The sequence below is a fragment of the Chelon labrosus genome (genome assembly GCF_963514085.1).
Source record: "Chelon labrosus genome assembly, chromosome: 1".
Classification (NCBI taxonomy): Eukaryota; Metazoa; Chordata; class Actinopteri; order Mugiliformes; family Mugilidae; genus Chelon; species Chelon labrosus.
Genome location: NC_140337.1, coordinates 29,918,159 through 29,990,247, shown reverse-complemented (window position 1 = coordinate 29,990,247; position 72,089 = coordinate 29,918,159). Strand labels below are relative to the sequence as shown.

Below are 72,089 nucleotides of genomic sequence, written 5' to 3'. Positions count from 1 at the left end.
GAGAATATGATATACTGTTTTCCTTAATAAAAAGATAAAAATCCAGATGTTTAGTTTTAATCTTGTCAACTTAGTGCAAGACAAAATCTATTTCGCGATGGACATGAGAATTAGCCTTCCTCGTACACAACTGAGTCCAGTCTATATTAAATGTGTTCAGATCACTTCTAAGACCTGACAGCTCCAAAAAAGTGGATGGTTGAACGGCATGGCCTTGGTGCCCACTCAGGTTTTGGTCTTTCATCATGGATTCGAAACTCACATATCGTTATGGAAATTGTTATTTAATAAAGACTGCGACCAAAAGTTTTCTGTGTAGTTTTATTCTTGCAGAGAAGAGAGAAGTTCATCTGGTGTGCAATAGAGTGGATACGTATAAATCCTCAGATCATGAGACTGGCTGTTAGCACAAAATAAACAGGAGCAAACATTGTATGATATATAAATTCAGCTGTTAAAGTATGTGAGAGTTCAGAGTGTCCAGAAAACATACAATTCAATTACACATACACATATCCTTAACAAACTTCACAATAATGTGAGCATAAACTTGTATTTACATGTAAATATGACTGACACCCATACAGCACATCTTAGTGGAAACAAGAAGCCAGTTTGATGTAACAAATGTCATCCAGTACATCAGTGTCACATAATGTGTTCAATACAGATTACAAAAAAGATAAACAACAAATCATTAGGTCCAACTGAAGCGTAGCGTTGTCTTTTTCTTGTTTACTGAATATACTCTGACTTAAGATGCTCAAAAGGTCAGGAAAGTTCATGGAACTCAGTCTTCATGGGGAATATGAGGAATTTGTTGTGGTGGTTGGGACAATGAACATGAGACTGTTTCTGAGATTCTGTAAGTTCTGGTGAAAATGTTTTCATTTTACTGCATTTGCCATCGAGTTAAATGAAATAAATAAAATAAGGCCCCTGAGCTACATTTTACGTGAACTTCCGTACACACGTTTGTTATGCTAAGATACACTAAAACCACCAGGAAGTCGGCCATTTTGCTTTGATTGGCAAAAGTGCAGATTTGTATACTTTGTAAGATTTTGACTCACCACAGTTCAGTAACAGTACAACCAACATGGAGTTAGACATCTTTAAACACTTGCCTGTTTTAAGCCATTTTCTGACATTGTTCTTTAATGAACTCCTCCTAGAGTCACAAACTGATCACATTTTTGCAGCGCTCTTTGGAATTGTTATTGATAAAAACTTAATAAAAGCTTGAGTCTCTATCACACGGTTTAGACGTTACACCGCCTCTAACTTTAGTGTTCACCATAAAAACAGGAAGTTGATGTAAATCACATACACATTGTCTAATGCTGCTGAAACTTGACATGTTTGACAAGAGTCCAGGTCTGATCAGATTTATGTGACCATATTCAGGGAAAGGTAAAGGGAATTGCACATTTTTTATTTTATGGTACTCCTCTTAGTGAATTCAATTCAATTCAATTCAATTTTATTTATATAGCGTCAATAACAATACAAATCGTCTCAAGACGCTTTACAAAAACCCGGCCTGAAACCCCAAGAGTAAACCTGAAGGCAGCGGTGGCAAGGAAAAACTCCCTTTTAACAGGAAGAAACCTTGAGCAGAACCCAGCTCATATGGAGGGACCCATCTGCCTAAGGCCAGCCGGGTACAGACAGAAGAAAGAGAGAAGAGAACAGCAAGATAAACATACATCTGTCATAGATACACATATCTGACTAAAGCGTACATGTGGAATCTTATGATACAAACTGATGATGTTTCATGACAGTTTGAAAATGTAAGAGGAATCACAGGCAGGTTGGAGAATTGTTCATTCAGGTAGGAGTGGATAACTGCAGGATTCCATGGAGACTGGGCAGGCTGATGAGACCACGACAACAGATGTAGTATAGAGCTCCACAGGAAACACACCACTCCAGGCCAGAGATACTCACAAGAAGAGGGGGGAAGAGGGGGGAAGGGGGGAAGGGGGGGAAGGGGGGTGGGACACACACAGCAGTAAACATTCTACATAGTAATAGCACAGAATTGTATGACTAGTAGTAGATAGGAAATTAGAGGGCAAGAGCTCTGTGCCAGAGAAAAGAAAGTGGAGGATGCGAGAGAGGAGAGAGAAGAAAGAAGGAGGACATGTGTTTGGTGCATCGACCCCCAGCAGCCTAGGCCTATAGCAGCATAACTAAGGGATGGTTTAGTCCAGCCCTAACTATAAGCCTGATCAAAAAGGAAAGTCTTAAGCCTGACCTTAAAAATAGAGAGAGTGTCTGCCTCCTGAACCCAAACTGGGAGCTGGTTCCACAGGAGAGGAGCCTGATAGCTGAAAGCTCTACCTCCCATTCTACTTTTTGAAATTCTAGGAACCACAAGTAGGCCTGCACTTTCAGACCGAAGTGATCTGTTGGGATGATATGGTACAATGAGGTCTTTAAGATACGATGGAGCTAGGCCTTTAAGGGCCTTGTATGTAAGGAGGAGGATTTTAAATTCTATTCTAGACTTTAAAGGGAGCCAGTGAAGAGAAGCTAAAACTGGAGTAATATGATCTCTCTTGCTAATTCCTGTCAATGCTCTTGCTGCGGCATTTTGAATCCACTGGAGGCTTTTTAAAGAGCTATATGGACAGCCAGACCGTAATGAATTACAGTAATCCAGTCTGGACGACACAAATGCATGAACTAGTTTTTCGGCATCACTCTGAGACAGGATGTTCCTAATTTTGACGATATTACGCAGGTGAAAGAAGGCAGTCCTGGTCACTTGCTTTATGTGACATTTAAAGGACATATCCTCATCAAATATAACACCAAGGTTTTTTACAGTAGTACTGGAGGCCAAGGTAATGCCATCCAAAGACACCACGTGATTAGATAATGAATCTCTGAGATGCTTAGGACCGAATACAATAACTTCTGTTTTGTCTGAGTTTAAGAGTAGGAAATTACAGGTCATCCAAGCCTTTATGTCTTTAAGGCATGCTTGGAGTTTAATCAACTGATTAGTTTCATCTGATTTCATGGATGAATATAGCTGGGTGTCGTCTGCATAGCAATGAAAGTTTATGCCATGTTTTCTAATAATCTTGCCTAATGGCAACATGTATAACGTGAAGAGTATTGGTCCTAGCACAGAACCCTGAGGAACTCCGTAACTTACTTTTGTATAAGTAGAGGAATCATTATTGACATGAACAAACTGGAATCTGTCAGATAGATAGGATTCAAACTCTTCAAACAGACCATTCCTGTTTAAGTGGTCACACAACTGATTAGCAACAACTTTTTCTAGAATTTTGGAAATAAAAGGAAGGTTGGAGATTGGTCTATAGTTGGCTAAAACATCTGGATCTAGAGTGGCTTTCTTGAGTAAGGGCTTAATTACAGCAATCTTAAAAGACTGAGGCACATATCCTGTTAATAAAGATAAATTTATCTGGTTCAATATGGAGGTGTTAATTAATGGAAAAACTTCTTTGAGCAATTTAGTTGGGATTGGATCTAGAAGACAGGTTGATGGTTTAGATGCTGTAATTGTTGAAGAGAGCTCAAGAAGATCTACTGGGGAGAAGGATTCCAGATATTGATAAGGTCTTACAGAAGTTTCTAATGTCACTGTACTTACATCTTTAACAGCAGTTGGAAGGATGCCTTGAATGTTTTCTCTAATGCCAACAATTTTATTAGTAAAGAAGCTCATGAAGTCATTACTACTGAGGACTAAAGGAATAGATGGCTCAACAGAGCTGTGGCTCTGAACTGACCAGATCCACCACTAATGTGATCACACAAAGCCATGAGAACATATAATGTCCATTTTCCATCTGTGTCATACTGAATTCAATGAATTGTTGTTCAGTGTTCACAGATTCTTGAAAACTCATGAAGCTTTGCTCACAAATGTAAAACACTTTTTGTATGGGTCTTTTGCAGGGCTATGCAATAATATCTAAAAAGCACCTCAACATGCCTGGAAGTTCCATAAACTATCCGTTTGTAATCCTCCAAGAGGTAAACACTTCTCTTGGATCCATACTCTACACTCCACAGGAAGTCTGACATTTTGTCCATTTTCAGGTGTTGTAACAAACTTGTCCCACAGTCTTTGGAGAAGAAGAGTCACAACCGAACATGAACAAGGCTCCAACACAGCCAGGAGGGTCACATGGATAAAATATTATATTTAATATCTTTCTGTCAGTGAGAATAAATATCCACATACGAACTGAATTTCAATATTCACAGTTTAAAATTATACAACCATTGATTGTTTGGTCCTTTGAGCAGGAAGTCTGTGATTAAGAGTGTTTGTCCCCTTTACACATTTAAACACATAGACTCTGATTGGTAATCTTTTTAATTATGTAAAACATTGTCTTTGCTGTGAATGTCTTAAACTATCCCAGATAGATAGATAGATAGATAGATAGATAGATTATTGCACATTGCAAAGATACGAAAGTGAAAGTAGCTGGGTGTGGGTGTCCAGCTAATCAGCATCTGGCACTGAGCACTCACCCAACCTGTTTCAGGTATGTAAATCATCCGCCTCCATTTCCTCCTGTTTCTCTCTCTCAGTTGTTTTCCATTTATCTATTTGCGCCTTTGTCGATCGTCTTCTTGTGGGTCCTCTCCTCCAGACGTCCCTCAACCTCGCCCCTTTGCCGGAGTCAGAACCAGCTGCCTGATCGGTATGTAACAGAGACAGAGACATAGCAGAGAGCTTAGTAAAAGGAAAGATCTGTAGAGTGGCTGTGACTAAACCAGTTATCAAGAAGTCTAAGTTTTGTTGCGCCAACAAGGTGGCTGATACTAATAACTGACATATTCTTTGGTAAAGCCTTCATATTTAGGGGGTTGGGGCTGAAATGTTGCTGTCAGTGATCGTACTGTAATGTCAGTTAATCAGGAGTTTTGTTCCAACTTTTGTTCTACGTTGGTTAGGATATTCTTTTTGTTTATGTGTGGCCCCACTGATACTTTTTTATTCTGCTTTGTAGAAACCAAGAGAATAAAGTGTTGGTTGGACCTCTCTGCTTCCCTGTTCAACCCTAGTTTACCTGTTTTGACTTCTCCATGAGAGCACTCTTACATGAGGCATTTCTGTTAGTCCACCTCTCCAGTGGTAAACCTAAAATACATCTGGCATTGACTGGCTCTTTATTATTTGTTGTGTGTCAGGGTTAGGGTCTCATCTACTGATCCTTGGTGTAACCATCTGAATGCCTTTATGGTTTATTATATATAATATTCCTTGGGTGACACTGCCACGGTGGTACTGTCAGATTCTTTTAACTCCATCCCACAAACCACAGCTCACCAAACAGGTTTTATCATAGACGAGAGAAAGAAAGTGAAGAGCAGCCATGAGTGGATGGATTTTAACTGTCTGTTTATTCAGCACTGATTTGCTGTGTGTGTTTTATTTTGCAGTTTTTTTGTATTTTTTTTTTTGTAGATTTTGGTTTGCTGTTGTACTTATGGCGCTTGAGAATGAATCAATGTATTTATGGCCCAATTATCTTCTTGTCACTTATCTTTCAGAGCTCAGAGATTCTTTTCCAGATGGATGAACTGCACCGTACCTTTCACCTCTCATCTCTCACTGTGTTGGTTTTCCATCTTTTCCTAACACACGTCTGCAAAGGTAAACTGGACTAAAAATGTGGAGAAAACTTTCACAACTTGACGTCAGAGGTGCCTCAGATTCTGTCAGGCAGTTTTGTGATGATCAAGTCTGCAGAGACAACTCACTTCCCACTTTAAACAAACTCTCTCTGATTTCCAGGTCAGTCTGAACTGATTGGTTCATCTCAGCCAATAGTAGCAACTCTTGGAGAAGACGTGGTTTTACCATGTCACCTGCAGCCTGCCAAAGACGCCACTGACTTGACGGTGGAGTGGACGAGACCAGATCTAGACCCAAGATTTGTTCACGTGAGGCGTTCTCGTGAAGAACTGGTGGATAAAAAGCATGCATCGTTTCAGGGAAGAACATCTCTGTTCATTGATGAGCTGAAGAAAGGAAACATTTCACTGAAACTCTCCAAAGTGAAACTCTCTGATGAGGGACAGTACAGATGTTTTATTCCAGTACTGGGGAAGGAGAATTTTGTTCAGCTACGTGTTGGTGAGTGAAGACATGATGAGCATCCTTAGGCTTGTTTTATTGTTTATTTATGCCTCCAAAAAGGATTTCAGATTGATTATAATACCTAAAAACCACCTTTCTTCTTCCTTGTGCTCAGCTTCAGCTCCTGTTTCCTCACCCGTCATCAGTTTATCAGGGATGGACAGAGACAGAGGAGGAGTGGTGTTACAGTGTGAGTCTGCAGGCTGGTATCCAGAGCCTGAGGTGTTATGGCTGGACGCTGAGGGAAACCTGCTCTCTGCTGGACCTCCAGAGACAGTCAGAGGTCCTGATGACCTCTATACTGTCAGCAGCAGAGTGACTGTGGACAAGAGACACAGCAACAGCTTCACCTGTAGAGTCCAACAGAGCAACATCAACCAGACCAGAGAGACTCACATACATGTTACAGGTAGAACACGCTTAGAAAACGGACCATGAGATTATTTTAGTTTGACACAGTTTGTGTGTGATTGTGTAGAAATGTCATGTAACTCTGTGTGTTATCATTTTAGATGATTTCTTCTTGTCCTCGTCCAGTTCTGCTGTTCCCATCATCACTGGTTTGGCTGTTAGCTTGGCTGTTAGCATCATGGTTATTTTAGCAGGTGTCTTCTTTGTGTGGAGACAAAATACAACCAGTAAGTTCCAGATGAGTTACCACATTAATGATCTAAAACACCAGCAAACGTCTTTTATAGTTGAATTCAGCTGCTTTGATTTTACACAGAAACCAAGAAAAGATCCAGAGATGAACCTGAAAGAGGAGAAAAGCTCCTGACAGAGGAAACAGTGAAGATGAAGGTTTTAGAAGAAACTAAAGATGTAAGAGACAAGAAGTAAAACATTAAAGGTTTAGATTGATCAGTTTGAACAAAGTTTCATCAGTAAACCTGCTGACTGATCATCATCCATCTGTCTGTCTGATAGCTGACAGAGAAATATGAGAAGATTGAAGAAGAGCTGCAGAAAATCAAAGAAGAACTGAAGAACAAGACTGAAGAGATGGAGAAACATGTAGAGATAAAAACACACACCAACCACTCAACACACTTCTATTCTTTTTTTATATATTTTCTTAGATGACCTTATTTTAATTGTCTAACTGGAACGATAGACTGTTAAAAAAAGAATGGACGACACGTCTCCATTTCCTCCCATTGGTCAAACTGATGCTAGTATCCCGGGATACGGGTGACGCCATCTTGTTTAAGTTTTGATCTAGACTCTGATCAGTACTGTCTGAGACTGGAGCCACGTTATGAATGACCCGCCCACACTTCCTCTCGACTCACTGGTGATGCTCTGCTCTACCTCCACTAGTTACAGAGAAATGTTGGATTATTTGTATTTAACCCATTAAGACTGGATCACGCATCTGTGCGTGTTTACCTTTAAGACCGGATCACGCATCTATGCGTAGTTACCATTCAGGGTACGTTCACGCGTAGCGTCTTTTTTTGACAAAAGAAGTTGTGCAGACCGTTTTTTTCACTTAAAAAAAAAAAAATCTGCCAGCGTTTTTCCAAAAAGCAGCCGGAAGCGTCTTTTTTTGCCAGAAGCGTCTTTTGCGATTTAAAGCAACGTTACGTCGCGGATACAAAGTGGATACAAAGATAAACCCGCTAAATCAATGGACACAGGTTATCACAATAATCCATTTAAAATAATGTTACATTAGCGCTATAATGTTACGTTAGCTAGTTAACGTTAACGTTAGCTAGTTAACGTTAACGTTAGCTACGTTAAGCCTGATGCTACATAGTTTCGTTAAGAAGTAATAGATGATAAACTTACCTGAAATCCCGAGGAGTAGTCCAATCTGGCGCCACACTGCTTCTTTGTGTTGAATGTTATGGTATAATTTAGATGTCATGTCAAATAATTCGTTGCGTTCTGACACTAAAACGACGAGTCTCTCGACCGGCACCGTCTCCATTTTTTCTCGTTGTCATGGGTAACCACAGGTCTCATTAAAACGCTTGTGATTGGTCAGCTGTAAAAAAAGACAGCATGACGTATGGCGTTTTTCCGCTAAAAGTTGAACATTTCTCAACTTCGAGCTGCAGAAAAAAGACGGTTGCAGTCGCGTTTTAAAAGAAGCCGGCAACTTTTTTGAAAAAACGGTCTACTCCATAGGGTTATAATGTAAAACAGACGCTGGCAGCTGCAAAAAAGACGCTTAGTGTGAACGTACCCTAAGACCGGCAAACGCGTCTGTGTCATTTTGAGCGTTGTCGTCTTTTTCGAGGCACATGCACTGTGATTGGCTGAAATATTCTTGGGGTGAGTGACAGAGATGCTTAGGGATTTTATTTAAACTCATGTGACTAATAAAACGCTTTGTGATTGGTCGAAATAAGCCTACACATGGAGTATGTTTTGGTCGAAAATTTTAAACACCGTGCCAACGATCCGTCACGGCTGACTCAAGTGAAGGAAGTGATATTGACGAAGTAATTGAAAAAATAGATCTTTACTGATTTTCAAAATTTTAAAAATGTTTGGTGTTTATTGATTTTTAAAAAAAATGCATTTGAAGATTATGCCCTAGCAAGTCAGTCAAGTTGAAAGCCAAAGAAGTAAGCTGTCAAATGCTTTTTATCTCATGTTTTTATCTGCTACAGAGCCTGAGAAATTAAGGTTTTAGTAAGCGTTGACATATTTTGAAAAACCTCAGGTTTTGAGAGGGGGTTTACAGAAGAGTATTTAGGCCTGAATGGGTTAAAATAAACCAAAACCTCAAACATGGCTGCACTTATTTATTTGTCAGTGTGGGCTTGAGTGGGCGGGGCTCATGACCTGTACTGCAGCCAGTCACTTTGAAGGAGTCATCATGGCGTCTAGTTTTTTTTTTACAGTGTATGATTTGAAAACACTGATACCTTCAGACTCAACTGTGACTTTGCTCCATCTACTGGTGAAATGATACAACTGCAGGTTTTCTCCTCCTCTCAGGTCAATGAACTAAAGGAGAAGGAGAAGAAGCTGCAGGAGGAGCTGGAGACCAGAAACAAAGAGCTGAAGGAGATAAAAGATGAGGTGAAGAACAAGCTCATAGACATGGAGAGAGAAGTATTTTATTCACACACATCATTCTCATCAGAAACAACAACATCCAGACAAAAATCCAGAGTCCAGATATACAAGTGTAGTGATTCAAATAGCTCTTTACTGTAGATGTAGTTAGGGCTCATGATCTATGTCACTACCGACAGGTAAGTGTCCAAAATGACCAGGACAGGAGGCTGACAACTTATAAAATATAGAAGTTTATTGTGGAATAGAATTCAACTAAAAAAGAAAAAAGAAAAAAAAACATATGGGGGCCTATGGCTACACAGTAGCCATTTTGCAATAGAGCAATTTGTTAGCACATGGTTTCATCAAAATAGGAAAGAGGGCATATAAAATAAACCAATACATTTAGGACAATACACTCAAGGAAAATAAAATACCACTACAAGCGATAAAAAAAAACCTCACAATGTTGTTGTGCAAAAAAACCATGCTATAAACACCCAAAGGTCGCTTAATGTTAGGCCTACTGCTTCCCCCCAAACCTGTTACTTCTCTTAAATTGCAGAATGCCCACTCAGTATTTCACTAGCCCACGTTCAATACATATCAAAAAAAGAAAACTCACAAAACCAAACGTCAGAAATAAAAGGGGCCAGAATTAAAACTGACTGTTGGGAAGAGAAAAACAAAAACAAACAAAAAACAGTGACAGACACTGTACCCACAGACAATCCTATTAAAAAAACAGGCATGGAGGTTAAGTCGTGTGTAGCATGTGATAAAACAACATTCTCAATATAATAATTCACTCAACATGTTGTACTTTCGGATCTTTTTAACTCGCACCCAGACCAGCAGTGTGTTTCGATGTTCCGCATTTCCCAACACCCAGGCCGTGTCACCTATTAAGCCCCCCTCAAGGTTCACACTGCGTTACTACGCGGATGGCTGGAGGTTACACAGAAACAAAAGAACACATAAGTCAGGCTCTGAGAGAGAGAGAGAGAGAGAGAGAGTGAGAGGTTTGAGGTTTTAAAACACTACTTTATTCAGGAGGAATTAGTCAACAATCTCAAAAGAAAACAATTAAACCAATTAACACAAGTGGTTTAGAATAAATCAAAGCAACACTTCTGCAAACGTGTTTTTTTTCCAACTCATTCACAGTAAAAACATTTTCCTTCAAAATCCCACACCTTCAAAAAGCAATCCAAATCCTCCATTTTCACATAGTAGTTGAATTCTACCTGCACACATGCTTTAACTAAACTCTTAAAGAGCAATACGCAATCATAAATCTGCCCTCTGTTCATCTTGGCTTTTCTGCTTAAATAAATTGCCAACTTCGCTTGGCCAAAGAAAAAATTAAGCAGCCGACCTTTCTTCTTCTTTTTTTTCCATAAGGGAAACCAAAAATAAACGTCTGTTCAGCAAAAAACTCTCTGAACATCACTAATAAGGTGTTCTAAATAAGGACACTAATCTGGAACATTTTACAAAACAATGAAAAATAGTCTCTCTTACAAAACAAAAAGGACACTCATCAGAAACTGCAGGATTGATCACAGCAACAAAAGCATTCACTGCCACAATCCCATGTAAAATGCGCCATTGTAGGTCACCAGCGTTTTTGGTTAATGGTGGTTTGTAAAGCAAGCTCCATACAGGTTTAACATTAGACGAAACCTTTAAATGATCCCTCCAAGGCATGTCTGTTCTGCTTTTTAATTTGTCTTCGTTTAAAGACTTGACACACTCCTGGTAGATTTCTTTCCCACTCACAGAGTCCAGTGGCAACCATACCTTCCTACCAGCTTCCAGCAGAAACCCCATATTATCACAGTCTGTAAGTTGTGACGTAAAGCACAACCTGGGGAAAGAGTCAGTCTCATCAGGTGTTAAATGTCCATTAAGCCATCCTGTTAGCAACTCTCTGTCCTCCTCTGGTACTTCTTTCTTGAATGTGTCCAGGATTAGTCCCACCACTCGAACAGATCGAATGTCCAGTCTTCTTGCCGGGGCAACGGCATTATCCATGTTAGCTCCTGTTATTTCAAACAAACGCTGCACAGTAGTTATGCCTTTGCTGATTAAAGTCCTGGACATCGATGGTGTCTGTTCCAAAAAAGTACCTAAACGAGCACCTTTGAGAATCGGCTCCTTTAGCAGCCACTACAGTGAATCATTCAAACCCAATCTACCAAATTCTATCAAGCACCATATATTTACCACACTAACATAAAAGGGTGACAAACTATTCAAGTTGAAACCTGAACAATCAAGTGTGAACAATGTTTTTCCAAATCCCAAATTGCTAACCCTTCCAAAAATAAACTCTGCTACTTGTCTCCATGGTAACTTTTCTGGACCGTACAGGAAGCTTTGTGCAAACTGAAGCCTAAAAGCAGCCTTCCTGCTTTCCAGATGAACCAATCCCTGCCCCCCTCTCTCCTTAGACAAATATAACACACCCTGTGGTATCCAGTGTAACCTATCCCAAAAAAGTTCACAATAATACTTTGTAATTTCATTAACGAACTCGCTGGAGGTTCCAAAACAGCTAGGCGGTGCCACAAGGTAGAAGCCACAAGATTGTTAATGATGAGTGTTCGCCCTCTATAGGACATTCTGGGTAAAAGCCAATGCCAGTTCTTTAGCCTTCCGTCCATTTTTTCCACCACTCCCTCCCAATTTTTCATCATTTCTGACTGAACACCAAGATGAACACCCAAATACTTGATACCATTCCTCCTCCATTTCATTCCACTGGGTAACCTGGGCTCATCTCCTTGCCATTTCCCAACTAACAAAGCTGTGCTCTTATCCCAATTTACTTTTGAAGCAGAATTTTTTCCAAAACACCCAGTTATATTACTCAACTCTTTAACATCATTATCATCTTTTACAGCTACCATAACATCATCTGCATAAGCAGAGAGGTGGAAAGGTACAAAATTATCTCTCTGTTTTACTCCCTGTAACTCTCTTCTAGCTAAAGTGTAAAGCATGCCCGACAATGCACATCCTTGCCGAATACCCCTCTTACTACTAAAAGGAACACTCAAACCACCATTAACCTTTAGTACACTTTCAATGTCAGAGTAAAGAGTCTTAATCATGGCGATAAACCCTGGGGAGAAACCAAAAGCTTCAAAAGTAGTCCATAGATACTGGTGCTCCACCCGATCAAACACCTTTTCTTCATTGAGAGAAATCAGACCAAACTTTGAGTCCAATGAACTAGAGACTTCCAAATAATCTTGAATTAGGGAAATATTATCCTGAATTGATCTGCCGGGGATGCAATATGTCTGGTCAACCTCTATAATATGCCCCACCACATTTCTTAACCGGTTTGCCAACACCTTTGAAAAGATTTTATAATCAGCACACAACAGACTCACTGGCCTCCAGTTATTCATCTCACACAAGTCCCCTTTTCTGGGTAACAGAGTGAGGACTGCTCTCCGGCAGCTAAGAGGTAACTTTCCTGCAGACAAGCTGGCATTTATGACCTCTAGCAGATCCTCCTCTAATGTGGACCAAAAGGTCTTGTAAAAGTCCACCAGAAGGCCATCCATGCCTGGAGCTTTACCGTTCTGCATGCTCATTAGCGCCTCCTGCAGTTCTTGCAGTGTCAGAGGGCGCTCTAGGTCTGCATTGTCCTGTGCTGATACCTGTGGCAAACTATTGAAAAACTGTTCCGACCTCAGCAAGTTCTCTCTGAACTCACTTTTATAGAGCTCAGAAAAGAAATCCACCGCTCTTTTGCGAATCTGACAAGACTCTGTGAGATCTTTTCCATCAGCTGATCAAATACAGTGCATGAGTCGGTTCTGACCATTTTTCTTCCCCAGATTGAAGAAAAATTTAGATGGGGCATCCATCTCAGCAGAATTCTCAAAGCGCAAATGGACCAGGGCCACCTGTGCTCTAACCCCAAGCAGATCCGCTAAAGCAGCTTGTTTTGCTTTGAGAACCTGAATATGGCCTCGATCTCACTTAAATTTTGGAGCTCCACTATATCAATCTCTAGATCTTTGATTGATTTATTGATCTCTTTAGTGACATTGAATTTGTACTGAATACAAAACTGTTCAATCTGTACCTTTCCCACATCCCACCACTGCTGTAAAGACTGAAACTGTGATTTTCTAAATCTCCACTGTTTCCAGGAAAAAAAAAAAAAAACACCTCCTGAAATGTCCATCATTTAGTAACACAGTGTTAAAATGCCAGTATACACTTTTAGGTTTCACATTGTTGATAAAAACATTTCCTATTAACAAACAGTGATCAGAAAAACCTACTGGACACATGGAGCAGGATCTAAAAATTTGTAGGTGATGTTCATAACAATAAAATCTATCCAGTCTCGCTAACGAGATAAAATTATCTCTAGCATGAGCCCATGAGTATTGTGCATCATTTGCATGTTTAGAGCGCCACACATCTGCCAGTTCATATATCAATGATGCGTTTCAAAACCTTTCTTGACTGAAGATTGGGTTCTAAATGATTCCTGTCCAGATTATCAACAGTACAGTTAAAATCTCCTCCTACATCTAGAAAATCTGTAGAAGTACGTTGTGAAAGGGTGCTTGCAAGTTTTCTAAAAAAACTACACCTTTCACCAGGAAGCACTGGTGCATATACATTTAGCAAGGTTACTGTGGCTTTTTCATATCTAGCAGTTACTTTAAGTAACCTCCCTTTTACAACCTCCTCAACATCAAAAGATACTGGCAAAAAAGTTTTTTGAGAAAAGCCCTGACACTCCTGCACTCACTGTGCTCTTATGACTCAACACAATATATCCATCCCATTCCCTTTTCCACTCAACTTCATTGTCAGTATTATTGTGGGTTTCCTGAGCAAAGGCGATGTCAATACACTTTGTTTTTAAAAGTTCATAGTACATGGTTCTTTTTTTAACATCTCTTGCACCATTAAGATTGAGGGAAGAAATTCTGAAACTGCTCATGGCCAAGCATATGGAGATCAGAAGGGAGAAAAGGTGTGACATAGTTGTTCCTTATTTATTCTATTCATCGTTTATTAATTTGTGCCTTCACCTTCTGCACCCACTTCCTGAGGCGAAAAACCTCTGGGTCCTTCAGACCATCAGCACCTCTCTGTCTCATCAGCCACTTAGCTGAATCCCTTTTCCCTTTGGTTATTTCCAGAAAACTGCGTATCTGCTCAAGACTATAGCCATTAGTTTTCTGACCATCATGTAAGGATGAGTCAGAGAGCTCCCGTTCACTGTCAGAGTCAGAGGAAATACGTTCTTGCACCTTTTCCTTCAAAGACATTTTGCTTGGTCGTGCCTCTTTAAACTCCCTTCTCGATTTTCTTTTTACAACTGGCACTTTAAATACGGACTCATCGTCTCTCACACTATTTTCCCCATCAGTGATTAGCTCATCAATGTTCATTCCTTCTTGTTCTCCTTCCCCTTCAACACTGGTTTGACTCTGCTGACCAACCCCTGCAGCAGAGGTGGAGGCTCTCTCCCCATCCTGTTGAACATCAGTAGGCTCCTGGGCTGCTGCCTCCCCCTGCACCCCCACACTCTCTGCCTGAGGGCCCGTCCACACGTACGAAAACGATCTTTTTTCTCTCCGTTTTTGACGTCATCGTTTCAAGAAATATCCGCGTCCATACAGGTCCGTTTCAGCACGACCGAAAACGCTACTTCATATTCCAGGCCTATAGGTGGCGCTGTTTCGGTTTCAGAAATTCACCAAAAATGGAGAGGAAGATGCGGAGCATGCGCACAAAGCTTGAGCACTGTTTACAAATCGCCTTTTTTGCTCAGCGTGGTGGCACAGGAGCATGATATGTTGCCCTAGTAACCCTAATAGGCTCTATATCGTATTGATAGCATGAAAACTAGCATGTAGTTGATGTTGTTACGAGACGTCTCGCGGGATGTGAAAGGCTGCTCGGGAGTGTGGCGATGACGTCATCGTTTTCCCGTTTTCCCCGTCCACAAGAAAACGCAGGAGCTGCGTTTTCGAATTTCTCCACCCTGGGACCCGTTTTCAGAAAAGTGCGTTTTAGGGCTATGCGTTTACAGGATACGTGTGGACGCTCGGCCAAAACTGTTAAAAAAAACCTCCGTTTTGGCGTATTTGCGTTTACGTGTGGACAGGGCCTGAGTCTCACCCTCCTCACTCTGAGCAGCCTCAGCTTCTAGCTCCCGAGCCCTCTCTGGACAGCTGTGCACCAAGTGCCCCTCCTGCCCACACCCAAAACACTCTCATTGCAATATTAAGTTCTTCATCGTTTTTTAAGAATCATGTAGACCTGCCTCCTAAAAGAAACTACATGCTTCAACTTTGCTGATTTACAGCCTGATGGAAGCATCTTCATTGCAGACACAATCTGCCCGTGATGTGATGATAGCTCCTTAATCAGCACCTCATCAGTAATAAATGGTGGCAAATTTGACAATATCATTTTTTTTGCAGGATTAACAAGGGGGAAAACTGTAGCATGCGTGTTTCTTAGCACGATTCCCTGCTCTACCACTGTGGTAACCTTCTCAATTGTGTCTACGAACATGACGACACTGCTAGTCATCCAGGAGGCCGCTTTCAGGCTCTCACATCCAAGCATGCCCCCTACCACTGGACTACATTCCTCCACGGAATATTTCACGGGAGAGGTTTCTAAAACCTGCGTCCCGATTGCCGACCATGACGTCCAGCAAAAAAATTGTCTGTCTCGGTACAACGCACCGATCAGCACACCACCCCCTGTGAAATCCCGACAGTGCTTAAGAAAACTGTGTACAGAAAGAGAAACTGTGAGAAAACACCAGTGAATATACGAAAAAACAACCAAACCTTTCAGATAACTTTCAGACAAACGCCACGCATGCACAGAGAGAGAGAGAAAGAGCTACTTCCGCTCTACCTTTATAGGCTCCCCAGGTCCTAAAACCATCCCTGTTACAAATTTAAAATCTTTTCTATGACGTCCTTCAGATTAAATGTCAAATGTGTTGTTTAGTCTGACATGAAGAAATCAGTGATGATAAAATCTTTTTTATTTGGCTAATAAATTCTTCCAGTCGGAGAAAAACAAAGCTGCTGCTTCCAAGTCTTCCTGGTTACCTTGGGTAAGTGATCACATTATAAGAACTATGATACAATCTGCATGTCCATCATTTATAATCTTTCCTGATCTCTCTTCATTCTTCTCAGTCATCTAGTTCCAACGAACAGAAGGAGGAGGAGGTTAGTAGTTTCTATCAGATTCTTTTCCAGCCACATGTTTGTTCTCATTTCAGTGTGTTTCTATTTCATTTAATCTTCAGATCATTTTCATGTTCTAAGGAGGTTGATGTTGGTGGTCAACATCTTCTCTCTGACTGGTAGAAGGTCAGAAGGTCTGATTATGTTCTAGCAGGTGTCACGTTAACCAAATATTTTCCGTCATTGACCGTTTTTTTTTTTAATGTGACGGAAAAATCTGAAGGCCATCCGTCATTTTGACAGATTGCATTTCACACCCCTGACCACTTGATGGCGAGTGACCTTATTAATTGGCTCTTTTCTTTCATCACGGTTTGCGTTCCAAACATCAGGGAACTTTTGTCGGTGCACGATTTCCTGGCACACCGATTATACTGATGCACATCACAGCTCGGCTAACCATTGACCATAGATATGTACAATATGTACATATGTCTATGTCTATGCAGCTAAAGGCTACCAAAATGGAGTTTGTATACCACCGAAGCACTTCAACCCTACGGTACCGCCTAAGAGCTGTTTACGCTAGCAGTCCCGTTCCGAGTACAGACAAGATGTGTCGGCAGCCGAAACTTTTTTTTTTCTTTTTACCATCTGTTCTAAAAAAATACTTAAAGTTAATGAAACTTTAATGAACATTAAATGCTATTGAATATGTCTTTATTATCGTTTTATAAAAATTAAAGTGACGGGTAAAAATAGATTATGACGGGATTTTTATGACTTTATCAGTCAAAATGACAGACAAGTCTAGCGCAACCTCTATGTTCTAGCCAGAATACTCTGTCCTATCTCCTAACTAGAATAGACTGGTATGATGTAGACCACCTGCTGGATGAACAGACAAAGAAATGATTTAATCAGTGACAGAAAGCTTCACATATTTGACTCTAATCTCAGAGAGACTGAGTTCTCTGTTCTTAATGAACTACTGGTGGAGTTTGACAAACACAAACACAACTCTGCTCCATCTACAGGTCAAATGATAGAACTACAGGAAGAAACAACATTTAAAATACACACAGTAGATAATAGAGAATATGTTCTGAACAAGTTACTGTCTGACTGTTAACAATCTGGACTTCACCTCCTTTTTACTCAGATAAAGGAACTAAAGGAGGAGAAGAAGAAGCTGGAGACCAGAAACAAAGAGCTGGAGGAGATAAAAGATGAGGTGAAGAACAAGCTCATAGACATGGAGAGAGAAGTATTTTATTCACACACATCATTCTCATCAGAAACAACAACATCCAGAGAAAAATCCAGAGTCCAGATATACAAGTCTAAAATCTTTTCTATGAATACGTCCTTCAGATTAAATGTCAAATGTGTTGTTTAGTCTGACATGAAGAAATAGAATCAGTGATGATAAAATCTTTTTATTTGACTTTAATAAATTCTTCCAGTTGGAGAAAAACAAAGCTGCTGCTTCCAAGTCTTCCAGGTTTCTCAGTGATCACATTATAAGAACTATGATACAGTCTGCATGTCCATCATTTATAATCTTTCCTGATCTCTCTTCATTCTTCTCAGCCGTTTGATTCCAACAGCCAGAAGGAGGAGGAGGTTAGTAGTTTCTATCAGATTCTTTTCCAGCCACATGTTTGTTCTCATTTCAATGTGTTTCTATTTAATTGAATCTTCAGATCATTTTCATGTTCTAAGGAGGTTGATGTTGGTGGTCAACATCTTCTCTCTGCTTGGTAGATTTGTAAGGTAGTTCCTCATGTTTCCCTGTGTTCCTGAGTTCTTGTCCAGCTTTTGGTTTTTGGATTTCACCCATTTTTGGATTTGTGGTTTTGTATACCCTGCAACTCTTTACTTTACTTCAATGTTTATAACGAACAAAATATGAACCAAAAACTATTTAGTTCATATCAATGAGTGCAAAAAATTAAATCTCTCTTTATCTCTTCTTTCTCTCAGTTGACGGTGCAGAGCAACCAAAAAGAGGAACAACAAGAGAAATGTCAAAATGACGAAGACGAGCTGGAAACCAAGAACACAGAGGTTCATCGATTCTTATAATTACTGTCTTTTTATCCCGAAATCATAAATTATTAGAGATTCAATGAACAACTTTCAGTAAGAGAGTAGTTTACAACTTAAATCAGAATACCAATAAAAGTAAATGTTTCTCTTCATGTTTCTCTGGAGGAGAAACCCAACACAGAGGTTCTTCTTTTTTACCCATAATCATCAGCTCTAACTTTTTAGTCAACTTTAACAAACATCCTTCCTGAAAACACCCAAACCTCACACTAGAAACATGACTAAGAACACATGGACGTTAACTAAGACCAGAAAGACTTCTCATTGGCCGTCTGTCTTTTATTGGTTTATAAACCTCTTCATGTTCTAGGTCCTACCTCCTTATCAGATTGATGTTTGATGATGAAAAGTTATCTGAATGACTGACTGATAGAACATGAAGCTGACTGATGTGAAAGGACTTATCTGTGGATGTCGTCTCCTCCCAGTCAGAGGAAATCAAACCTGAACTAACACATCTTCATCATTCTCTGACAAAGCAGAACAGCAGCAGCTCAGACAGTCAGGAGACGTCAGGAGACATCACTGTGGAAGTTGATCCCAACTGCAACTTTATCTGTCTCAGAAACAAGTCTGACCAGGTGATGTTGCTTTAAGTGTCAAAATCTATTTTCTTTATTTTTTCATAGAAAATATTGATGCAACAGATTTAATAGACACCAACATTCATTTGTTCCTGTCTCTGTGTCTCATTCTTCTTCTTGTCTTTCATTTCCGTCCTGCAGGACAAACCACTGGGAGGACGTCAGTTAAAAGTACAGATCAACAATAGAGAACCCATCACATACACATTTGATCAATCAATGGAAGTCAAGGCTGAAGATATTGTTACTGTGAGTCTTTCTAGATGTTTCATTGATGTTGTTCTATTTTTCATTTTCTTACTTTTCCTTCAGTTTTTCTAATTATTATTTTCTGACTGTGACTCTGTGACCTTTGGGTTTACTACATTTACAGTTATACCATCCAGACTACAATCTTGAGCGTTATGGTGGACCTGATGGACTGGTGTGGACGGACCTGAAGTCCTGGAAGCGTGGAGACAGAGTCCACACCACTCTGCAGTGAAATAGTTCCCAGTTGAACTCCTTCAATAAAGTTCAGTAATCCATCAAACAGCAAACATTCTAGATGAGAAACAGCACGACTCAGATCTTCCTGCAGAAACCACACACTGCAGAGAAAGTCTCTGGAAACACTTGGCTCCATTTTATTGGATTAGTCAAGTTTGATGTGAACGTTGGTTTGTTTAAAATCTCCTCAAAGCTCTTCAGTGATTTACTGTCATTCTATTCACCATCTCTACCAAACACCATCATAGATACGTTATTGATTAGGTATCCAGTAGCATCAGAGACAGGAGGAATCACACGTCAGCACGGCTTGAATACAACATATCAAAAAGGTCATGAGGTAGAAATATGTGTAACGTATATAGACAAAAACAAGGATATGTATATACAAATGTGTAAATAGTTTACACAACAGACAGCAGCCTGTCACTGAATGATCTTCTCTGCCTGATCATGGTGGTGGACATTGTTCATGATGGACCTGAGTTTGTTCAAAGTCTTTTCCTCTTCCACCGACGTCAGGGACTCCAGCTCTCCTCCTACCACAGAGCCAGCCCTCCTTCTTACTGCTGCCTCCCAAGCACACCACAACATAGAAGAGGACGCTGGCAATGACAGTCTGATAAAACATCTACAGCAGCAGCTTCCAGCAGATGTTAAAGGACCTCAACCTCCTGAGGAAACAGCTGAGCGGTCCAGTTTATGATCCAGCTGTAGACCCAGGTACTCGTAGGTCTGAACAACGTCCCCACAGTCCCTGTTGATGGATACAGCTACAGGTTGGGCCTGGACCTCTGGAAGTCTAATGTACAGTTGTATAATGTTGACATAGTGTGATAATTAAAGGAATATTTACATTACACATGTGTTGATTTGTCTTTTATTGAGTTAAATATACATTCATGTAGTATTATGTTACAGTAAAGGTTCAATGGTGATTGAGGAAGCAGCTGATACGTTATACACATTTCTACCTCATGACCTTTTTTATATTAAGCTGATTTTGTGAGGAGGAGTGCGCTATGCCAGCACTAAAAGAGAACCAGAGCACTATGTGCTATAGCTAAAGTGCTGAAAGGGACAGCTCACATCACAAGGGGACAGGGCTTTACAGTACACACAAACCACGCAGTAACAAGCTACATTTCAAGCCAAAAGTTCACTTTAAACCAACAAAGAACCAGCAGGATGCAAGAAATGTTGCTCCAGACAAATGTGCATTATGTCAGTTCAGATAATAACATGGCTGCTCCTATAACCAGCGAAGTATCTCATGAGTGTGAAGCCCTAGTCAGACAGGAGATGGACACTTTTCCCATCATAGTTACTAAAGCCATAGATAACGCTGATAATCTGTTAATCACAGATGGCCACAGTCATGCGGTGCCAGGAGGAGGAATAATAGCCTCCTGCACTGTAGTCAGTAGACAGGCCTTGCCGATAAGAGAACACATGTGGGAGACCTTGGAGGCAGACATCATACCACCACCAGCCTCCACACAATTGGCAGAAATCATAGCTATAACCCGAGCCTGTGAACTGAGCAAAGAAAAGGAGGTGAACATCTACACTGACTCTGCTTATGCTGTAAAAGCCGTTCATGTAGATCTTAAACAATGGATGAGAACAGATTTCCTTACCAGTACAGGTAAACCTGTGAAACACATGACTCAGATGATAAAACTACAAGAAGCTCTCTCTAAACCCTGGAAAGCAGCCATCATAAAATGTTCAGGACACCAGACAGGGACAGGTATGATAGCAGCTAAAAAGGTGGCAGGCTATGAAGAAAAAAATTAGTAAAACCTTACAGATGGTGTTAAAAGGAGTGACTGATGATGAAGCAGCCCATCATGAAAAACAGGCGTGGGTTGAAAAAGGTGCCACTAAATGTAAAACAACGGGCATATGGAGGTCACATGATAGGAGGATTGTAGCCTCCTCTACCTTGTTGATGATGTTGTGTGAAGAAGGACATAAACGGGGACATCAATCAGGAAGAAGACTTACTGAGATGATAGGACAAAAATGGTGGCATCCCTATCTATCAGAAGTGTGTAAATATTTTGTAGATACATGTTCCAGTTGCTCTAAGTTTAATCCTCGAGCGACTCTTAAGATGGGGATGGGGACGTTCCCTGTCCCAAACAGACCATGGCAGGAAGTGGTGATTGACTTTACTGACATGGGGATGAATCAAAGAGTAAAAGGCTGTAGATATTTGCTTGTTTGTGTTGATACTTTTACTCGATGGGTGGAAGCAAAACCCACCAAAACTGAAACAGCTCAAGAAGTCATCAATTGGTTGATTTATAACTTGATACCCTGCTATGGTGTCCCTGAATATATTCGTTCTGATAACGGGACACATTTTACAGCGGAGTCCTTGAAAGAAGTCGAGAAATACTTTGGAATTCAGCACCGCTTTGGGTCTGCCTACCACCCTGCATCACAGGGGCTGGTAGAGAGAGCTAATCAGTCAATTAAACAACAACTGGCTAAAATATGTGATGAAACAAAAATGAAATGGACAGAGGCTCTGCCTTTGGTTCTGTTCTCACTGAGATCCAGCCCAAGCGATACCATAGGACTCTCACCACATGAGCTGTTGACAGGAAGAAAAATGCCCTGTCCATTCACAAACAACCTGCACAGTGGAGAAACTCCTGACCTGGCCAGTCAGGAGAAAGAAACAGACGATTATGTGAAACAGTTGCAGGAAGCTGTGAAGTTTTTGTCTCCCTATGTCGAGGAAATCCTGATCAAGGAGCCCAGTGGAGCTCCACCTGAGGAGATAAAAGAGGGAGAGTGGATCTACAGAGAAGTATTCCACAGAACGTGGAATGAGCCAAGGTGGATCGGCCTGTTTAAGGTAGTGGCTAGTGTTGACTAGTGGGCGTTCAGTCCACTAAGGTAGTGGATGAGGAGCAGAGTAAGGTGAATAGATACTGGCATAAAACACACTGTAGAAGAGGAGAGCCATCCACAGAAAGAAACCTTAGAGAAATCAGAAAGCTCCTAAGAGATATAGGTGAAGAAACAGAGGAAGAATCAAATGTTGACCTTTGGGTCGTGGTCTACACTGGCCTGTCTGGCAGTGGTTGGCCTGATAGTCGTTACTATGGCTGGATGTGATAGAAAAGTTACAAACTCAGACAGCTGGCATGATACCTAGCACCAATATTCCTTCAACAGAGACTACATTAACAGGGACCTTCTGGATAGTCTGGCTTTCGCCGAGAACCAGGAGAGGCCGTTCCATGATCCAGATGAAGGAACTGACCATGATGAGCCTGATCTGGAGGATATAGTATGAGTTAGGGTCTACAATAACTGATCTCACCTTGTTAGAATAGTGTTTTGCTCTGCTGCTTGCTTGCTTTTCTGCATAAGGTTTGATATACATATACATATATATATTATATACACACAGACAATGTTAGTTGATTTTCCAGAATGTTACAAATACAAGGATGGCAACGTGTCTGGGGGAGCAGGTTCACGTGACCGCTGGAAGGAGGCCCAGGTTACACGTATAGGTTATGTTGCATCCATTCACCCATTTTATAAGAGGTTTTTGTGATTTTATATGACAGGGCCTTTTTAAGGGGTGGCGTGCCCTTAAGACATGCCAACAGGGGGGATTTGTTGGATATAAAAGAGTTATGTGAGGGCAAAAACAGAAAGAAGTGTTCTTCTTCTATCATACCAGATACGGGGTTGTTTACCGCTTTGCTTCAGCTTGCTCACTAGATAAGATGCACCACACTCTAATATTTCATCTTGTAGAAACCAATTAGACCCGGCCTCGGCTACACATGGAAAACTACTGATACACGAAAGGCCGCGCTCCTCCTATTGTCATCGGGTGGAGCCCAGATAGAATAAAACATCTGTGCACACATAGTTGGGGGTTATTCTTTTCTACCCGTAAGGTGGTTAAGTTTAAGTTTTTCTAATTATTATTTTCTGACTGTGACTCTGTAACCTTTGAGTTTACTGCATTTACAGTTATGGTGTAAAGGCTGTGGTCCACGTCATCCAGACACTGGTGAACTAAAATGGAAGGACCTGAAGACCTGGAAGCCTGGAGACAGAGTCCAGGCCACTCTGCAGTGAAATAGTTCAATAAAGTACAGTAACCCGAACCTGGTGCAACATTGCATTGGGATTTCATTGTGGGACGTGTTTCCACTGATAGAGAGAAAAATAAAAAAAACATCTGCATGCAATACAGTCCTCCAACAAATCAGAGCCATATTGTTTTAAACAAATTCCAACTCTTAGCCCTCCGCTAACAATTTGGGTCTTTCCTGGAGCACAATCAGTTCCTGATGGAGAGACTCCAAACCAGCTTCAGGGACTGGCCTGTCTTCCTGGCTACTGTAACCAAGAAAACATTATACATCAGAAACAGCATGACTCAGCTCCTCCTGCAGAATTCACACACTCCAGACAAAGACTGCATTTGATTGTACTTGTGAAATTTTACATGAAGGTTTGTGAGTATGAAAGAAAATCTGGTGGTTTGAGCTGCTGAACAAACACCTTTACAGCGAATATGTCACATGTACCTTCTTCAGTGTTTTATCTAACATATAGAATATGATATACTGTTTTCCTTAATGACGAGATAAAAATCCAGATGTTTAGTTTTAATCTTGTCAACTAGATGCTGGTGAAAAACATAAAAATCAGCTACTGCATAAGTATATTTTGAGTGTTTTTCTTTTAAAATCAAATAATTCTACAACTGTATTTCATGACTACATAACTTAGCTGCTTCATCTTTTTGCCAGCACACTCAATTGACTTGAACAATCTGAAGTTATCAAAAGCTTAGTCCCAGACAAAATCTGGCGTCTCGCCATGGAATTAGCATTCCTCGTACACCGTTGAGTCCAGTCTGCATTAAATTTGATTAGAACACTTCTAAGACCTGACAGCTCCAAAAAAGTTTACAAAAGCCAGTCCATAGGCTGAATGGCCTGGTCTTGGTGCCCACTCAGGTTTTGGGCTTTCACCGTGAACTGGAAATTCACGTATTGTTATGGAAATTGTTATTTAATTGTTATTGGGTGAATACCTCCAAAGTTATAGGCCTTAAAGTGATATGAAAAGTTTCTGTGTCACCTGTAGCGCCCCCTGTAGACATAATGTCACGCAACTTGATGAACATCTACACAATATGTTACAGATTTTGTGCGCCAAATTTCATGAATTTATATATTGCAGTTTTTGTGATATTGAAGAGCTGCCTTTATAGCGCCCCCCAGAGACCACGGGTCAAAAGTAGGGGTTCTTGTACAGAATCATGTTATTATCAATGACCTGAAGTTTGATTAAGTAAAATATTAGCTTTTGAGTTATACTATTGCACACCATAAAAATGAACCATTAACTTTGCAATCAATAACGCTGCTAAAGTTCTTTTGAGAGGTCTTCATTATCTTTGTCCATAAATTATACATGCCAAGTTTGGTGAGATTTGGATAAACAGCCTAGGAGAAGTTGATTTTGCTTTGAGGTGCAATTTTTTCAAAATGGCAGGATCAAATAGGCAGACGGAAATGGGCGTGGCCTAGTCCATTAGAACCAGTGCTATCTAAGGAATCAGAGGGAGAAAGAATTTTGTTCCTCAGGCACACAGTTCTGGACATATGAGGCAAAACATAAATTGGCTTATTATAGCACCACCTAGTTGCAGGCATGTGTATTGACACCTTGCAAAGTGAAATGCCAGGACTTCTACCAAGTTAGCAGCTTTGATGCCTTTCACAGTTGCAGTTTGTCCTGAGCAGACACTTTAGCGACGCAGAAAAAGAGAAATCATTATAATAATAAGAAGAAGAATAAAAAGCAACAAAATCAATGGGGATCCTGCAACGTCGTTGCATAGACCCCTAATAATTACACATATACATATCCTTTACAAACTTCACAATAATGTGAGCATAAATTTGTATTTACATGTAAATATGACTGACGTCACTGTAAAGAGACGAGAGTGAAGGTATGAGACTCTGTCTGTTAATGGTTGACTTGCTGGGTGTGGGTGTCCAGCCAATCAGCGTCTGGCACTGAGCACTCACCCAACCTGTTTCAGGTATGTAAATCATTTGCCTCCATATCCTCCTGCTTCTTGTTTGCCCTCTATCTTTTGCGCCTCTGTCGATCGTCCTCTTGTGGGTCCTCTCCTCCAGACGTCCCTCAACCTCCCCCCTCTGCTGGAGTCAGAACCAGCTGCCTGATTGGTATGTAACAGAGACAGAGACATAGCAGAGAGCTGAGGGATTTTATAAAAGTGAAAGTATAAAACAATGTTTGGATTAGTCCAAGGAACAATCTGTAGAGTGGCTGTGACTAAAGCAGTAATCAGGAAGTCTTCACAGGTTTGTTTATGACTAAAGTCTAAGTTTAGTCGCGCCAATAAGGTAGCTGATACTAATAACTGACATATTCTTTGGTAAGAATATTTGGGGGGTTGGTGCTGGAATGCTGCTGTCAGTGATCATACTGTGCTGTCAGTAAATGAGGAGTTTTGTTCCAACATTTGTTCTACGTAGTTTTGTTTATGTGTGGCTGCACTGATGCTTTTTTATTCTGCTTTGTAGAAACCAAGAGAGTAAAGTGTTTGTTGGACCTCTCTGCTTCCCTGTACAATCCTAGTTTTCCTGTTTTGAGATGACTTTTACATGAGAGCACTCTTACATTAGACATTTCTGTTAGTCCACCTCTCCACCGGCAAACCTAAAGTACATCTGGCATTGACTAGCTCTGTTATTATTTTTTTGGGTCCGGGTTAGGGTCCCATCTACTGTTCTACTAATTATTTTGTAATTGTTTTTGTAAAATTTGGTTTGCTGTTATACTTAAGGTGGTTGCATATTAATCACTGTTATTTTGGCCCAATTGTCTTCTTGTCACTTATCTTCCAGAGCTCCATGATTCTTTTCCAGATGGATGAACTGCACCTTACCTTTCACCTCTCATCTCTCACTTTGTTGATTTTCCATCTTTTCCTAACACATGTCTGCAAAGGTAAACTGGACTAAAAATGTGGAGAAAACTTTCACAAACTGACGTCAGAGGTGCTTCAGATTCTGTCTGATAGTCTTGTCGTGGTCAAGTCTGCAGAGATGAACTCACTTCACACTTAAAACAAACTCTCTGATTTCCAGGTCAGTCTGAACTGATTGGTTCATCTCAGCCAATAGTAGCAACTCTTGGTGAAGATGTGGTTTTACCATGTCACCTGCAGCCTGCTGAAAACACTATGGACTTGACGTTGGAGTGGACGAGACCAGATCTAGACCCACGATTTGTTTATGTATGGCGCTCCCAAGAGGAACTTGTTGGTCAAAAGCACGATTTGTTTGAGGGGAGAACATCTCTGTTCATTGATGGGCTGAAGAAAGGAAACATTTCACTGAAACTCTCCAAAGTGAAACTCTCTGATGAGGGACAGTACAGATGTTTTATTCCAGCACTGGAAAAGGAGACTTTGGTTCAGCTACATATTGGTGAGTGAAGACATGATGAGCATCTTCAGGGTTGTTCTACTGTTTATTTATGTATCCATAAATAAATATGATTTCAGATTGATTAAAAGACCTAAACACCACATTTCTTCTTCCTTGTGCTCAGCTTCAGCTCCTGTTTCCTCACCCGTCATCAGTTTATCAGGGATGGACAGAGACAGAGGAGGAGTGGTGTTACAGTGTGAGTCTGCAGGCTGGTATCCAGAGCCTGAGGTGTTGTGGCTGGATGCTGAGGGAAACCTGCTCTCTGCTGGACCTCCAGTGACAGTCAGAGGTCCTGATGACCTCTATACTGTCAGCAGCAGAGTGACTGTGGACAAGACACACAGCAACAGCTTCACCTGTAGAGTCCAACAGAACAACATCAACCAGACCAGAGAGACTCACATACATGTTCTAGGTAGAACACGCTTAGAAAACGGACCATGAGATTATTTTAGTTTGACACAGTTTGTGTGTGATTGTGTAGAAATGTCATGTAACTCTGTGTGTTATCATTTCAGATGATTTCTTCTTGTCCTCGTCCAGTTCTGCTGTTCCCATCATCACTGGTTTGGCTGTTAGCTTGGCTGTTAGCATCATGGTTATTTTAGCATGTGTCTTCTTTGTGTGGAGACAAAATACAAGCAGTAAGTTCCAGATGAGTTACCACATTAATGATCTAAAACAGCAAACGTCTTTTCTAGTTGAATTCAGCTGCTTTGATTTTCCACAGAAACCAAGAAAAGATCCAGAGATGAAGCTGAAAGAGGAGAAAAGCTCCTGACAGAGGAAACAGTGAAGATGAAGGTTTTAGAAGAAACTAAAGATGTAAGAGACAAGAAGTAAAACATTAAAGGTTTAGATTGATCAGTTTGAACAAAGTTTCATCAGTAAACCTGCTGACTGATCATCATCCATCTGTCCGTCTGATAGCTGGCAGAGAAATATGAGAAGATTGAAGAAGAGCTGCAGAAAACCAAAGAAGAACTGAAGAACAAGACTGAAGAGATGGAGAAACATGTAGAGACACATCAACAATATCATTATATTATTGAGGACTTACCTGTAATCAACACAACTGTTTCTTTGCTCCATCTACTGGTGAAATGATACAACTACAGGTTTTCTCCTCCTCTCAGGTCAATGAACTAAAGGAGGAGAATCATCAGCTGCAGGAGGAGCTGGAGACCAGAAACAAAGAGCTGAAGAAGATAAAAGATGAGGTGAAGAACAAGCTCTTTATAGGTTAATACGTTATCGTGTTATTGGTCCGGCCCCCTTGACATCAAAGTGGGCTGTATGTGGCCCCTGAACCAAAATGAGTTTGACGCCCCTGCTCTAAACAATAGCTCAACACATTTCCTCATGTTGCTGAAGGCTAATGTCACTTAAACTCATCCTAACAATACTACAGTGAAAACAGAAGTTCACAAAAACAATTCAGCTCGCCGACAAGTATCTTGACAATTAACTACAAAACAAGCTTACTATGCTTCGTGTGTCACAATCAGGTCATAACATTACTTAACATTTTCTAAAGCTTTCACATTATAGATTGAACCATACTCAATGCAGAAAAATCAGTTTTACCGTACCTGTGAGTTAACAGAGAGAGGACCAAAGTTAGCGTCTTGTTCATGCCTGAAGTTGTTTATTGTGAGCTGCACATGAGCCAAGCTAGGTAGCTAGAGTCTCCCTAATGCAGGGGTCGCCAACACGGTGCCCGCAGTCACCGTGTGAGTCGCCCGCAGGGGATGTTCTAAAACTAGCATTTGTCATCAAGCGCCTCTAAAAATTGTATTTAATTGTGTCGCCGTTCTTTTTATATCAGTAACACTTGCATTACTGTAGAGTTGAACATGGTATTATTTAAAATAAAATTATATATATATATATATTAGGTTTTATGTATATATGAACTCTGACCTCATCTGGTGTCAAAGTTCAATATCACGCGCAAGACAAACCGCCATCTTCGTTTTTACCTACGTACGGAAGCGGCCGCAGCTACTTTGAGGAGCTAGATGAGGGTCATAACAACAGAAAAACATGGAAGAAAAGCGAAAGAAAACGTCCAGAGGGCAATAGTGGAGAAGCGTTCTTTTTTAACACAGTAAAAGAAACGTGCGTATATCTCATTTACGGGGTTACTGTGGCAACGGCAAAGCGGCACAATGAGGAGAGACACTTCAGTTCAGTAGTGTCACGCTAGCTTCCATGCTAACTGCTAGCCTCCATGCTAACTGCTAGCTTCCATGCTAACTGCTAGCTTCCATGCTAACTGCTAGCTTCCATGCTAACGGCTAACTCCCCGCCTGGCAGCGCACTACAGCCGTGAGTTAAAGGCAGTGTTTTTACCAGGGACGTGCGGTCAGGAAGGGGAAAGTAATTAATTATACTATTGATAAAATAAATCATACTATTTGTCCATTGGTCTGATATAAATCAGACATAAATGTATTTCTGTATGATTCCCGTCATTTCGATTATTTATATAGTCAAAATCGATGAATTTACTTGTGTGAATACAGGGAGCGACGCGAGCTGAGGCAGAAGCGTCAAGCCTCACCTCGGATAAGTTGTCCGCGTGCCTGTGGCTAACTCTCTGTATGGCATCAATATATTGGTTGTCCACATTTTTATCATGTGTCCCAATCTTCCATAGCCCAATTAATGTATTTCATGTATAAGTGTAATATTTAGTCTAGTTTATCTGACAATAAACCGCATAGAAAAACGATATGAGGCAGCCAGTACTTGAGCCTCATGGAAGAGGGCGCTAGTGAGTCACGGGTTCATGCTGTTGCTCTTCTTCTACGCTGAGTCAACTGTACTGTGATATGATTCATTTAAATATGTGAAACAATGTGTTTTTAATATTACATTACTGGTAGTTTGTACAAACATGGGACAAAGTTCATGATTTGTTCAAAAATGTCACAAAGGTTAATTTGAACAAAAATAAAACAGGCGACTTTAAACAAAGTGCTGCAAATGTGCTCATTGATACAGAGCAGTCCAGAATGATAGATAAGTCAGAGACATGTGATGTGAGTAATGTTGAAACTAATCTTTCCTGATCTCTCTTCATTCTTCTCAGTCGTCCAGTTACAAGAATAAGCATACCCTGCAACTCTTTCTGTTCCATCTTTTTTCAGCTTTCAGTAAAGTTCTTTTCTTTCCTGCCTCCCCTGGTGTCTACATTTGGGCCCTACCTCCTCTCCACAACACAACATAACATATAAGAACACATGGATGATGACTAAGAGCAGAAAGACAGCTTTTAAAGTCTCTTTGTTGGTCGCTTGTCTGTTCTGGACCTGATTCTAACATCTTTTATTGATTTATAAAACTCTTTTCTTATATACTATGACGGACGGAGGGAGAGAAGTCCAAACACACAGAAACATCAACCTGCAGCACTTTTTACTTCAGTGTTTATTACAAATAAAATATGAACCAAAAACATTTAGTTCATATCAATGAGTGCAACAAATTAAATCTCTCTTCATCTCCTCTTTCTCCCAGTTGACGGTGCAGAGCAACCAAGAAGAGAAACAACAAGAGAAATGTGAAAATGTCAATGATGAGCTGGAAACCAAGAACATAGAGGTTCATCCTTTCTTACAATTACTGTCTTTTTGTCTTCAAATCACAAATTATTAGAGATTCAATGAACAACTTTCAGTAAGAGAGTAGTTTACAACTTAAATCAGAATACCAATAAAAGTAAATGTTTCTCTTCATGTTTCTCTGGAGGAGAAACCCAACACAGAGGTTCTTCTTTTTTACCCATAATCATCAGCTCTAACTTTTTAGTCAACTTTAACAAACATCCTTCCTGAAAACACCCAAACCTCACACTAGAAACATGACTAAGAACACATGGACGTTAACTAAGACCAGAAAGACTTCTCATTGGCTGTCTGTCTTTTATTGGTTTATAAACCTCTTCATGTTCTAGGTCCTACCTCCTTATCAGATTGATGTTTGATGATGAAAAGTTATCTGAATGACTGACTGATAGAACATGAAGCTGACTGATGTGAAAGGACTAATCTGTGGATGTCGTCTCCTCCCAGTCAGAGGAAATCAAACCTGAACTAACACATCTTCATCATTCTCTGACAAAGCAGAACAGCAGCAGCTCAGACAGTCAGGAGACGCCAGGAGACATCACTGTGGTTGTTAATCCCAACTGCTACTATATCAGTCTCAGAAACATGTCTGATCAGGTGATGTTGCTTTAAGTGTCAAAATTTTCTTTATTATTTTCATAGAAAATCTTGATGCAACAGATTTAATAGACACCAACATTCATTTGTTCCTGTCTCTGTGTCTCATTCTTCTTCCTGTCTTTCATTTGCGTCCTGCAGGACAAACCACTGGGAGGACGTCAGTTAAAAGTACAGATCAACAATGGAGAACCCATCACATACACATTTGATCAATCAATGGAAGTCAAGGCTGGAAATTCTATTACTGTGAGTCTTTCTAGATGTTTCATTGATGTTGTTATATTTTCCATTTTCTTATATTTCCTTCAGTTTTTCTAATTATTATTTTCTGACTGTGACTCTGTGACCTTTGGGTTTACTACATTTACAGTTATACCATCCAGACAGTGTGGATCGTTTTGGTGTACTTGGTGGACTGGTGTGGATGGACCTGAAGTCCTGGAAGCCTGGAGACAGAGTCCAGGCCACTCTGCAGTGAAATAGTTCCCAGTTGAACTCCTTCAATAAAGTTCAGTAATCCAGCAAACAGCAAACATTCTAGATGAGAAACAGCACGACTCAGATCTTCCTGCAGAAACCACACACTGCAGAGAAAGTCTCTGGAAACACTTGGCTCCATTTTATTGGATTAGTCAAGTTTGATGTGAACGTTGGTTTGTTTAAAATCTCCTCAAAGCTCTTCAATGATTTACCGTCATTCTATTCACCATCTCTACCAAACACCATCGTAGATACGTTATTGATTAGGTATCCAGTAGCATCAGTGCAGAGAGACAGGAGGAATCACACGTCAGCACAACTTTAATAATAATTACGACATAATAATGAGGTAGAAAGTGTGTGACATACACAGAAAAAAACAAGGATATGTATATACAAATGTGTAAACGGTATACACAACAGACAGCAGCCTGTCACTGAATGATCTTCTCTGCCTGATCATGGTGGTGGACATTGTTCATGATGGACCTGAGGTTGTTCAAAGTCTTTTCCTCTGCCACCGACGTCAGGGACTCCAGCTCTCCTCCTACCACAGAGCCAGCCCTCCTTCTTCCTGCTGCCTCCCAGCACACCACAACATAGAAGAGGACGCTGGCAACGACAGCCTGATAAAACATCTACAGCAGCAGCTTCCAGCAGACGTTAAAGGACCTCAACCTCCTGAGGAAACAGCTGAGCGGTCCAGTTTATGATCCAGCTGTAGACCCAGGTACTCGTAGGTCTGAACAACGTCCCCACAGTCCCTGTTGATGGATACAGCTACAGGTTGGGCCTGGACCTCTGGAAGTCTAATGTACAGTTGTATAATGTTGACAGAGTGTGATAATTAAAGGGATATTTACATTACACGTGTTGATTTATCTTTTATTGAGTTAAATACACATTCATGTAGTATTATGTTACAGTAAAGGTTCAACAGTGATTGAGGAAGCAGCTGATGCGTTATACACATTTCTACCTCATGACCTTTTTTATATTAAGCTGATTTTGTGAGTGTTTCTCTTCCCTATGGATAGTTTGTGTAGTTAATGTTAAATTACTGCTTTTTTTGTTATCAATTTTTTATTGTGTTTTATAAATCATACAGCAAACACACAAACAAACAGAGATACATGTAAAACAACAAATAAGACAACATATATCAAATAAGAAAACATACAGCATTCAACCGCATTCCTTCCCCCCCACCCCCAGGTCTTGCTCTCCCCGCCCCAGAAAGAAGGAGATTCGGTTAGTTGATACAGCTCAACAAAGTTGACAAAATAGATATGCCAAATTTAGATGAGAGATGAAAAAGGAAAAGAGTAAGTAGCAAGGGGACATCAGGCCACTATCTACTATGGCTGCTATCTTGACATACTATCAATAAACGATGACCATAAAGTAATGTTAAATTACTGCTGCCATCAGTTATCTGCCCTATTTTCTCTCTGAGGAACATGCCAAGGCCATGGTCCCTCTTTGGCGTCTTCGATCTCACTCTCTGGAGGATACTTTGCATTACAGACATAGCTGTAGAGTTAGATGATAACGCCCTCCGTCCCTGAAAGACACTTTGTATTTCCAAGCTGGTGTGAATGCTTATCTTCATGTTTATGTGCTATAGCCAATTGGATGTTAACACATCTCCCCCCCTGCCTCGGCCTTCCTTGCTGGTATAAGGGTGGCAGGCTAAGAAGAAAAAAAACAGTAAAACTTTACAGATGGTGTTAAACACCATCTGTAAAGTTTTACTGTTTTTTGTGTGACTCATGAAAATAATGAAACCATGGAACAAAAAGTAATTTGTGAAGTGTTGAGCATGCAGGATGAAGCAGCCCCTCATGAAAAACAGGCGTGGGTTGAAAAAGGTGCCATTAAATGTAAAACAACGGGCATATGGAGGTCACATGATGGGAGAACTTTAGCCTCCTCTACCTTGCTGATGATGTTGTGTGAAGAAGGACATAAACGGGGACATCAATCAGGAAGAAGACTCACTGAGATGATAGGACAAAAATGGTGGCATCCCTATCTATCAGAAGAGTGTAAATATTTTGTAGATACATTTTCCAGTTGCTCTAAGTTTAATCCTCCAGCGACTCTTAAGATGGGGATGGGGGCGTTCCCTGTCCCAGACAGACCATGGCAGTTAGTGGTGATTGACTTTACTGACATGGGGATGAATCAAAGAGTAACAGGCTGTAGATATTTGCTTGTTTGTGTTGATACTTTACTCGATGGGTGGAAGCAAAACCCACTAAAACTGAAACAGCTCAAGAAGTCATCAATTGGTTGATTTATGTCTTGATACCCTGCTATGGTGTCCCTGAATGAATTCATTCTGATAACGGGACACATTTTACAGCGGAGTCCTTGAAAGAAGTCGAGAAGTACTTTGGAATTCAACAGCGCTTTGGGTCTGCCTACCACCCTGCATCACAGGGGCTGGTAGAGAGAGCTAATCAGTCAATTAAACAACAACTGGCTAAAATATGTGATGAAACAATAATGAAACGGACAGAGGCTCTACCTTTGGTTCTGTTCTCACTGAGATCCAGCCCAAGCGATACCATAGGACTCTCGCCACATGACTTGTTGACAGAAAGAAAAATGCCCTGTCCATTCACAAACAGCCTGCACAGTGGAGAAACCCCTGACCTGGCCAGTCAGGAGAAAGAAACAGACGATTATGTGAAACAGTTGCAGGACGCTGTGAAGCTTTTGTCTCCCTATGTACAGGAAATCCTGATCAAGGAGCCCAGTGGAGCTCCACCTGAGGAGATAAAAGAGGGAGAGTGGATCTACAGAAAAGTGTTCCACAGGACGTGAAATGAGCCAAGGTGGATCGGCCCGTTCAAGGTAGTGTCGTTGACCACGTACGGTGTGAGAGTCTGGCTGGATGAGGAGCAGACTAAGGTGAGTAGATACTGGCACAAAACACACTGTGGAAGAGGAGAGCCATCCACAGAAAGAAACCTTAGAGAAATCAGAAAGCACCTAAGAGATATAGGTGAAGAAACAGAGGAAGAATAAAATGTTGACCTTTGGGTCGTGGTCTACACTGGCCTGTCTGGCAGTGGTAGGGCTGATAGTCGTCCCACTATTACTATGGCTGGATGTGATAGAAAAGTTATAAACTCAGACAGCTGACACGATACCTGGCTAGCGCCAATATTCCTTCAACAGAGCTAACTACAGTCCTCCCTCAGCAACAGGTAAGTACCCAATCGTTAATGGAAACTAGCTGCACCGGTTTCTGGTTGTTAACATAACAAGCAAGTTTCAGGAGGAGTTCCTATTTAAACCTCAGACTTCCCACCAGTCCTCTAGAACTGAAGAAGCTACTCAGGTGAGTGGTGAAACGTCTTCTCAAAAAAGAAGCATAAAAGAATAAAAAGAATATAAACCTCAACAAAACCCTAATAATTACACATATACATATCCTCCACAAACTTCACAATAATGTGAGCATAAATTTGTATATATGACTGACTGTATGGGTGTCAGTCATGTTTACATGTAAATATAGCGCATCTTACTGGAAACAAGAAGCCGTTTTTTTTCTGTAACAAATGTCATCCAGTACATCAGAGTCACATAATGTGTTCAGTACAGATTACAATAAAGATAAACAGCAAATCATTAGGTCCAACTGAAGCGTAGCGTTGTCTTTTTCTTGTTTACTGAATATACTCTGACTGAAGATGCTCAAAGGGTCAGGAAAGTTCATGGAACTCAGTCTCATGTTCATTGTCCCAACCACCACAACAAATTCCTCATATGTGCAAACATATGTGGCCATAAAAACTATTCTGAGATTCTGGAAGTTCTGGTGAAAATGTTTTATTTTACTGCATTTGTCATCGAGTTAAATAAAATAAAATTAAATAAAATAAGGCTCCTACATTTCTCTTATGGACATGAACTTCCACACACACGTGTGTTATGCTAAGATACACTAAGACCAACAGGAAGTCGGACATTTTGTTTTGATCAGCCAAAGTGCAGATTTGTATACTTTGTAAAATTTTTACTCGCCACAGTTCAGTAACAGTACAACCAACATGGAGTTAGACATCTTTAAACACTTGCCTGTTTTAAGCCATTTTCTGACATTGTTTAATGAACTCCTGTAACAAACCAATGTACATCACATTTTAGCAGCACTCTTTGGAGTTGTTATTGATAAAAACGTATTAAAAGCTTGAGTCTCTATCACACGGTTTAGACATTACACCGCCTCTAACTTTAGTGTAAAAACAGGAAGTTGATGTAAATCACATACACATTGTCTAATGCTGATGAAACTTTACATGTGTGACAAGAGTCCAGGCCTGATCAGATTTATGTGGCCATATTCAGGGGAAGGTAAAGGGAATTATATGTTTTATATTTTACGGTACTCCTCTTAGTGAATTGACCAGATCCACCACTAATGTGATCACACAAAGCCATAAGAACATAAAATATGCAGTTGTGAATATCATCTGTTCTTCGTCTGTGTTGTGCTGAATTCAGTGAATTGTTGTTCAATGTTCACGGATTCTTGAAAACTCATGAAGCTTTGCTCACAAATGTAAAACACTTTTTGTATGGGTCTTTTGCAGGGTCATGCAAAAATGTATAAAAATCACCTCAACATGTCTGAAACCTCCGTAAACTATCCGTTTGTAATCCAAAGAAGTACAAACATTTCTTTTGGGTCCATACTCTACACTCCACAGGAAGTCTGACATTTTGTCCATTTTCAGGTGTTGTAAGAAACTTGTCCTACAGTCTTTGGAGAATCTGCTTCGATGTTAGTCAGAGTTAGAGGGAGTCACAACCTAACACAACGCAGCCAAGAGGGTCACATGCAAGGGCCTGTTCATCGCTGATTGCAGCTTGATTTTTAATATCTTTTGTGTCAGTGAGAAACAATGTCCACACATGAACTGAATTTCAATTCAGGTTAAATGTATATTGTTTGGTCCTTTGAGCAGGAAGTCTGTCATTAAGAGTGTTTGTCCCCTTTACACATTTAAACACTCTGACTCTAAATGATAATCCTTTCAATTACGTAAAACATCTTTGCTGTGAATGGATTAAACTATCATAGATAGATAGATAGACAGATAGATAGATAGATAGATAGATAACTTTATTGATCCCTTGGGAAGGTTCCTGCAGGGAAATTGACCATCGCACACAGCACTGTCAGACACACATGTACAAGAATTGAATGAAAGCGAATGAATAACGAATGAAAAAAATATTGTGATTGTACATGGTTTGTTATTGCACATTCTTAAAGAGAAAAAACAGACTGCACATTACTATTCAGAAGGAAGGGAAACTGACTGCTGCCCCCCCCATCCTACAGTCCCTTTCTTTTTGTCCTCCTTCCCCCCAAGTGAGTGGTTGAACAGTTTGAACCCTGACAGCAGAGTTCACATACGCAGCATCTAAACTCACTGTAAAGAGACAAAAGTGAAAGTATGAGACTCTGTCTGTTAATGGTTGACTTGCTGGGTGTGGGCGTCCAGCCAATCAGCGTCTGATACTGAGCACTCACCCAACCTGTTCCAGGTATGTAAATCATTCACCTCCATTTCCTCCTGCTTATCTCTTTCAGTTGTTTTCCATTTATCTGTTTCTGCTCTGTTGATCGTCTTCTGCCGGGTCCTCTCCTCCAGACATCCCTCAACCTGGAGTCAGAATCAGCTGCCTGATCGGTATGTAACAGAGACAGAGACATAGCAGAGAGCTGAGGGGTTTTATAAAAGTGAAAGTATAAAACAATGTTTGGATTAGTCCAAGGAACGATCTATCATATTCTTTGGTAAAGCCTTCATATTTAGAGGTTGGGGCCGAAATGTTGCAGTCAGTGATCGTACTGTACTGTCAATTAATGAGGAGTTTTGTTCCAACATTTGATGTATGTTGGTTAGGATATTCTTTTTATTTATTTGTGGCCCCGCTGATACTTTTTTATTCTGCTTTGTAGAAACCGACAGAATAAAGTGTTGGTTGTTCAACCCTAGTTTTCCTGTTTTGAGATGACTTTTACATGAGAACACTCTTACATGAGACATTTCTGTTAGTCCACCTCTCCACTGGTAAACCTAAAGTACATCTAGCATTGACTGGTTCTTTTATTATTTGTTGTGGGTCAGGGTTAGGGTCTCATCTACTGATCCTTGGTGTAACATGTCTGAATGCCTTTATGGTTTGTTATACATACAACCCGAATTCCAGAAAAGCTGGGACATTCTTTAAATGTGAACAAAATGAAAACTAAAAGACTTCCAAATCACATGAGCCAATATTTTATTCACAACTGAACATAAATAACATAACAAATGTTTGAACTGAGAAATATTACAATTTCATGCACAAAATGAGCTCATTTCAAATTTGATGCTTGCTACAGGTCGCAAAATAGTTGGGACAGGGGCGTGTTTACCATGGTGTAGCAAAACAGTTTGAAGATGTCTGGGCATCGAAGTTATGACTTTCTGGAGTTTTGGTGTTGGAATACGGTCCCATTCTTGCCTGATATAGGTTTCTAGCTGTGGTCGTCTTTGACATATTTTTCTTTTAATGAAGAGCCAGATGTTCTCTATAGGCGAGAGATCTGGACTGCAGGCAGGCCAATTCAGCACCTGGACTCTTCTCTGATGAAGCCATGCTGTTGTAATAGCTGCAGTATGTGGTTTTGAATTGTACTGCTGAAATACACAAGGCCTTCCCTGAAATAGACGTCGTCTGGAGGGGAGCATATGTTGCTCTAAAACCTTTATATACCTTTCAGCATTCATAGTTCCTTCCAAAACATGTAAGCTGCCCATACTGTATGCACTTATGCACCCCCATACCATCAGAGATGCTGGCTTTTGAACTGAATGCTGATAACACGCTGGAAGGTTTCCCTCCTCCTTAGCCCGGAGGATGCAGCGTCCGTGATTACCAACAAGAGTGTCAAATTTGGACTCGTCTGACCATAGAATACTTTCCCACTTTGAAACAGTCCATTTCAAATGAGTCTTGGCCCACAGGACACGATGTCGCTTCTGGACCTTGTTCAAACATGGCTTCCTTTTTGCATGATAGAGCTTTAGTTGGCATCTGCAGATGGCACAGTGGATTGTGTTAACCCACAGTGGTTTCTGGAAGTATTCCTGGGCCCATTTAGTAATGTCAGTGACACAATCATGCCGATGAGTGATGCAGTGTCGTCTGAGGGCCCGAAGACCACGGGCATCCAATAAAGGTCTTCGGCCTAGTCCCTTACGCACAGAGACATCTCCAGTTTCTCTGAATCTTTTGATGATGTGATTTGAAAGTCTTTTAGTTTTCATTTTGTTTAAATTTAAAGAACGTCCCAACTTTTCTGGAATTCGGGTTGTAATATCCCTTGGGTGACACTGCCACGGTGGCACTATCAGATTTTTTTTTTTTTTTTAACTCCCTCCCACTAAACCAGAGCTCACCAAACAGGTTTTATCACAGACAAGAGAAAGAAAGTGAAGAGCAGCCATGAGTCATTAGAGTTTACAACTGTATCATTAGGATTTTAAGTGTCTGTTATCAGCACTGATTTGCTGTGTGTGTGTTTTTTTTTTAGAATTGTTGTTGTAAATTTTGCTAAAGCTCGTTTGCTGTTATAATTTATGGTGCTTGCGTATAAATCACTGTACTCTGGGCCCAATATCTTCTCGTCACTTATCTTTCAGAGCTCCATAATTCTTTTCCAGATGGATGAACTGCACCGTACCTTTCACCTCTCATCTCTCACTGTGTTGGTTTTCCATCTTTTCCTAACACACGTCTGCAAAGGTAAACTGGACTAAAAATGTAGAGAAAACTTTCACAAACTGACGTCAGAGGTGCTTCAGACTCTGTCAAATAGTTTTGTGATGATCAAGTCTACAGAGACAAACTGACTTAACACTTTAAACAGACTCTCTCTGATTTCCAGGTCAGTCTGAACTGATTGGTTCAGCTCAGCCAATAGTAGCAACTCTTGGTGAAGATGTGGTTTTACCATGTCACCTGCAGCCTGCCAAAGACACTATGGACCTGACGTTGGAGTGGACGAGACCAGATCTAGACCCAAGATTTGTTTATGTTCGGCGCTCCCAACAGGAACTTATTGGTAAAAAGCACAAACTGTTTCAGGGGAGAACATCTCTGTTCACTGATGAGCTGAAGAAAGGAAACATTTCACTGAAACTCTCCAAAGTGAAACTCTCTGATGAGGGAAAGTACAGATGTTTTATTCCAGCACTGAGAAAGGAGACTTTGGTTCAGCTACGTGTTGGTGAGTGAAGACATGATGAGCATCTTTAGGGATGTTTTATTGTTTATGCCTCCAAAAAAGGATTTCAGATTGATTATAATACCTAAAAACCACATTCCTTCTTCCTTGTGCTCAGCTTCAGCTCCTGTTTCCTCACCCGTCATCAGTTTATCAGGGATGGACAGAGACAGAGGAGGAGTGGTGTTACAGTGTGAGTCTGCAGGCTGGTATCCAGAGCCTGAGGTGTTGTGGCTGGACGCTGAGGGAAACCTGCTCTCTGCTGGACCTCCAGAGACAGTCAGAGGTCCTGATGACCTCTATACTGTCAGCAGCAGAGTGACTGTGGACAAGAGACACAGCAACAGCTTCACCTGTAGAGTCCAACAGAACAACATCAACCAGACCAGAGAGGCTCACATACATGTTCCAGGTAGAACACGCTTAGAAAACGGACCATGAGATTATTTTAGTTTGACACAGTTTGTGTGTGATTGTGTAGAAATGTCATGTAACTCTGTGTGTTATCATTTCAGATGATTTCTTCTTGTCCTCGTCCTGTTCTGCTGTTCCCATCAACACTGGTTTGGTTGTTAGCTTGGCTGTTAGCATCATGGTTATTTTAGCAGGTGTCTTCTTTGTGTGGAGACAAAATACAACCAGTAAGTTCCAGATGAGTTACCACTTTAATGATCTAAAACACCAGCAAACGTCTTTTATAGTTGAATTCAGCTGCTTTGATTTTACACAGAAACCAAGAAAAGATCCAGAGATGAACCTGAAAGAGGAGAAAAGCTCCTGACAGAGGAAACAGTGAAGATGAAGGTTTTATAAGAAACTAAAGATGTAAGAGACAAGAAGTAAAACATTAAAGGTTTAGATTGATCAGTTTGAACAAAGTTTCATCAGTAAACCTGCTGACTGATCATCATCCATCTGTCTGTCTGATAGCTGACAGAGAAATATGAGAAGACTGAAGAAGAGCTGCAGAAAACCAAAGAAGAACTGAAGAACAAGACTGAAGAGATGAGACTTCAACTGGAGAACAAGAGTGAAGAGGTGGAGAAACACGTAGAGAGATAAAAACACACACCAACCACTCAAAACACTTCTATTCTTTTTTTATATATTTTCTTAGATGACCTTGTTTTAAGTGTCTAACAGGAACCATAGACTGTAAAAAAAAAATGGACAACATGTCTCCCCTTCCTGCTATTGGTCAAACTGACGGTAGTGTCCCGGGGATACGGGTGACGCCATCTTGTTTAAGTTTTGATCTAGAGTCTGACCAGTACTGTCTGAGACTGGAGCCACGTTATGAATGACCTGCCAACACTTCCTCTAGACTCACTGGTGATGCTCTGCTCTACCTCCACTAGTTACAGAGAAATGTTGGATTATTTGTATTTAAAATAAACCAAAACCTCTGCACTTATTTATTTGTCAGTGTGGGCGTGAGTGGGCGGGGCTCATGACCTATACTGCAGCCAGTCACTTTGAAGGAGTCATCATGGCGTCTAGTTTTTTTTACAGTGTATGATTTGAAAACACTGATACCTTCAGACTCAACTGTGACTTTGTTCCATCTACTGGTGAAATGATACAACTGCAGGTTTTCTCCTCCTCTCAGGTCAATGAACTAAAGGAGAAGGAGAAGAAGCTGCAGGAGGAGCTGGAGACCAGAAACAAAGAGCTGGAGGAGATAAAAGATGAGGTGAAGAACAAGCTCATAGACATGGAGAGAGAAGTATTTTATTCACACACATCATTCTCATCAGAAACAACAACATCCAGAGAAAAATCCAGAGTCCAGATATACAAGTGTAGTGATTCAAATAGCTCCTTACTGTGGATGTAGTTAGGGCTCACGATCTATGTGACTACCAGCAGGTAAGTGTCCAGAATGACCAGGACAGGAGGCTGACAACTTATAAAATATAAAAGTTTATTGCGGAATAGAATTCAACTAAAAAAGAAAAAAAACATATGGGGGGCCTATGGCTACACAGTAGCCATTTTGCAATAAAGCAATTTGTTAAACATAGCACGTGGTTTCATTAAAATAGGAGAACTCTAGGAAAGAGGGCATATAAAATAAACCAATACATTTAGGACAATACACTAAAATACCACTACAAGCGATAAAAAAACCCACACAATGTTGTCGTGCAAAAAAAAATAACATGCTATAATACACCCAAAGGTCACTAAATGTTAGGCCTACTGCTTCCCCCCAAACCTGTTACTTCTCATAAATTGCAGAACAGTGAGAGACACTGTACCCACAAACAATCTTATTAAAAAACAGGCATGGAGGTTAAGTCGTGTATAGCATGTGATAAAACAACATTCTCAATATAATAATTCATTCAACAGGCTGTACCTTCGGATCTTTTTAACTCGCACCCATGTCCCCTGCACTTTTTACCGTCCTAAAACAATGTTACCATAGTAAACAAAGACACGTCAAGCACTCAAGCTGAAGCCTGTTTCCCTTAATTTAGCCCCGCCCACAATCTCCTCCATTGGCTCTGCCGTTTCTTGTGTGATTGGCCGTCCCCGCTGTCACTCCACCTTGTCTAAAAAAAGAAAAGGACATAAGAGACTTCTTTAGAAGTCAAAGTGTAAATGCGTTCCAGCCATCCTGCAATACCTTCACTGGCTCCAGTAAAGCAGCATATCCACTTCAAGATCCTCCTCATCATTTACAAAGCTCTCAATAATCTTGTAAAGTCTATTAGTTTTATTGAAAGTCCTGATAAATAAAATGTATTATTATTGTTATTAAAAAAGGAGAAATACAATATATACAAATGTGATTTTATATGTCATGTCGTGCATCCTGAGTTGGAGTGAAGTTGACTAACAAGGTGAAACACAGAATTGGGTGATAATGTTTTGCTACATGCTTTACAACCAGTCAAACCAAAAAAGGGAACGTTAAACTTAAAAGAAGCAGAAAACTAGAAGAACTACTAGAAAACACAGAGAACTGAAAGATTGGAGTTTTATTAAAAATATTTGTGTCCCCCCACCTCTGAAATCAAAAGTTTGTCCTTGATTAAATGTCAAATGTGTTGTTTAGTCTGACATGAAGAAATAGAATCAGTGATGATAAAATCTTTTTTATCTGACTTTAATAAATTCTTCCAGTTGGAGGAAAACAAAGCTGCTGCTTCCAAGTCTTCCAGGTTTCTCAGTGATCACATTATAAGAACTATGATACAATCTGCATGTCCATCATTTATAATCTTTCCTGATCTCTCTTCATTCTTCTCAGTGGTCTGATTCCAACAAACAGGAGGAGGAGGTTAGTAGTTTCTATCAGATTCTTTTCCAGCCACATGTTTGTTCTCATTTCAATGTGTTTCTATTTAATTTAATCTTCAGATCATTTTCATGTTCTAAGGAGGTTGATGTTGGTGGTCAACATCTTCTCTCTGCTTGGTAGAAGGTCAGAAGGTCTGACTATGTTCTAGCCAGAATACTCTGTCCTATCTCCTAACTAGAATAGACTGGTATGATGTAGACCACCTGCTGGATGAACAGACAAAGAAATGATTTGATCAGTGACAGAAAGCTTCACATATTTGACTCTAATCTCAGAGAGACTGAGTTCTCTGTTCTTAATGAACTAATGGTGGAGTTTGACAAACACAAACACAACTCTGCTCCATCTACAGGTCAAATGATAGAACTACAGGAAGAAACAGCATTTAAAATACACACAGTAGATAACAGAGAATATGTTCTGAACAAGTTACTGTCTGACTGTTAACAATCTGGACTTCACCTCCTTTTTACTCAGATAAATCAACTAAAGAAGGAGAAGGAGCTGCAGGAGGAGCTGGAGACCAGAAACACAGAGCTGGAGGAGATAAAAGATGAGGTGAAGAACAAGCTCATAGACATGGAGAGAGAAGAACAAACTCACAGAAACATCAACACTCTGATGTTTATTAAATGAAAAAATACACAGACAACTATTTAGTTCATATAAATCAGAACAATAAATGACACAAATACTGATTCAATTCCTCCAAATAACAGAAACTAAAAGCACAACAACAAACTGAATAAAAAAAAAAAAAAAAGCTCAATTATGAAAAGCAACAGGAAGAGAAATATCAGAGAGAAATAAAGGAGCTGGAAACATTGAACAGAGGTTGATCTTTAATGCAAATCTTTTAATTCCATAATAAGGAAGTAGTTTTTAACTGACACGACGGTACAAAAGAGCTGGACTCAGATGCAGAGGTTCCAGTATACGAGGCACTTTATTTAAATCAAACTCAAAGTCTCCAGAAGCAAACAAAAGTAACAAACAAAAAATCACTCCGTAGAGGAAAAAACGTTGCAAAAACAAATCAAAAAACGAAGATACTTAACGATTTCTTGGGTAGCAAAGGCAGGAAACACGAGGACACTTGGGGCATGAGACATGACACACTGGCACAGGACAAGGGAAAACACGGACCATATATACACACGAGGGTAATGGGGAACAGGTGGAAACAATCAGGGATCAGGAGGACAATCAGACCGGTGACACAAGAGGAAGGGCAAGTGACCTGAAACGAGAGGAGAGTTAGAATTTCAAAATAAAACCGGAAATGACAAGACAAACAAAACCAAATCACCACCGTGTGACATTAACCAAATCAGTTTCTCATGTTCCTCAATAAAAGTAAATGTTTCTGATCATGTCTCTTTATGTGACTTCACTCTCAGTGGGAGAAGAAGCTCAAAGAGGAGGAGGAGAAAAGAGAAAGAGCTGAGAAAGAAGTGGAGACTCTGGAGAGGAAACTGAAGACTGAGGTTTGTCTCTTTCACCTGAGAATCATCAAATCATTTTCATCTTTTCTATCAGATCAGATGGACAGCAGAGATGTTTCTGAAACTGAAGTGTTGCTCATTGGTTCTGAAACCAGAGACAGAAACTCAGCAGGAAACTGGAAGCACTGGGAATAAACTTTGAGTCAGATCTCAGGTTTGAGCCTCACATTAGAAACATGACTAAGAACACATGGATGTTGACCAAGAGCAGAAAGACAGATTTTAAAGTCTCTCTGCTCTGGAACTGATCCTAAGATCCCATGAACCCCAAGAATGATGGTTTTCTTTGCGTCTTACTGCTTCACATGAGAAAAAGTTTAAGAAAAAATGAGACAACATTCATGAAGGAGGTGTATTATAAATCTCATCTCCTCTTTCTGTCTTCTCTCTCCTCAGGTGGAAAAACTAACTGGTGATAACAAGAAGCTTCAAGAGGAGAATCATCAGCTGCAGGAGGAGCTGGAGACCAGAAACAAAGAGCTGAAGGAGATAAAAGATGAGGTGAAGAACAAGCTCATAGACATGGAGAGAGAAGTATTTTATTCACACACATCATTCTCATCAGAAACAACAACATCCAGAGAAAAATCCAGAGTCCAGATATACAAGTCTAAAATCTTTTCTATGAATACGTCCTTCAGATTAAATGTCAAATGTGTTGTTTAGTCTGACATGAAGAAATAGAATCAGTGATGATAAAATCTTTTTTATTTGACTTTAATAAATTCTTCCAGTGGCAGAAATACAAAGCTGCTGCTTTCTTTCCTGATCTCTCTTCATTCTTCTCAGCCATTTAACAGACAGATGAAGGATGTTAGTAGCTTCTGTCAGATTCTTTTCCTGCCACGTGTTTGTTCTCATTTCAAGAAGTAGCGACCACATATTTATTTTATTAGTTATGCTGTTTTATATGTATTCATTTTATTAGTGATACTGTTGTACATGTATTTTAAACCTTTATGAACCCTTCCTATACTCCTATTAACCTTTTCCATACTCTTATAAACACTTTCTACACTCATAAACATACTGTGGCGTCTGACCGGACGTTAAAAGGATGAAGAGGAGTTGGTCGCAAACCTTTCTTTTATTACATGAACCGTAATAGTTGCTGTCGGCCATAACTTCGCCAAAACAACAACAATGACAGTTAACTTATCTGACAGTTCTCCGTTCTTCCTCTGCTCCTCACTCATACCCCCTAAACACACACATAGGACTCATCTTCCTCACCTCACCCCGCCCCCTCGCTTTCTCATCCATCCACATACCTGCCCGTACCATACACATTAACAGACAGTCAGAAATCATAGAACTTAAGCATTATAACAAGAACATTACTGCAGGGTCGCTACACTACATACGTAATAATTTTAACAACAAAAAAATATATGTAATAATTTTAACAAGGGAGGCATCGTAGGGCTTTAAATTAATTAATTAACTGTAACACTGTCACAGAAACACTACGCGCAGCAAGATCACAAGGTGAAATGGACAAGGCAGGATGCTCAACGCTCGGTGTATGCGCAGGATAATGCGATTTTATTGCCCGTATTTTATTTCGATATAGTGAAATTTCCGCGATAAAAAAATAGATATCTATGAATTAAAAACCCACAAAGTAGCTGTTCTGCGTAAAGTAAACAGCAGAGTGGTGAGGGAACACTGTAATTTAATCTTCGTAACATTTTCATGTTCTACAGAGGTTGATGTTGGTGGTTTTTGAATTTCACCTGTTTTTGGATTTGTGGTTTTGTATACCCTGCAACTCTTTCTGTTCCATCTTTTTTCAGTTTTCAGTAAAGTTATTTTGTTTCCTGCCTCCCCTTGTGACTACATTTGGGCCCTACCTCCTCTCCACAACACAACATATAAGAACACATAGAAGTTAACTAAGACTTCTCATTGGCCGTCTGTCTTTCGTTGGTTTATAAACCTCTTCATGTTCTAGGTACAACCTCCTTATCAGATTGATGTTTGATGATGAAAAGTTATCTGAATGACTGACTGATAGAACATGAAGCTGACTGATGTGAAAGGACTAATCTGTGGATGTCGTCTCCTCCCAGTCAGAGGAAATCAAACCTGAACTAACACATCTTCATCATTCTCTGACAAAGCAGAACAGCAGCAGCTCAGACAGTCAGGAGACGTCAGGAGACATCACTGTGGTCGTTGATCCCAACTGCAACTTTATCTGTCTCAGAAACATGTCTGATCAGGTGATGTTGCCAAAGTGTCAAAATCTATTTTCTTTATTTTTTCATAGAAAATATTGATGCAACAGATTTAATAGACACCAACATTCATTTGTTCCTGTCTCTGTGTCTCATTCTTCTTCTTGTCTTTCATTTCCGTCCTGCAGGACAAACCACTGGGAGGACGTCAGTTAAAAGTACAGATCAACAATGGAGAACCCATCACATACACATTTGATCAATCAATGGAACTCAAGGCTGGAAAGACTGTTACTGTGAGTCTTTCTAGATGTTTCATTGATGTTGTTATATTTTCCATTTTCTTACTTTTCCTTCAGTTTTTCTAATTATTATTTTCTGACTGTGACTCTGTGACCTTTGGGTTTACTACATTTACAGTTATACCATCCAGGCTATGACAAGGATTTTGCTTTCCCTGGTGACCTGGTGTGGACAGACCTGAAGTCCTGGAAGCCTGGAGACAGAGCCCAGGTCACTCTGCAGTGAAATAGTTCCCAGTTGAACTCCTTCAATAAAGTTCAGTAATCCATCAAACAGCAAACATTCTAGATGAGAAACAGCACGACTCAGATCTTCCTGCAGAAACCACACACTGCAGAGAAAGTCTCTGGAAACACTTGGCTCCATTTTATTGGATGAGTCAAGTTTGATGTGAACGTTGGTTTGTTTAAAAGACTTTTACAGGATGAGGTCAGTATTTTAGATTCTATGGAACAAGTCTTCTTGTTTTCTCCAATCAACAAATGAAAATCCAGATGGAAATTTTAACATTTAGTTTCATAAACATACATGTGTCCAAATCTTAAAAAATAAAGAATACACTTTTGCATTCATAGACTGATATTTGTGCATTTTATTCGACTTTGTAGAAAAATGTGTTAGACGATGCTAATATATTTGATCAATTTCATGCCGTAGCTGTAGCAAAAAAGACACAGCGCCGGCCAGTGTTTTGGTTTATATGGCACTTTTGATACTGCAGAGACACAGAGACATACACACACACCCACACACACACACGCACACACACCCACACAGGTGAGAGGTTTAAGAGCTCTCTTGAATGAACTAAAAGAACACTCCGGGTTTAATAATAATAATACATTTTATTTAAAAGCGCTTTTCAAGATACTCAAAGACACTTTACATAAAAAGGACATCAAATCAGCAAAACAATGTGAAATAGAACACTAAAAACACAATAAACTGAGCTAAACATTAAAAGCAATTTTAAAAAGGTGTGTTTTTGTCTGAGATTTGAAGGTAGGAAGGTCGGTACAGTCGCGAATGTGTTTGGGGAGAGAGTTCCAGAGGGAGGGGGCAGCTGCAGAGAAGGCTCTGTCGCCCCAGGTTCGATGCTTGGTCTTGAGTGATGGAGTAAGGAGGTTTGCGTCACATGAACGGAGGCTGCGGGATGGATTGTGGCGATGGAGCAGGTCAGTGAGATAGGAAGGGGCCTGGTTATGGAGGGCTTTGTGTGTGAGGAGGAGGATTTTGAACTGAATATGCTGTGGAACTGGGAGCCAGTGGAGTTTCTGGAGGACAGGAGTGATGTGATCACGGGAGCGGGTGTGGGTGAGCAGACGTGCAGCAGAATTTTGGATGTACTGAAGTTTATTTAAAGTTTTGGATGATGTGCCATAGAGGATGCTGTTGCAGTAGTCAATTCTGGAAGTGATGAAGGCGTGAATGAGGGTTTCAGCAGCAGAAGGAGAGTGATGGACGGAGTCGGGCAATGTTCTTGAGGTGGAAGAAGGCAGTTCTGGTGATTTGATTGATGTGATGATCAAAGGAGAGGTTACTGTCAAAGATGACTCCGAGGTTGCGGCTGTTGGGGGATGGAGACAGGGTGGAGTTGTCGATGGTGAGGCGGAAACTGTCTGTGGTGTTGTTGAGGGATTTGGGGCCGATAATGATTAGGTCTGATTTGTCACAATTTAGTTTGAGGAAGTTGGTCTGCATCCAGGATTTGATGTCAGCGAGGCAATTGGAGAGAGTGGAAAGAGTGGCGGGAGCAGGGGTGTAGCACCAAATTCTGGGCCCTGTACACTCTTAATGTCAGTGGGCCCCTATCCATTCCAGTGCACGAGCAAAAAAAAAAAAAAATGGGGGCATTTATTTATAAATAAACTAGCATAAATCGGGTTTTAAGCTAAAATCAGATCAGATTATATTGATAACTGATCTATTTTTTCAATAAAATTGTTCTTCAGCTTGCAGAAAAAGAAATAAAGCCTTGCTAAAGCCTTACATGAGATTTAAGGATGTGATTTACTGACTCTGGACAACGACAACGTTAACGTTAATTGGATACAGTTACACAACAAGTAAACTCAGTTCACCTTTAGGAAAGAAAGCAGTTAACAGTTGCTTCCCCTCATTCTGCTCTATTTCTTTTTCTTTCCGCTCTTTCTTTTTCTCATACCCCGACTTGTGCTTTTTGGGCGGCATGATGACAGTTAGTTAAACAGTCCCCCCTCAACAACAGGTAAGTACTCAATCGTTAATGGAAACAAGCTGCACCGGTTTCTGGTTGTTAACATAACAAGCAAGTTTTCAGGAGGAGGTCCTATTTAAACCTCAGACAGACTGTCAACAGAGCGACCTTCCCACCAGTCCCCTTCTAGGGGACTGGTGGGAAGGTCGCTCTGTTGCAAGCCAGACGCTTCACTCCTTTGCTCTCCGCTTTTATTGTTTTCATCTATCTTTTCCCACTGCAATCGATTCCTTCTGCTTATAAACTTATGGAAAGTGGATCCTGGACACCCATATATCACTTGGAGTTTTATTTTTGAAAGTTCCTGAAGGCTACCACTGTTATTTTAAACTGTTTTACTTCGTGAGCGTGGCCTACAAGGACACCTATACCAGCTGCAGTGATTGGGATCGAGGAGCTAAGCTAAGCTAAGCTAAGCTAATTGGCAGTAAGATGCCTCCCTTTTCCGAAGATGACCTCTGCAAACTTCTCCAGAAAATAGCAGTGCTGGAGACAAAAATTCTACGTTTGGAAATAAATGCAGAGGTGAATGGACTTTGTGGAAATGACAGCACTTTGTCGCTGACTCAAAACAATGGAAAGGGGAATGCTAACACACCGCTAATTAGCTCTGATACAGCTCCTACAAAACAAAAAGGCTGTGTGCTGGGTAGTAGTTCTTCCAGTATCAGTCCTCCCTGGAATGCTCTCGGGGCAAGGCCTAAGAATAAATCACCTGCTATGGGGAGACGTCTAACGGGTAGAATCCAGCGCCCAGAGATCAGTGATGCAACAGGCTGGCCTGCGTTATCATCATCCTCAACGCCAGTGCAGAATAAGACACAGCCGTGGATAAAAGCTAAAGGGAACAGGAGCAACGAACCTCCCAAACCCCCAAGTGTGCAGCTGCAAAATCGCTTTGCTCCACTGCTGCAGGACCCTGGATTTCCAACTGAAGACCTGGATAACTTCACTGACTCACAGAGAAGGGTAAGGCCTGACCGAAAGTCTGAAGTCCGAAAGCTACAAGGAAAGCTACTGACTGGGCCTCAGACTCTTGTTGTTGGTGATTCTGCAATTAAAGACATGGGAAGCATGTTTGGCAGAAACACTAAAGTGTTGTGTTTTCCTGATGATACCGTCTCCAATATGACCGACAGAATCCTCAGTATTGTAGCAGAGATTCCAACTCTGAAATATCTCGTGCTGCACACTGGAGCAAATGATATTGTGAAGGGACAATCTGAAGTGCTTAAGCGAGATTTAGGTAATCTGCTAAACACAGTGAGCTCTCTGAATGTTGAAGTTTTCTTCAGTGGGCCTTTACCACCAGTCAGAGGAGGATGTGAAAGATTCAGCAGATTGTTTGCACTAAACAGATGGCTCTCAACTGCATGTGATGTCCACTCAGTGCATTTTATTGACAATTTTAACTTTTTCTGGGACCGGAGACACTTTTTCAAAGGAGATGGAATGTCTCTGAACAAGGCAGGAGTTAAACTTTTCTGTGGCAACCTATCTTCCTGCCTGCGTCATACTGCTCCCATTCCCAAGGACAAGAGATATGAGGAATCCAAACAAAAGGAGCAAACACCAAAACAAGGAGAAGTGACTCTCCCCCCACCTGTAAGCTCTGACCATGAGGGATGTCAGAGCAAAAAAGAGGATGCCTCATGTCCTCCACCAGGGGCCACTAGTTGTGAGGATTTGTCTCCTACCATCAAAACTCTGCCCTGCACACCATCTCCAACTGTCCAAACTCCATCCAGCTCAGAGGGTATCCCATCACCCTCCTCTCCTATGCTGGAGTTTACTGACCAAATGAACAGACTTGTCAGTGTCGGCATTAAATTTACCCCTCGCCCATCTGAGATCCTGTCCCCCCAAATTCCACCTCGGCCCTCACAACCACCCACTCGCCGACGGGCACCACTACCACCCCCTCCAAAGCTGATGCTATTCCAATCCCCCAATACGAGCCCAACTGGCCCATCTGAGATCCTGTCCCCCCAAATTCCACCTCGGCCCTCACAACCACCCACTCCCCGCCGACGGGCATCACCACCACCCCCTCCAAAGCTGACGCTACTCCAATCCCCCAATACGAGCCCAACACAGCTTGTTACCTGTGTTGGGAATTGATGTGCTCTGGGTCCAGGTTTTAAGGCAAATGTAGTGCCAGACTTTTCCAAGGAAAATCCAGGGCCCATTGTGTCGGAAGCTGCATTGATTCATGTATCTATAGGTCGGAGGAGAAGATTGGTTCATCTTTCTAGAAAAATGTCATCATCAAATTTAATTCACATTCCATGTCAGCCACAGTCTGTTTCCAAACATGGGAATGATCAACTTTTTAGCGCATTTAACTTAGCTCTTTTAAATGTTAGGTCTCTGGCAGGCAAATCATTCTTAATCAATGATTTTATAATCAAGCACAAGCTTGATATTATGTTCTTAACTGAAAGTTGGCTAACACAAGACAACAGTTCAACAGTTCTTAATGAGTCAGCCCCTCCAAACTTCAGCTTCATGAGTGAAGTAAGAAGGCATAAGAAAGGAGGTGGAGTCGCCGTGTTGTTTAATGACAGCATTCAGGGCAAAAAAGCTTCTTATGGGCAGTTTGACTCGTTTGAATATGTTGCTATTCAATTAAAATCTCCCTGTCGATCTCTCTTTGTAACCATCTACAAACAACCAAAATACAATGCAAAGTTTCCAGACGAGTTTGTCAAACTACTGTCTATTGTTTGCATTGATTTTGACTGCGTTGTCTTGGTGGGTGACTTCAACATTCATGTCGATAATCTCAAAGATAGATGTGCTATTGAACTTTTGGGCATTCTGGATAATTTTGGGCTTTCTCAGCATGTAACATGTCCAACACACAATAAAGGGCATATATTAGATTTGGTCATTTCCAAAGGGCTTAATATCTCTGAGGTTGTGGTGACGGACGTTGCTCTTTCTGATCATTACTGTGTGTCATTTAAAATAACTACACCTGCTATCCATAACAAAAATGTCACAGAGGTAATCAAAAAACGTTATATTAATGATAACACCTGTGCAGTCTTCGCTCAGTCTTTTACACCATCACCAACACTGCCCTCAGCTTCGATTGATGATCTTGTCAATAGTTTCAGTTCCAAAGTTACAACTATTATTGACTCCATTGCCCCTATTAGGACCAAAATTTTGACAGGAAGGAAAAAGGCCTCTTGGAGGAACACAGCACTGGTCAAAGACCAGAAAAGAGTCTGCAGACAGGCAGAACGCAGGTGGCGTAAAACCAAACTCCAGGTTCATTTTGAGATTTACAAAAACAGTCTCCACACCTATAACTATGAGCTGAAGAAGGCAAGACAAGCATTCTTTTCCGAGATTATTAACAGAAACTGTAACAATTCCCGCACTTTGTTTTCTGTTGTGGATGGGCTGACAAATCCCAAAACATCAGTCCCTCCAGAACTGCTATCCAGCAAGTTATGTAATGATTTCGCAGCCTTTTTCACAGATAAAATTTCAAGGATAAGACAAACAGTTTGCAGCTCCAGCTCAGGCAAAATTGTAACTCCTCTTGTGCCTTCTTTTTCTCCAGTTAATCTGGCACATTTTGACCTTCTAGATCACAGAGCTCTGACGGAAGCTGTATCGCAGCTAAAATCCACAACATGCTGCCTTGATATTCTGCCAACAAACTTTTTTAAAAATGTTTTTAATAGTATAGCTTCAGATGTATTGCAGATAATAAATAACTCTATTCAGTCCGGTCAGTTTCCTCAAGCACTGAAAACTGCAGTAATAAAACCTCTCCTAAAAAAGTCTAATCTGGATGCTTCAGTAATAAGTAACTACAGGCCAATATCAAATCTTCCCTTTCTAGGAAAAATCATTGAAAAGATTGTTTTTCAGCAAACTCATGCTTTCATGACGCAGAACAATCTTTTTAATGCATTTCAGTCTGGTTTTCGTCCACACCACAGCACTGAGACTGTACTTATCAAAGTTCTAAATGACATACATCTGAATAATGATGCTTCTATAACTTCAGTCTTGGTATTATTAGATCTTAGTGCTGCCTTTGATACAGTTGATCATGATATACTGCTTGACAGACTAGAGAAGTGGGTGGGACTAACTGGCACTGTACTACACTGGTTCAAATCATATCTACAAGATAGGGAATACTTTGTGTCAATTGGTGAACATGTGTCTGAACGAAAAAAGATTATGTGTGGGGTGCCGCAAGGTTCCATTCTTGGACCACTTCTCTTCAATATCTACATGCTGCCCCTTGCCCAGATTATGGAGGACCATAATATTTCTTATCATACGTATGCAGATGACGCACAACTTTATATCTCGATGTCATCAGATGATTACAGTCCCTTACTTTCACTGAGCAAGTGCATTCATCAAATCAATGAGTGGATGTGCCAAAATTTTCTCCAGCTTAATGCAGATAAGACTGAAGTGATTGTCTCTGGCCCCAAAAGTGAAAGATCAAAGATCAGGGCTCACCTTAACTCCATGTCATTGACATCAACTGATAAAGCCAGAAATCTTGGTGTAATTATTGACTCTGACTTGAATTTTAATGACCATCTAAAGCTCATTACCAGATCAGCGTATTACCACCTGAAAAACATAGCCAGAATTAAGGGATTTTTGTCCAAAGAAGACATGGAAAAACTTGTTCATGCATTTATTTTCAGTAGATTGGACTATTGTAATGGTGTCTTTACTGGTCTGAACAAAAAATCCATTAGACAACTACAGCTGATCCAGAACGCTGCTGCAAGAGTGCTAACAAACACTAGGAAAATGGATCATATCACACCAGTGCTCAGATCACTGCACTGGCTTCCTGTGAGCCAAAGGATAGAGTTTAAAATCTTACTGCTGGTCTACAAAGCACTAAATGGTCTGGCACTGTTACGTGCCAGGCAGCAAGATGTGTGTTTTTGTTTCTCTCCTCCCCTTTCCCTGTGTTTTTTTTTTTCAGGTGATCACTGCAGGATTGCTCCTCACCTGTGTAGGCAGGCCTTGCTGCTCACTGGTTCCCTCCATCCTTGGCCGGCCTATCATGAGGGAGGCTATTCTTTAAGTAGAGAGCATGTCAGGCCTTCCCTCTCTTGCTTTTTGACTGCTTGCCTTTGTTTGAGATCGGTGTGACTTGTGTTTTTGAAGGTATGTGGTGGGAGGTTTGTGGACTAGGTCAATTTGGGGTACCCTGTACATGACGCATTCACGTAGGTGAAACTTGTTAAAGACACTAGGTTGATTGGTTGTGCCACTGCTGTATTGTTTTGGTGAAGTTCTTTGTTTTAGATAAGCCAGTTAGGCATTTTGTTTGTGCTTTACTTTTTTAGAGGAAGTTTAGCCAGGCCTAGTTTTGTTATATTAATTTCATTTTATTTGGCACAACCACTTTGTCCTGTCCTCCCCCACCTTTGTGACCTTCATTATACTTTGCAGACCTGTGGTTTACAAGCAAATAAACCACTTTTGTTCACTGCTACTGAGTCTCATTTAATTTCTTGATTGTCGTGTTTTCATCTGTTTGCTGGTTTCAGCAAATGGACGTAACACAATTGGGGGCTCGTCCGGGATCCTTTTTCCTGAGCAATGACAATCAAAATTGATGAGTTGATGTGGTTGTGGCATTGTGAGTAAACATGAGCTTTAGTTTGCAGGACTTTATTGATGATCCTAGTTTTGAAAAACTTGACTCATGTCGCAAGGAAGATTTGTTGTGTATTGCAGCACACTTTGACATTACTGTACAGAAGTATGGTGTTAAAAAGGAAATCAAAAATAAAGTACGAGAAAAGCTAATGGAGTTACAGGTCCTTACAGACCCTGGTGACTCTGTTCAGTCAAGGGCTGAGGTTTCTCCAGACTTGGCTGGACCAGGTGCTTTCTCTGTTTTAGATGAAGGACAGCAGGTTGCACAAGCCGCACAAGCCACACCTCTGAGAGATAAGGCTGTCCATGAGATTCCTCCTGCAACGTTGCCTCGTTTTGAAGCTTTCTCCCCAGAGAGTCATGGGTTTAGTGGCGATGCCAAGTTGAGAGTTCGTTTAGCCCGCCTTCAGCTTGAGGCACAGGAAAAGGAGAGCGTGCGTAAAGCAGATTATGATCTTAGACTACAGGTTCGCAGGTTAGAGATAGAGGCTGAGAAAGAAATCAAGCTACGGCAGCTTGAGGTAGAGGCCATGAGAATCTCCCCTGCACAGATGACGGCACACACATCTGAGAAGTTATCACCTTCACAAACAGTTTTCCAAAAACAAGGTTTTGATGTCAGTAAAAATATTGCCCTAGTGCCCACATTTCGAGAGACAGAGGTTGACTCTTATTTCAGTGCATTTGAAAGGATTGCAACTGCACTAGAATGGCCGAGGGACATGTGGCCTATCCTGCTTCAATGTAAGCTGGTTGGTAAAGCACAGGAAGTTGTGTCAGCTCTTTCCTTAGAGAACAGTTTGGACTATGATGTGCTGAAAGAGACAATTTTGCGTGCCTATGAGCTTGTGCCAGAAGCTTATAGACAAAAATTCAGAAATCATAAAAAGTCAAGTGGTCAAACCTTTGTTGAGTTTGCACGAGAGAAGGGAGTTCTTTTTGACAAGTGGTGTGGTGCTAGTGATGTCAAGAAGAGTTTTGAAGCACTTCGTCAGCTGATGTTGTTGGAAGACTTCAAGAATGCTTTGCCTGAGAAGATGGTGATTTTCTTAAATGAACAAAAAGTGACTACACTGTCTAAAGCAGCTGTCTTGGCTGATGAGTTTGTCCTAACACATAAAAATGTGTTTATATCCTCTCGCCCTGACAGAGTCTCAATGTCTCGACCCATGAGACCTGACTCTGGTCATACTACTTTTGAAAAGGCTAAGGGACCACAGTCACCCCCACGTGACACTCGTGAGTGCTTCTACTGTCATAGGAAGGGTCATGTTATTGCTGATTGTCTTTCTCTGAAGCGTAAACAGCAGTTTTCCTCTAGCTCCTCACAACCGAAAGGCATGGGCCTGATTAAGACAGTTTCCCTTCCAGACACTGAAATGTCAGAAGATGATGCTGAAGATGATGAACCTGATCCCTGTTTTAAACCCTTTATTTCGGAGGGCTTTGTTTCACTAACTGGGGATCCAGAAGATCAACGGTCGGTAAGGGTGCTTAGGGATTCAGGAGGTGCTCAGTCCATTATTCTAGAGGGGATCTTACCTTTAACATCTGAATCATCCTGTCAATCAAGTGCAGTTGTTCGGGGAGTTGAAATGGGTTTCATACTTGCTCCTCTGCACAAAGTTCATCTTCAGTCACCTCTGATCAGTGGATTATTTAAAGTGGCTGTTCTTCCTGCCTTGCCCATTAAAGGTGTTGATTTCATTCTTGGCAATGACATAGCTGGAGACAAAGTTGTGCCAGCCCCTGAGGTACTAGACCGACCTGATCTAAACCTAGAGTCTGACAAAACCACCCAGAACTCTGATATCTTTCCTGCTTGTGTGGTAACCAGAGCCCAATCAAAAAAATACGGTCTTGACTTGTCTGACTCTTTTATGGTTACTGAGCAGGATCCTGATGTGCTGATGGCTCAGTCCAAAAATCAGGTAAAGGTCAAACCTGCTGATGCTGATCCATCCTCTTCTAGTTCAGAGGTTGTGAACCTGCCAGCCACCAGAGAGGAGTTCATTGCAGCACAGCAAGGTGATAGCACACTTTCAAAATGTCATTCTTTTGCTGTTAGCCAAGAGGAAGCCAAACTTAAGAAAGTGGTCTATGTTTATGATGACGGCCTGTTGATGCGTCGCTGGGTTAGTGATGTCTCTGAGGATGCAAACTGGAATGCAACATACCAGGTCGTTGTGCCTACGGCCTATCGTTTGCAGGTGCTGTCCTTAGCTCATGATCACGCATGGTCAGGACATATGGGGGTGACCAAAACCTATAACAGAGTCCTGAAACATTTCTTTTGGCCAGGACTCAAGACTGATGTAGTCCGATACTGTCGTACTTGTCATCTGTGTCAGGTTATTGGGAAACCAAACCAAGCTATCCCCCTTGCTCCTCTTTGTCCCATTCCAGTAACGGGAGTGCCATTTGAGAAGGTCATTGTTGATTGTGTGGGACCATTGCCAAAGACTAAGACTGGAAATCAGTTTCTTTTGACAGTGATGTGTGCTTCCACCAGGTTCCCAGAAGCCATCCCGCTCCGGAAAATAACAGCTCCAGTCGTCACCAAGGCTTTGGTAAAGTTTTTCACAGTGTTTGGTCTGCCGAGAGTAGTCCAAACAGACCAAGGCACTAATTTCAAGTCCAAGGTGTTTGCCCAGGTTCTTAAGACTCTAGGCATTAACCATGTAACATCTAGTCCTTACCATCCAGAAAGCCAGGGGGCATTAGAGAGGTTTCACCAGACCATGAAGTCCATGTTGCGCAAGCACTGCCATCAGTCTCAGAAGGATTGGGATGATGGTGTCCCATTTGTTTTGTTTGCTGCCCGTGAGGCTGTACAGGAGTCACTAGGTTTCAGTCCTGCTGAGCTAGTGTTTGGACATGAGGTTCGGGGGCCTTTAAAGGTCCTTAAGGAGCATCTGGTTACACCAGAAGGAGGAGTCACCAATATTCCAGAGTATGTTGCCAAGCTCAAGAACCGCCTCCAGCTAGCCTGCTCCTTAGCTAAAGATGCCCTGACCTCTTCCCAGGTGAAGATGAAGAAACATTATGATCAGAGAGCCGCTGCCCACTCATTTCAGCCAGGTGACAAAGTTCTGATTCTCTTGCCTGTTCCTGGTTCTAACCTCTCTACTAAATTTTCTGGCCCTTATGTTGTGGAGAAAAAAGTCAGTGACACAAACTATATCATCAAAACCCCTGACCGCAGGCGGCGGTCCAGGATGTGTCATGTCAACATGATGAAACAGTACTGCTCCAGAGAGAATCAGTGTGGGTCATCCACAGCCCAAGATGTGCAGACTGCTGTCTCACCTATGGCTTCCATCTCAAAGGTGAGCTCTCTTGATGATGATGATGATGACGGTGATGGTGATGATGGGTTGGTGATGCGCAGTGCTACACCACAGGGAGCAAGGCTCAGTAATACTGAGGTATTGTCTGATTTGTCCCACTACTTGTCTCATCTCCCTGATGACCAGCGTTGTGATGTTGAGAAACTTATCTGTGATTTTCCAGGTCTGTTCAATGACATTCCCTCCCAAACTTCTGTCATAGCTCATGACATTGTTCTGACTAACCCAGTACCGATCAAACAGCATGCATACCGGGTTAATCCCACTAAGAGGGAAATTATGAAGAAAGAGGTTGACTATCTCCTACAGAATGGATTTGCGGTACCAAGTTCTAGTCCATGGAGTTCCCCTTGTCTTCTGGATACAAAGTCTGATGGAAGTCCAAGATTCTGTACCGACTTCCGCAAGGTAAATGCTGTAACTGTACCTGACGCACATCCTTTACCTCTTATTGAAGACTGCATTGATGAAATCGGTCCAGCAAACTTCGTCAGTAAACTTGACATGTTAAAGGGATACTGGCAGGTTCCTTTAACCCCGCGAGCTTCTGAGATTTCAGCTTTTGTGACCCCTGACAGCTTCCTCCAGTACACAGTTATGCCCTTTGGACTGTGTAATGCACCTGCTACTTTTCAGAGGCTAGTGAGTAAGGTACTGGGGGGCGTTTCGAACTGCAGAGCATATTTAGATGACATTGTTCTGTATTCAGATGACTGGCTTAGTCACATGATGACACTGAGGGAAGTTTTTAACCGTCTGTCCAGTGCATCTCTGACCCTCAACCTTGCCAAATGTGAATTTGGAAAAGGCACTGTTCTTTATCTTGGTCAGCAGGTTGGTCGAGGACAGGTGTGTCCTGTGGATGCCAAGATCTCTGCCATTGCTACGTTTCCCATACCAACCACCAGGAGGGAGTTGCGCCGTTTCCTTGGAATGGCCGGCTACTATCGCCGGTTCTGCAAGAACTTCTCCTCTGTAGCTGCTCCGCTGACCGCTTTAACCAGTCCCTCAAAACCATTCACGTGGTCCAGTGAGTGTCGACAGTCTTTTGAGAGTCTAAAAAGTTTACTGTGTTGCGCTCCTGTTTTGTCCGCCCCAGACTTCTCTTTGCCTTTCAAACTTGAAGTTGACGCCAGTGCAGTTGGAACTGGGGCTGTTCTTCTGCAAGAGGACCACCAGGGCATCGCTCATCCTGTGAGTTACTTTTCACGGAAGCTTAACAAACATCAACTTAAGTATTCCACTATTGAAAAGGAAGCTCTGGCACTGCTGTTTGCCCTGCAACATTTCGAGGTTTACCTCGGATCTAGTGTGAAGCCTATTCAGGTATTCACAGATCATAATCCTCTTGTGTTTCTCTCCAGGATGTATAATCACAACCAACGTCTCATGCGTTGGTCCCTGATCATTCAGAACTACAACCTAGAAATCTGTCATAAAAAGGGTTCTGAGAATGTTCTGGCTGATGCCTTGTCACGTGCTTAGTAGTTATATTGAGTGATGTAGTTCTAAACATTATGTTTGGACTTATATGGGTGGGGGTGTTACGTGCCAGGCAGCAAGATGTGTGTTTTTGTTTCTCTCCTCCCCTTTCCCTGTGTTTTTTTTTTTCAGGTGATCACTGCAGGATTGCTCCTCACCTGTGTAGGCAGGCCTTGCTGCTCACTGGTTCCCTCCATCCTTGGCCGGCCTATCATGAGGGAGGCTATTCTTTAAGTAGAGAGCATGTCAGGCCTTCCCTCTCTTGCTTTTTGACTGCTTGCCTTTGTTTGAGATCGGTGTGACTTGTGTTTTTGAAGGTATGTGGTGGGAGGTTTGTGGACTAGGTCAATTTGGGGTACCCTGTACATGACGCATTCACGTAGGTGAAACTTGTTAAAGACACTAGGTTGATTGGTTGTGCCACTGCTGTATTGTTTTGGTGAAGTTCTTTGTTTTAGATAAGCCAGTTAGGCATTTTGTTTGTGCTTTACTTTTTTAGAGGAAGTTTAGCCAGGCCTAGTTTTGTTATATTAATTTCATTTTATTTGGCACAACCACTTTGTCCTGTCCTCCCCCACCTTTGTGACCTTCATTATACTTTGCAGACCTGTGGTTTACAAGCAAATAAACCACTTTTGTTCACTGCTACTGAGTCTCATTTAATTTCTTGATTGTCGTGTTTTCATCTGTTTGCTGGTTTCAGCAAATGGACGTAACAGGCACCAAGATATATTGTTGACTTACTAATTCCATATGAAGCATCCAGACCCCTTAGGTCGTCAGGGACAGGTCTATTGTGTGTTCCCAAAATTAGAACCAAACAAGGTGAAGCAGCTTTCAGTTATTCTGCTCCTCACCTGTGGAACACACTCCCTGCACACTTGAGGTCCGCACCAACTGTTCATTCATTTAAATCAGGCTTGAAAACATTGTTATTTGCTGCAGCTTTTTCTTAGACACATTTTATTATTTTATTGATTTTAAATCAGTCTTTTATGATTCCAACTACTGTAATTATTTTATTTAAAATAATTTGTTTTTATTTCCTTTTGTGTTTTCTATATTCTATGTTCTATGCTTTTAAATCTGCTTTTATTTCTTCTGCTTCTGTAAAGCACTTTGAATTGCCTCGTGTACGAATTGTGCTATACAAATAAACTTGCCTTGCCTTGCCTAGAACTGAAGAAGCTACTAAGATGAGTGGTGAAACGTCTTCTCAAAAAACTCTACAAGTCCAGTTGCCTTTTTTGAACCTTTTTTGGATATACCATGACCTGGATGACTGAGAACCTTCACAGACACAGGGCTATCTAAGGAATCAGGAGGAGAAAGAATTTTGTTTCTAGGGCACACAGTTCTGGACATATGAGGCAAAACGAAAATTGTCTTATTATAGCGCCACCTATCTGCAGGCATGTGTATTGACACCTTGGCAAAGTGAAATGTTAAGACTTCTATCAAGTTACCAGGTTTGATGCCTTTTGCCCTTGCAGTTTGTCCTGGGCAGACACTTTAGTTACGCAGAAAAAGAGAAATCATTATTATTATAAGAAGAAGAATAAAAATTGCAACAAAATCAATATCCTGCAATGTCATTGCATGGACCCCTAATAATTACACATATACATATCCTCCACAAACTTCACAATAATGATGAGCATAAATTTGTATTTACATGTAAATATGGCTGACTGTATGGGTGTCAGTCATATTTACATGTAAATATGTATGGGTGTCAGTCATGTTTACATGTAAATATAGCGCGTCTTACAATTAAACAAGAAGACAGTTTTTCTGTAACAAATGTCATCCAGTATATCAGAGTCACATAATGTGTTCAATACAGATTACAATAAAGATAAATAGCAAATCATTAGGTCCAACTGAAGTGTAGCATTGTCTTTTTCTTGTTTACTGAATATACTCTGACTTAAGATGCTCAAAGGGTCAGGAAAGTTCATGGAGCTCAGTCTCATGTTCATTGTCCCAACCACCACAACAAATTCCTCAAATGTGCAAACATACGTGGCCATAAAAACTATTCTGAGATTCTGGAAGTTCTGGTGAAAATGTTTTATTTTACTGCGTTTGCCATTGAGTTCAATAAAATTAAATAAAATAAGGCCCCATAACTACATTTCTCTAATGGTCATGAAATTCCACACACACGTGTGTTATGCTAAGATACACTAAAACCACCAGGAAGTCGGCCATTTTGCTTTGATTGGTAAAAGCGCAGATTTGTAATTTTTACTCACCACAGTTCAGTAACAGTACAACCAACATGGAGTTAGACATCTTTAAACACTTGCCTGTTTTAAGCCTCACATTTTTGCTCTTTGGAAACGTTATTGATAAAAACTTATTAAAAGCTTAAGTCTCTGTCACACGGTTTAGATGTTACACTGCCTCTAACTTTAGTGTTTGCCATAAAAATAAGAAGTTGATGTAAATCACATACACATTGTCCAATATTGCTGAAACTTGACATGTTTGACAAGAGTCCAGGCCTGATCAGATTTATGTGGCCATATTCAGGGAAAGGTAAAGGGAATTACACGTGTTATATCTTAAGGTACACCTCTTAATGAATTGACCAGATCCACCACTAATGTGATCACACAAAGCCATAATATTCACAGTTTAAATTGATATTGTTATATTGTTTGGTCCTTTGAGCAGGAAATCTGTTATCAAGAGTGTTTGTCCCCTTTACACATTTAAACACATAGAGATTTGTTATTGCACATTTTTAAAGAGAAAAAACAGACTGCACATTATTCAGATTATCCAGAAAGAAGGTAAACTGACACCCCCCGTCCTACAGTCCCTTGCTTTTTGTCCTCCTTTCCCCCAAGTGAGAGGTTGAACAGGTATGAGACTCTGTCTGTTAATTGTTGACTTGCTGGGTGTGGGCGTCCAGCCAGTCAGCGTCTGGCACTGAGCACTCACCCAACCTGTTTCAGTGAATCCTGCTTATCTTTCTCAGTTGCTTTCCATCTATTTGCGCTCTTGTCAGTCGTACTCTTGCAGGTTGTCACCTGACACTGACCACTCACCGAAGCTGTCTTAATTTCACCTGATTTCCTTGAAGTGTTTCAGGTATGTGAATCATTTCCTCCTGTTTATCTCTCTCAGTTGTCTTCCATCTATCTATTTATGCCTCTGTAGAGTGGCTGTGACTAAAGCAGTTATCAGGAAACCTAAGTTTAATCGTGCCAACAAGGTAGCTGATACTAATAACTGACATATTCTTTAGTAAAGCCTTCACATTTGAGGGGGTTGGGGCTGGAATGCTGCTGTCAGTGATCGTACTGTACTGTCAATTAATGAGGAGTTTTGTTCCAACATTTTTTCTACATCGGTTAGGATATTCTTTTTGTTTATGTGTGGCCCCACTGGCTTTTTATTCTGCTTTGTTGAAACTGAGAGAATAAAGTGTTGGTTGGACCTCTCTGCTTCCTTATACAACCCTGGTTTACCTGTTTTGAGATGACTTTTACATGAGAGCACTCTTACATGTGGCATTTCTGTTAGTCCACCTCTCCACTGGTAAACCTAAAATACATCTGGCATTGACTGGCTCTTTTATTATGTATTGTGGGTCAGGGTTAGGGTCCCATCTACTGATCCTTGGTGTATCCTGTTTGAATGCCTTTATGGTTTGTTATATATAATATTTCTTGTGTGACACTGCCACGGTGGCACTGTCAGATTTTTTTTACTCCATCTCACTAAACCGGAGCTCACTAAATGGAAAGAAAGTGAAGAGCAGCCATGAGTGAATGGATTTTAAGTGTCTGTTTATTCAGCACTAATTTGTGCGTGTTTTATTTTTTGTAAGTTTTTTTTGTAAGTTTTGGTTTGCTGTTATACTTATGGTACTCGACAATGAATCAGTGTATTTTTTGGCCCAATCATCTTCTTGTCACTTATCTTCCAGAGCTCCGTGATTCTTTTCCAGATGGATGAACTGCACTGTACCTTTCACCTCTCATCTCTCACTGTGTTGGTTTTCCATCTTTTCCTAACACACGTCTGCAAAGGTAAACTGGACTAAAAATGTAGAGAAAACTCACAAACTGACATGACAGGTGCCTCAGATTCTGTCAGGCAGTTTTCAAGTCTGCGGAAATAAACTAACTTTACAATTTAAACAGACTCTCTCTGATTTCCAGGTCAGTCTGAACTGATTGGTTCATCTCAGCCAATAGTAGCAACTCTTGGTGAAGACGTGGTTTTACCATGTCACCTGCAGCCTGCCAAAGACACTATGGACTTGACGTTAGAGTGGACGAGACCAGATCTAGACCCAAGATTTGTTTATGTTTGGCGCTCCCAACAGGAACTTGTTGGTAAAAAGCACAAACTGTTTCAGGGGAGAACATCTCTGTTCATTGATGAGCTGAAGAAAGGAAACATTTCACTGAAACTCTCCAAAGTGAAATTCTCTGATGAGGGACAGTACAGATGTTTTATTCCAGCACTGGGAAAGGAAACTTTTGTTCAGCTACGTGTTGGTGAGTGAAGACATGATGAGCATCTTTAGGGTTGTTTTATTGTTTATGTATACCTCCAGAAAAGGATTTCAGATTGATTAAAAAAAACACCTTTCTTCTTCCTTGTGCTCAACTTCAGCTCTTGTGTCCTCACCCGTCATCAGTTTATCAGGGATGGACAAAGACAAAGGAGGAGTGGTGTTACAGTGTGAGTCTGCAGGCTGGTATCCAGAGCCTGAGGTGTTGTGGCTGGACGCTGAGGGAAACCTGCTCTCTGCTGGACCTCCAGAGACAGTCAGAGGTCCTGATGACCTCTATACTGTCAGCAGCAGAGTGACTGTGGACAAGAGACACAACAACAGCTTCACATGTAGAGTCCAACAGAACAACATCAACCAGACCAGAGAGGCTCACATACATGTTACAGGTAGAACACGCTTAGAAAACGGACCATGAGATTATTTTAGTTTGACACAGTTTGTGTGTGATTGTGTAGAAATGTCATGTAACTCTGTGTGTTATCATTTCAGATGATTTCTTCTTGTCCTCGTCCAGTTCTACTGTTCCCATCATCACTGGTTTGGCTGTTAGCATCATGGTTATTTTAGCAGGTGTCTTCTTTGTGTGGAGACAAAATACAACCAGTAAGTTCCAGATGAGTTACCACATTAATGATCTAAAACACCAGCAAACGTCTTTTATAGTTGAATTCAGCTGCTTTGATTTTACACAGAAACCAAGAAAAGATCCAGAGATGAACCTGAAAGAGGAGAAAAGCTCCTGACACAAACTAAAGATGTAAGAGACAAGAAGTAAAACATTAAAGGTTTAGATTGATCAGTTTGAACAAAGTTTCATCAGTAAACCTGCTGACTGATCATCATCTATCTGTCTGTCTGATAGCTGACAGAGAAATATGAGAAGATTGAAGAAGAGCTGCAGAAAACCAAAGAAGAACTGAAGAACAAGACTGAAGAGGTGGAGAAACACGTAGAGATAAAAACACACACCAACCACTCAAAACACTTCTGTTCTTTTTTTATATATTTTCTTAGATGACCTTATTTTAAGTGTCTAACTGGAACCATAGACTGTAAAAAAAAAATGGACAACATGTCTCCCCTTCCTGCTATTGGTCAAACTGACGCTAGTATCCCGGGGATACGGGTGACGCCATCTTGTTTAAGTTTTGATCTAGAGTCTGACCAGTACTGTCTGAGACTGAAGCCACGTTATGAATGACCTGCCAACACTTCCTCTAGACTCACTGGTGATGCTCTGCTCTACCTCCACTAGTTACAGAGAAATGTTGGATTATTTGTATTTAAAATAAACCAAAACCTCTGCACTTATTTATTTGTCAGTGTGGGTGTGAGTGGGCGGGGCTCATGACCTATACTGCAGCCAGTCACTTTGAAGGAGTCATCATGGCGTCTAGTTTTTTTTACAGTGTATGATTTGAAAACACTGATACCTTCAGACTCAACTGTGACTTTGCTCCATCTACTGGTGAAATGATACAACTGCAGGTTTTCTCCTCCTCTCAGGTCAATGAACTAAAGGAGGAGAATCATCAGCTGAAGGAGGAGCTGGAGACCAGAAACAGACCAGAGCTGGAGGAGAAAAAAGATGAGGTGAAGAACAAGCTCATAGACATGGAGAGAGAAGTATTTTATTCACACACATCATTCTCATCAGAAACAACAACATCCAGAGAAAAATCCAGAGTCCAGATATACAAGTGTAGTGATTCAAATAGCTCCTTACTGTGGATGTAGTTAGGGCTCACGATCTATGTGACTACCGGCAGGTAAGTGTCCAGAATGACCAGGACAGGAGGCTGACAACTTATAAAATACAAAAGTTTATTGCGGAATAGAATTCAACTAAAAAAGAAAAAAAACATACGGGGGGCTTATGGCTACACAGTAGCCATTTTGCAATAAAGCAATTTGTTAAACATAGCACGTGGTTTCATTAAAATAGGAGAACTCTAGGAAAGACGGCATATAAAATAAACCAATACATTTAGGACAATACAGTAAAATACCACTACAAGCGATAAAAAAACCCACACAATGTTGTTGTGCAAAAAAAATAACATGCTATAATACACCCAAAGGTCACTAAATGTTAGGCCTACTGCTTCCCCCCAAACCTGTTACTTCTCTTAAATTGCAGAACAGTGACAGACACTGTACCCACAAACAATCTTATTAAAAAACAGGCATGGAGGTTAAGTTGTGTATAGCATGTGATAAAACAACATTCTCAATATAATAATTCATTCAACATGCTGTACCTTCGGATCTTTTTAACTCGCACCCATGTCACCTGCACTTTTTACCGTCCTAAAACAATGTCACTATAGTAAACAAAGACACGTCAAGCACTCAAGCTGAAGCCTGTTTCCCTTAGTTTAGCCCCGCCCACAATCTCCTCCATTGGCTCTGCCGTTTCTTGTGTGATTGGCCGTCCCCGCTGTCACTCCACCTTGTCTAAAAAAAGAAAAGGACATAAGAGACTTCTTTAGAAGTCAAAGTGTAAATGCGTTCCAGCCATCCTGCAATACCTTCACTGGCTCCAGTAAAGCAGCATATCCACTTCAAGATCCTCCTCATCATTTACAAAGCTCTCAATAATCTTGTAAAGTCTATTAGTTTTATTGAAAGTCCTGATAAATAAAATGTATTATTATTATTGTTATTAAAAAAGGAGAAATACAATATATACAAATGTGATTTTACATGTCATGTCGTGCATCCTGAGGTGGAGTGAAGTTGACTAACAAGGTGAAACACAGAATTGGGTGATAATGTTTTGCTACATGCTTTACAACCAGTCAAACCAAAAAAGGAAACATTAAACATAAAAGTAGCAGAAAACTAGAAGAACTACTAGAAAACACAGAGAACTGAAAGATTGGAGTTTTATTAAAAATACTTGTGCCCCCCACCTCTGAAGTCAAAAGTTTGTCCTTGATTAAATGTCAAATGTGTTGTTTAGTCTGACATGAAGAAATAGAATCAGTGATGATAAAATCTATTTTATTTGACTTTAATAAATTCTTCCAGTTGGAGGAAAACAAAGCTGCTGCTTCCAAGTCTTCCTGGTTTTCTTGGGTAAGTGATCACATTATAAGAACTATGATACAATCTGCATGTCCATCATTTATAATCTTTCCTGATCTCTCTTCATTCTTCTCAGTGGTCTGATTCCAACAAACAGGAGGAGGGGGTTAGTAGTTTCTATCAGATTCTTTTCCAGCCACATGTTTGTTCTCATTTCAGTGTGTTTCTATTTAATTTAATCTTCAGATCATTTTCATGTTCTAAGGAGGTTGATGTTGGTGGTCAACATCTTCTCTCTGCTTGGTAGAAGGTCAGAAGGTCTGACTATGTTCTAGCCAGAATACTCTGTCCTATCTCCTAACTAGAATAGACTGGTATGATGTAGACCACCTGCTGGATGAACAGACAAAGAAATGATTTGATCAGTGACAGAAAGCTTCACATATTTGACTCTAATCTCAGAGAGACTGAGTTCTCTGTTCTTAATGAACTACTGGTGGAGTTTGACAAACACAAACACAACTCTGCTCCATCTACAGGTCAAATGATAGAACTACAGGAAGAAACAGCATTTAAAATATACACAGTAGATAATAGAGAATATGTTCTGAACAAGTTACTGTCTGACTGTTAACAATCTGGACTTCACCTCCTTTTTACTCAGATGAATGAACTAAAGGAGAAGAAGAAGAAGCTGGAGGAGGAGCTGGAGACCAGAAACAAAGAGGTGAATGAGATAAAAGATGAGGTGAAGAACAAGCTCATAGACATGGAGAGAGAAGAACAAACTCACAGAAACATCAACACTCAGATGTTTATTAAATGAAAAAAATACACAGACAACTATTTAGTTCATATAAATCAGAACAATAAATGACACAAATATTGATTCAATTCCTCCAAATAACAGAAACTAAAAGCACAACAACAAACTGAATTAAAAAAAAAAAAAAAGCTCAATTATGAAAAGCAACAGGAAGAGAAATATCAGAGAGAAATAAAGGAGCTGGAAACATTGAACAGAGGTTGATCTTTAATGCAAATCTTTTAATTCCATAATAAGGAAGTAGTTTTTAACCAAATCAGTTTCTCATGTTCCTCAATAAAAATAAATGTTTCTCATCATGTCTCTTTATGTGACTTCACTCTCAGTGGGAGAAGAAGCTCAAAGAGGAGGAGGAGAAAAGAGAAAGAGCTGAGAAAGAAGTGGAGACTCTGAAGAGGAAACTGAAGACTGAGGTTTGTCTCTTTCACCTGAGAATCATCAAATCATTTTCATCTTTTCTATCAGATCATGGACAGCAGAGATGTTTCTGAAACTGAAGTGTTGCTCATTGGTTCTGAAACCAGAGACAGAAACTCAGCAGGAAACTGGAAGCACTGGGAATAAACTTTGAGTCAGATCTCAGGTTTGAGGCTCACATTAGAAACATGACTAAGAACACATGGATGCTGACTAAGAGCAGGAAGACAGATTTTAAAGGCTCTCTGCTCTGGAACTGATCCTAAGATCCCATGAACCCCAAGAAGGATGGTTTTCTTTGCGTCTTACTGCTTCACATGAGAAAAAGTTTAAGAAAAAATGAGACAACATTCATGAAGGAGGTGTATTATAAATCTCATCTCCTCTTTCTGTCTTCTCTCTCCTCAGGTGGAAAAACTAACTGGTGATAACAACAAGCTTCAAGAGGAGAATCATCAGCTGGAGGAGGAGCTGGAGACCAGAAACAAAGAGCTGAAGGAGATAAAAGATGAGGTGAAGAACAAGCTCATAGACATGGAGAGAGAAGTATTTTATTCACACACATCGTTCAAAGTAGATTCTTCATATCAATACCTCCTTCAGATCAAATGACAAATATGTTTTAAGTCTGACATGGAGAAATAGAAACAGACAAGAGCAAAGGAAGACATTTAAATCTAACTGTATATCTCCTTCTATGGTGGAGATATACAATTGATTGTTGGTGTTGATGGAAATATCCAAATTAACTTGTGTCCCTGACCACATTAGAGCTCCTACACTCTAAAGCCTACTAGCTTGTGGTGCTGTTAAATATTGATAATGATGTTACAAAAAGAAATTTACTTCATTAGGATACAGAAGAAAAATGTTTATGGTATAAGTTTCTACTCCAAGTAGTGATGTGTCATGATCGAAAGAGCCGATTCCCATCCAATCAGAGCTGGCTCCACACTATGTTTTTTTTCTTTTTGCTGTTCATCACTGCAGAACTTTGTTTTGATGGTCACACCATGTGTCCAATCACATGTGAGGCCTCAGGATCATACCATGATGTGAGGACAGAGAAGCTGTGGCTGACTGAGTTACAAATCAAATCACATAATATTTAATGCCATCTTTCATAACACTCATAGGTGCTTTAGGCTTCTGCATCAATTTGACACCGTAGCTACGGCAACAGCCAAGACTCATTTATGGTACTGTGGGACATAGACGCTGTAACCTACGTATGTAGCCTACATAGGTGTGAGTCATTTATACTTATGCCCTCGTCAGTCTGTCTCATTCTGTAACAACTCCACCCAAACACTAGTCAGCGCTGTGTCTTTTTAGCCAGTCGGGTTCTGTTTTGTTTCTACTTCCTGCTTCACTTTCAACAATGGCGACTGAAACTTTTGCCGAAATTTCAACAAAGACGAGTCGTACAAATGTTTGTATCTCTGAACCTCCTCAGTTAACCTTTCTCCATGTGTTCCATCTTTATTGATCCAAAACAATCAATTTGAAAACTACCATGACCATCAACATTACTCTGTCTCATATAAACCATATGTGACAAGACTCAAGCAGAGAATTCCCATCAGCCCATCAAATCTGAGGCATCTGATTTTTCTCAGTGCTAATATGCACTAAGGACATTTCTACTGTTTGTTTACTGAGTTAGGTTCTGTTTTTGCTTGTGTGGATGTGATTGCAGTGTTTTGTTCATTTGTTTGCACAATTACAGTTTTATTGAAAACAAAAATAATAATGCTTTTGTAACAGAATAACTGCACAAAATGAGATAATTATTAGGCTTCTCATAAAAACACTGAATGTAAAACGGCTTATCAACACACAAACCATAGGTATTTGATGTGTAGGGATAAAACATTAAGCCATAAACCATACTTTGAGTGAGAAGAAACAATAAGGCAACATTCATGTAGGAGGTCTGTTGTTAATCTCATCTCCTCTTTCTGTCTTCTCTCTCCTCAGGTGGAAAAACTAACTGGTGATAACAAGAAGCTTCAAGAGGAGAATCAGCAGCTGCAGGAGGAGCTGGAGACCAGAAACAAAGAGCTGGAGATGATAAAAGATGAGGTGAAGAAGAAGTTCATAGACATGGAGAGAGAAGTATTTTATTCACACACATCATTCTCATCAGAAACAACAACATCCAGAGAAAAATCCAGAGTCCAGATATACAAGTCTAAAATATTTTCTATGAATACGTCCTTCAGATTAAAAAAAAAACAAAAAAAATATATGTAATAATTTTAACAAGGGAGGCATCGTAGGGTTGTAAATTAATTAACTGGAACACTGTCACAGAAACACTACGCGCAGCAAGATCACAAGGTGAAATGGACAAGGCAGGATGCTGAACGCTTGGTGTATGCGCAGGATAATGCGATTTTATTGCCTGTATTTTCCTGCGATATAGAAAAATTTCTGCGATAAAAAAATAGATATGTATGAATTAAAAACCTACGAAGTAGCTGTTCCACGTAAAGTAAACAGCAGAGTGGTGAGGGAACACTGTAATTTAATCTTCGGATCATTTTCATGTTCCACAGAGGTTGATGTTGGTGGTTTTTGGATTTTACCTGTTTTTGGATTTGTGGTTTTGTATACCCTGCAACTCTTCCTGTTCCATCTTTTTTCAGTTTTCAGTAAAGTTCTTTTGTTTCCTGCCTCCCCTGGTGTCTACATTTGGGCTCTACCTCCTCTCCACAAGACAACATAACATATAAGAACACATGGATGATGACTAAGACCAGAAAGACTCCTCATTGGCTGTCTGTCTTTTATTGGTTTATAAACCTCTTCATGTTCTAGGTCCTACCTCCTTATCAGATTGATGTTTGATGATGAAAAGTTATGTGAATGATTGACTGATAGAACATGAAGCTGACTGATGTGAAAGGACTAATCTGTGGATGTCGTCTCCTCCCAGTCAGAGGAAATCAAACCTGAACTAACACATCTTCATAATTCTCTGACAAAGCAGAACAGCAGCAGCTCAGACAGTCAGGAGACGTCAGGAGACATCACTGTGTTCGTTGATCCCAAGTGCAACTATATCTGTCTCAGAAACATGTCTGATCAGGTGATGTTGCTTTAAGTGTCAAAATCTATTTTCTTTATTTTTTCATAGAAAAT

At 40.6% G+C, this 72,089-nt stretch overlaps 2 protein-coding genes and 1 long non-coding RNA gene across 3 annotated transcripts; all 3 read left to right on the top strand.

Annotated features, from left to right (window-relative positions):
- Positions 1-15,731: 15,731 nt before the first annotated feature.
- On the top strand, positions 15,732-20,498 carry LOC311492310 (uncharacterized protein; the record flags this gene model as incomplete). Its single annotated transcript, XM_084550556.1, has 9 exons — positions 15,732-15,977; positions 16,245-16,292; positions 16,378-16,410; positions 17,531-17,602; positions 17,962-17,994; positions 18,355-18,438; positions 18,963-19,061; positions 19,206-19,313; positions 19,438-20,498. 9 exons carry the CDS (start codon positions 15,732-15,734, stop codon positions 19,546-19,548), a joined length of 834 nt encoding a protein of 277 aa, XP_084406682.1. The 3' UTR covers positions 19,549-20,498.
- Positions 20,499-37,428: 16,930 nt separating this feature from the next.
- Positions 37,429-40,107, top strand: LOC311500512. Its single transcript, XR_014699486.1, has 3 exons — positions 37,429-37,511; positions 39,513-39,615; positions 39,758-40,107. It is a non-coding gene; the product is annotated as an uncharacterized lncRNA (long non-coding RNA).
- Positions 40,108-41,087: 980 nt separating this feature from the next.
- Positions 41,088-44,720, top strand: LOC311493219 (uncharacterized protein). Its single transcript, XM_084551779.1, has 3 exons — positions 41,088-41,789; positions 43,356-43,385; positions 43,884-44,720. The coding sequence occupies exons 1-3, from the start codon at positions 41,673-41,675 to the stop codon at positions 44,040-44,042; spliced, it is 306 nt and encodes a 101-aa protein (XP_084407905.1). The 5' UTR covers positions 41,088-41,672; the 3' UTR covers positions 44,043-44,720.
- Positions 44,721-72,089: the final 27,369 nt, after the last annotated feature.

What these genes read in the sequence shown, in the direction of transcription:
- LOC311493219 (XM_084551779.1), top strand. Translation starts at nt 41,673, where the DNA reads ATGATACAACTGCAGGTTTTCTCCTCCTCTCAGGTCAATGAACTAAAG. An exon ending in TGGAGGAGATAAAAGATGAG is followed by an intron (nt 41,790 to 43,355) that starts GTGAAGAACAAG and finishes CATTCTTCTCAG; the next exon opens with TGGTCTGATTCCAACAAACA. An exon ending in CCAACAAACAGGAGGAGGAG is followed by an intron (nt 43,386 to 43,883) that starts GTTAGTAGTTTC and finishes CTTTTTACTCAG; the next exon opens with ATAAATCAACTAAAGAAGGA.